Below are 72089 nucleotides of genomic sequence, written 5' to 3'. Positions count from 1 at the left end.
ACACTTCTAGGCACTTATCATTGAGCAAAATGCCTAGAAATATATACACGCTAGTATATACACTACACTATGCGTTCGTTTTTTTCGCTCTTTCCAAAACAAATGCCCATGCTGTCTAGACTGAGGTTTTCACAACAGGTAACAGTGGAAACTCTACCTCTTTTGTCCACAGATGCCAAAATCAACGGAAATTTAAAGTTTCTTGTAGGAGCTTTAATAAAAACATTATTACATTCCACGCATCTTGATCAGCTCAAAGGTCAAGATGACGACAGGAAAGCGAACATAAAAAGAGTCTTTGTGAATCAAATAACAAACCCTGACACCACCACCTTAACTAAACCTATACACAATAACTGAACAAAATCTCCAGGACACAAGCATTTATCCAGCCTCCATGCTGACTTGTAACCAGTGTGAAACTTAACATGACTCAGCAGCTGATATTTCCATGTGTGGGCTCTCACTGTGAATAATCATGACTAACGTGAATGACCTTTCTAGTCCGGCCAACACCACGTACCTTATGGCATTATTCCCTCTGACATCATCTTCAGCAGCCACCCACCAACACCTGATGCAAGCGAGCGGCCTTTCACAACTGTCCTTTGGGCATCGTCATCAAGATATTGTCTCTCATCAGAAGCTCCCATGCCTCATGCACTGTGTCAGCTGTGTGTGTGTGTGTGTGTGGCCTTCAGAGTGGGAACATGAATGACTCATCCACCTTTCTGTCCCCATCATCTGCTCCTTAGTGTTGCTCTTCCACATTCCACTGACAGGGTTGAAGGGGAGCAGGTTTTTTCTCAGGGTGATTCACTGCTGAATCTCCAGGTTCAGATTCCCACTGGGTCTCTCGAGTTAGCAGGGACACAGCCGTCAGCGGAGGCTTTTATTCGCTGTAATAATCACTGTTACAAATCTGGATGCAGGCATCAATCATCTATGGAAAACACCTTAAATCTAAAATTGAATCCATCAATTCTGATTGCACATAATAATGGATTTTTGTAGTAAGAAAACTTTTGGAATCAGTCGGGTAGGTCATCTCCACCAGTAACATAATCTTTTGGGGCAACTACGACAGTCAACAAAATGTCTACTTAAAGTGTTCATAAGGGACGACCATCAAAGTCAACTGCCTTATTGACATCATTCATATCAGAAGAAGCTTCAGCCATAATAGTTTCTCTCCGTAAAATCCAAAATCCTCTCTTCAGTTCTCTGTCACTCTCACTAATGTTTCCACATTTGTCTTCCTGCAACAACCCAAGTCCCCCAAGTGGGACTTGTGTAAAGTTGCCAGACTTTTAGAAAAGACACAGAATTACAATTTGAGCCTTTTATTGGGGAAATCCTTTCTGGGAATATTTCAGACTGTCACAGTTGCCACATAAGAATAGATTGTAGCTACTGCTACAATTGTATTTTTATCGCCCATATTCACAAATGACAATTTGTCTCATGGGGCTTAATACGGTACAACCCTCAACAAGAGTAAGGAAAAACTTCCATTTATAAACATAGGGCCCAGGTTGAAAAATACCCTCAAGTACTACTCAAGTTCCTTTCCTCTGCCTCTGTGTGTTTTCCACTCTGTTATATGCCCACAGCCATGTTGGGCCATACAGTACATCAGCTTAAGTCAACATGCACTGTTGGCTCATAGTAAAATTGCAGTGACAACAGGTGGTGCTGTAAGAGAGTAGTGCAACAAACCGTGTAAGCTGATGAGTCAGGAATACAAATTTATTGCGATCAAAAAGTGTTCATATTCTACAAAACCTGCAGCTCTTACGTGCAGCTCTAATGTTCAGTGATGTGATGTTGCATCGTCATGCTTTAAAGAGTCGAATATTATTAAATGGATTCCTGTGACCTAAGAAAGATAGTCAATATGACAGAGAACAGCTGAGGCACAGCACACACACACACACACACACACACACACACACACACACACACACACACACACACACACACACACACACAAAACTGCAAATTATTGAGATAATCACCCTGGGTTTAGTTTTTAACTTTGACCTCTATTCATTATCAATTCTAAATGAATAAATTTACAATTCATTGTCTCAAACTATTTCCTGCTTCATAATTAGCTGGTGGAGCATCATCTAGTGGTGTATAACTGTTTAGAACCAAGCCAGCTGAGCTTGGATCGACCTGCATGTTAATTCATTAGTAGTTGTTGACGGCTCTGACTGCAGGCTCCTGCGTGCCTCACAGGCAAAGACAGCTCCAACACTCCACATCATCAGGAACATTAGGAGACTGCACTGTATTCTGGTTCAGTGTCAGTACAGCTGCCAGGTGGCATCGGTCAGTGTGTTGACACCGAGGCAAAAGGGTGCTCCAGTGTGAGTTCACAGCATCACTACCTACGCACTCTTAGATCATTTTAGGTGAGAAATGATGTGGCGAACACTCTCTCAGTCACACTGTGAGAATAACAGTTCTCAGAGGTGACTGGTCTGACGTCATTCCAGAGTGTGAGACCTTTACATTACTGGAGTCACCGCGGAGACAAAACTGCTCTGCTGTCAGCTGCAATACAGTGACCGCAGTTTGTGAGGTGTGTTTTCATTAATGAATGACCTATTTCTCTCCCTACTTTACAATCCACCATCCTTTTCAGGGAACTCCTTTAAAGAAAAAAGGTAAAATCCTGTGAGAGTTCTCGTGTCGAGGTGTTTAAGTTCTCCTATCTCTGATTCAGGGCTTTATACAAGGATATGGAGCGTGAGCCAGTGGAGAGAGTAACCAACAAGAAAGAATTAGGAATTAGAAAACGAAGAATGAACAATTAACCAAAAATATGAACTGAAAAATTTAGTTTTTCATTATAATGCATCTTAAAGATATGTTTTAAACTCTGTGTTAGTTTTTTCCAAACAGATGCACTATTGGAATCTGATGCCTTTATTTTGAAATGGTATTGATGGTAGGAAAAATAGAATACTTTTATTCTTAAAAGGTAGTGTTGGTAAACAAAAGAGGCTTGAATAAATGTCAGGTGTATAACTATACTTTTAGTTTGTTTAGGACCTGGCTGATTAGGGCATAAGGTTGGGGATATTTCGTTTCTGATTGTTGTTGATATAGAGTGAATTCAAAACGTACTTTTGCAGTTTTGCTGAGTTTAAGGACAACTGTATGCGTGTTAGTCAGCAGGGACATTTTAGTAGTAGTCATATTTAAACATTTGCTACATAAATCAAGGATAAAAAGTGTGATGTGGAGAAACGTATTGATAATATGAAAACTAAAGACAAACTCAGTAGCTTTCTTTAAATCTATTGACTCTTAAATATTATTGACAATTTTAAATGTTTAAACTATTTATAGTATCCTGTTTGGGATTTTAGTGCAATCTGTTTTATTGTGAAACACTGTAACTTTGTTTTGAAATGTACAATATATATACATTTATTATTACTATTATAATCTTTCAATACTGTTTGTATGCGGTAACAGTAATGATAACAACAGCAAAGTCACTGATAAGGGGGAAGTTTAGAGGGAAAGAAGAAAGAAGACATGAGTTAGTATCAGTCCTTCCTTCGGTCCTCTGTCCTCCTTCCTATCCTCTGTGCCTCCTGAGAGGGGAGGTAGTTAACTTTACATGATGACATTTTAGCTTCTCCTTAACAAGTCTCTCCTAGTTTATTTAATGTGCTGTGGTTGTGTAAAACATGACAGGAGACAAAAGAGTGGAGAACACAGGCGGCACTAATTAGAGTCTAAAGCATCGGTTCCCAAACTGGGGTACATGTACCCCCAGGGGTACATGAATGGTTCAGGGTTACGCGGGGAGAAAATTTTATTTGCGTTTTCAAAGTAAAAAAGCCCATTACATTTTCAAACTGAGCTATAAATAATCATGCAATATTAAATAGTCTGAATAGCCAAGTCGCATTGCCAAAAATATTCATGTATAACCATATTCAGCGAAATAATTTCGTCGATGACATTATTTTGTCATCGATGTAATTATGTTGCGTTCACTGCCAACACTGCGAAGCTATATGTCTCCATGAGTGCCTGAGGAGTCCACTGCTCTTCTTCAAGTAGGAGGTCGGAATATCCAAGTTGCCTGGAACATAGCAGAGTGAGGATGTTAGCAGCTCGAGGAAGCAGCCGGAACTGTACTCTCTGAGAGAGCAGCAGCTAGCCGCTGAGAACTAGCTGGATTTGACGGTTCTCGACCTCTCAGTCCGTTTTTTGTCACGTCCTCACTCCCAGAACCCCTCACCCAGACCCGGCTCTGAACAGGAGAGCCTCATTGAAGTCGCAACAAGTGGATCCATTAAAATTGAATTCAATCAGAAGCCTTTGCCAGATTTCTGGATAGGAAATCTGGCTGTCAAGACTTTGATGCCATTTGCCACCACATATTTATGTGAGGTTCTCAGCTCTGATGAGCATGAAAACTAAATACAGGCATAAACTGTGTGTAGAAGACGATTTAAGATTCAAGGCCGGCGCATGCTTCTGCGTTTTCACGGGCCCGGAAGGGCAAGAGCCCTTCCGGGCCCCTTAATTACTTACGCATCCCTTCTTACGTGCTTAAGTGCGTCGCCCAATTTTTCTAACCAGACGGCAAAGCTCTGTAAGCCTCACGTAGCTGGCAAGGCTGTGATTGGTCTGCTAACTACATCCTTTCCAGAGTCGCATTTCCGGTTTCATGCCCGGAACTGGCGGAAACCAAGGAAGATTTAGAAGAACGAATATGGACCAAATAGAAGAGCACTTGGCAGAAGAGATCTGAAACTATGACCACTAGTATAACCCGTCACTGACTGGCGGATTTGTCCGCTAGAAAAAGGCTATGAGGAGCCGCCATGGCAATGTAAATAAACGGCTCTTCTTCGTGCCACACACGAAGAAGAGCCGACTTCGACAAAAAACATTACTCTGCCTAGTGTTCTGGCGGGGAATTGCTTTGCAACACGCGCAACGCTTGGAAAACCATGAATGACAACGAGTCCTGCGTCACAACTGCGTGAAAAGACGCAGACGCCGTTGCAGAAGCATGTGCCGGCCTTAAGACTTTATCCAAATCAGCCACACATTGCAGAATTATGTGCATCCTCTCAAGCACACCCGTCCCATTAACCTGTGCTTGTGGTGATTATTTCTGGCTGAACTCCGCTCCGGCCACACTCCTTTTTTCAAATTCAACGCACACACTTCTGCACACTGTTTAGTTTATTTATGTCCTTAGTTAAACATTGTTAGTTTGTATTCTTCCGGCATTTGACGCTGAGTATCTTGGTTTTCATCTGTTTTGCCTTGTTTGAGTTAAATAGTTATTCCCGTTAAACCCCTGAGTGAGTTAGTTCAACCTCCTTGTTTGTTTGTCATTTCCCTTTAGGTGGGGGGGGGGGTATGTAGCTGTAGATTGAATGTCTGAAGGGGTACGGGACTGTAAAAAGTTTGGGAACCACTGGTCCAAAGGAAGCAAAGCTTCTACAGAATGTCTGTGGACACATGCTGTAGCTTTTTGTGAATGACTTGGCTTGATGGTTGTGTACACATTCATTAAAGGGAAAGTTGACTGAAAATTGAAACTCCACTCATTATCTTCTCACCACTATGGCAATGGGAGGGGTGGGTGAAGTGTTTGAGCCCACAAAACACTTTAGGAGTCTTAGGGGCTAACAGTGTTGCAGCCAAAGTGACTTCTTCAGACGTGATAAAACAACATCAAAAACATAACATGCCTACATACTGCTCGTGTGGTGTTATCTAAGTGTCCCCAAGTGCCAACATTCATACATTACTCAAAACGGCGTCATCACACATTGTTTTAAGTCTAAAAGTCCACTACCAGAAGTAGCGATACTAGCGGACGTAGCCATGCTTCCGTACACCCTGCGCGTGCCCTTGGGCAAGAGCTTGTGTGCAGTGTGTGTGCGGTGTTCCAGTGTGAGCGTGTGCACATGAACGCAGCTCAGAGGAGGATATCAGGGGACCTTTAAGATAAAAAGACAGTGTAAAGGAGGCCTTTTCAAGTCCAATAGGAATGTTGAATACAAATGTTTTTACATTGTTTTTTACATCTGAAGAAGTGGTCCTATTTACTTCAATCGTATTGGATTTGGCCCCAACACAGCTTACCCCAGAAACTCCAAAAGTGTTTGTGGTGTGAACTCTAACACTTCAACCACCCCTCCATTGGCATAGTGGTTAGTAGAAGACGAGTGAATTTAAATTTTTCAGTAAACCATCCCTTTAGGACCTTTTACACTGTAAAACTCTGTTGCCTGAAAACAATGTGGACAAGAGCACTGAACCGAAATAAGTTGTGGACATAAACATCCTAACAATGAGCTGAGAGTTCTTTATAGCTGTGAGGTGCTGCAGTCTGGTGAAAATTAGTACAGATTTTCTTGAAACCTTCAAGGGCAGATCCAGGCTTTTTTTCCCCCTTTCTTTAACATTGCGAGATGGAGCCTGTGGAGGAGGCTCAGATAGAACCTCCAGTTGAACCAGGGGGAGGGGGGTGGCTTGGCTGAGACTAGTTAGCCAATCAACTCTCCCTGGATTCAGAAGTGGAGCTGCCAGAGGGAGAGAAAAAAAAGCATGTTATGGGGTCCATTTTATTCAGTTACTGTGAAATATTAATTTGAACTACAATAGAGAATGAATATTGTACCTGTGTTTAATGTAAACAGTTTGCAGATGCATAGGCTATCTGATACCAATACATGAAAATACAATAAAGTGTCCAATCCGCATTGGTATGTGCTCTTTGAGCGCCCCGCTTGTTCTCTACAAGCAACCTCTTTTACATTCAAGCAGTCATTTAAAAATGTTAAATCTTAATAACAACTGCTGTAATAATATAATAAAACCATTAACATTTGGAATTATTTTTGAGTACTACAGGAACCAATCAGTCTTGATTCAGGTATTTGAGGGAAATGGAGAACTATTAAGACTGCTAAAATTGAGATGATAAGCCAAATCCTGGAGGAGTGCATTAATGGGTTCATCATTTTTGTTCACGTGCCTCTAAAGAAACTGAAGTGTTTTAGCGACCTGTTCTAATTCCACCGAGGCAATGATGGAAACTGAAACCAGCGTCACCAGCTTTGTGTTTACACTGGGGGTAATGAGAGGGCTGCACCCTCCATCAGTTTTTATCAGACATTCAAACAGTAATTCCAGCAATGAGTCCATAAAGTGTCATATTGCTTTACAGTGGAGCAGGGATCAGTGTGAGTAATTAGCTGTGGCACACAGTTGTTAAATTAACAACTGGGCTCCTGGAGCTTCCAGGCAGAGCGGGTGAATCTGTCGTAGGTTTGCAGTTTTGACATGAAACATCTGCTCCTCAGAAAGTATTTCAGTTTCATCACAGTTCTTCCTCTTTGCTGAGGGATTTTTGCGGTGACCTACAACATGAATAAACTAAACTGTCTGGCTCGTTTTGATTAATGTTTTAAATAGTCTGCTTTGGAAATGCTTTTTTTGTTTAGTTTCTATTGGCAGCCTCATGGTTATCACAGTGCTGCAGATAATTTATTCAAACAATCAATATCAGACGAGAAGTGAGTCAAAGAGGTTTTTCATTTCAGACAAACACACCTGCTGTGTGTGCGTAACTTTTATTCTTCGGTTTACTCTTTTGTTACCCTAATGAATTCTTCAGACAACAACTGCAGATTTACTGGTTTTAGAATTTTATACCTTTTTAAAATGTTCTCATATATCCCAACAAATAGTCATTATCATAAACCTGCACATGGCGAAGAGAAATGAAGGTAAAATCAGCAGCAAAGCACCTCACTACATCATTTCTTTGCATCTCTACAAACCTACCACAGTACATGCAAGTAATGTCGGTCATGCACTGACCTTATTAAGGTCCGTCCCATCTGTGCTGTCAGAAAACCACCATTATCATTCAGTCTCATTGTCACTGGGGGGCGTTGTTGCTTCACGTTTGTTCAAAAATGAAGAATTTCCTATGTAAGACCAGCCTGCAGTCTTTCTTTTAAAGTCAAATGCAATAAATTGATATAATATAGTCTAAATAATGAAAGAATGTCAGTGGTCATTGACCTTCAGCATTGGCTGAAGACCATTTTCATGTCTTTGGGTTTTCCAAAGTAGGTCAATTACTCCAAGTTGTATTTGGTCACAATGTCCTCTCTCCATGTTTCATCCTTAAGTGCTGAGCGTCTGTGTCCCCTAACACGGAGAGACATCTCACTCACGGTACATTGTTGTTTCATCCTTGTAGCAGGTATACGCTGCATTTTTCTCTTAGTTTCGGTCAGAGAATTATTATCTATATGACACAATATATCATCACACTCATATAATAGTTCCTCAGCTTGCTCAAGTGCATATAGGTTTACAGTGGAGATTAGTGAAAGTTGTATTAAGTCAAAGCACAACACACAAAAATAAGGAGAAAAGAATGTCATTCATAATTATTATTGTATATTTTTACTGTAGTTTATCATTATCCCTTTGACAAAACAATCTGATATACTTAATATATGTTATTGTGTACATAAGTCTGTATATGTCTTTGTATCCATGTTTACATGATATGCATTACACAGTAATTGGAATAATGTTCCTATTTTGGTTTAGATGTGGAATCTTAGAGACATGAGCTAAATAAACAAAGCAATTCAGGGGGAATAATTGTATATTAATCTTATTTTGAATGTTTTTAATTAAAAAACAGATGCACAATGCAGCAGCGATAATAAAATGAATGAGAATGAGATTATTGCATTTCATGTGGGAAAATTGATGCAGCCTCCTCATCTATTTGGGATGTTGCACCGGATCAGTGGCTGACTTTGACTGGACACCAGAGAGCAGCATTTCTCTACAACCTGGAAAAACATTACTGTTTCCTGTTGACAGTTGTAAACATGCTGTATACAGAAACATACAATATACACTTCAGAAGAGTAAATCTTTGCTGTAAATAAACACAATGAAATACTGTAGGAAAAACTATGTATTGGTATATAATTTATTGTGTAATGATAACAACCTGTTGAGATATTAAATCCAGCAGTGAGTTGTTTTCATGGAAGCATGTGTCTGAGGTAAATGATGCAAATGATTGGACTCTTCTCCCACACGGTAACACATAGCCTCACAAGTGTGTGTGTGTGTGTGTGTGTGTGTGTGTGTGTGTGTGTGTGTGTGTGTGTGTGTGTGTGTGTGTGTGTGTGTGTGTGTGTGTGTGTGTGTGTGTGTGTGTGTGTGTGTGTGTGTGTGTGTCATAAAGGTTCTTGTGAATGCAGAAAACAAGCTATTATTGTGCCCTGCTTAGCGATTCACACTTTGGATGCTGTAAGATGAAACCGTGCTTTATAGAAGCAGGAGCACTAACATAAGAAGAGAGAATGAAGCTGTAAATCCAGGGTATTACACAGTGTCAGAATATGGCTGCCAGTAAACTGCAGCCTGGCTCTTTTCTTCAATGATTCTTCCTGCTGTCAGGGCCAATTTACAATGACCCCAGTCTCCCCCCAAGCATACAAGCTTTTTTTCCCCCATTCCACCCAGGACAGACGGGCAGTGACTTGGCTGTGGGCAGGTGTATCACACCAACAGGTAGCCTGTGAGCTTCCTCTGACCTGACAGAGCAATTAAATCACCATCACAGTGCTCGCTGTGTGCAGCCGTGGGCTGAGACTGTCATCTGAGCATTTAGCAAAAGGAGAGTGCATATTGTGCTGAGAGGGGAGAGGACAGAGGGGGAGAGGTATGGTTTGCTCTCTGGCACTGAGGCCGCGAGTGGCTGAAAACTGTGGATTAAGGGAGGGGTCATGGCCTTGCTGACGGGATATTTATGAAAATATACCCATGTCCCACAGCAGTGTTTTTCTTTAAAATATATAAATAATGTTTGACATCACGGGTGTATTATTAACCGTGGTGGAGGGCACTGTTAAAAGGTGATGTTTCTTCTGGTCAGACCTTACAATGTGTCTGGATCCTTGTCAGGTTAAAATGAAAGCTCTGGTTGAGAAATAGAGACTCAAGATTACAGTTACTAAATTTAAATGACCACACCAATATAAGGGCACTCAACATAAAATATAATGTCTCCACATCATAAACAATGAGTATCAGTGTGCATGTTAAGATAAACCAGACATCCAATTCAAAACAAGAACATTTTGAGTTTCATAAATCCATTTTAGGAGTTTTATGTCAGGCAGAGAGAGGTAAGTAAAGTCGACTCTACAAACAAAAGGGAGAATAAACTGAGCTCAGGGCTTCGGTCCGCCGGATCCAAAGGAGCTTTACCCTCCTTGCTCCTCTTGAGCTATAGTCTATATTTAATACTGTGAGATGTAAAGCTGGAGCATTGTACCACGTGACAGCAGATAATCCATGGATTCTATGGATATATTGTGCTCATGTGAAAGCTGTCCGAATTTCCTTTGTGCTTTATCCCATACGCCATTCTGTATGTTGATTTGATGACTGACTCATGCAGACATCAGGAAGACAACCTTATATGCGCAACAAAAGAGAAAAGTCTTTTTGGATGTGCCCTACATATAACCATCGTGGAATGCGTTCAATAGTTACATTACAATACTATAGGGTGAAGATTGGCAGGTGTGGAACCTGACCATTTCAACACTTAAGTGAATATTTTACTTGATCGTTCTATTTCATGCCACTTTATACCTTTCAAAGGGAAACATTTTAAATTAATTTCATTTTTTTTTTTTAATGCAAACAGTATCATTGTCTCCTAAAAAACATCACATTTCTCAGGACAGATTATCCATCACTATGTAAAATAGATAGAACTACTTCCACCATGACCAGATACAAAATAAAATGTTTAAGTAATATTAATATATGAGTCCATCAATCATTATAATAAATGATAAAGATATACAGGAACATTTTAATCACGTGATTTTCAAGGACAGAAAATCAGTACTTGATCTTTTATTTTATTTATTGTGAGTGTTAGTCATTTGTGACCATTTGTCAAGTGGTTATAAAGGTGTTTGTCATCTTTTGAAATTTAATTTCTCATTTATTTGGTCAGAGAGTTACTCAGTAACTAATATATATCTACAACATTCTTATCATGACTTATATAACTCTGATAATTAGACATTTTGCAGTAGCCTCATTTTTACAGAAATAATATAAAAGTATTTCTTTATATGGTGTGAATATGTTTTGAATATTGTTTAATTACTGCATCGCTGTCACTTTGGCCGTGTACATAAAAACAATGTTATCAAAATTCCACACACTCTTAAAATCAGAGAGGATCAAAATCCATGACAGACGCTATTAATTCAATTCAAATTAATTTCTAGTCATTTAAAACATACACAGTTAATGGTATCTGTAGGACACAGCTCTAAACATAATAAAAGACAGGGTAGAATAGTTGCATGTTTATCATGGAGCCTCTGTTCAAATTGTCTGGAGCTAAAAATTCTGCAGAAAATCCTCTCAAGATCCACAATGGAGACTGGCCCGGACTGCCGGCATTCCTCCATAATCTCAACCCTGCACACACCCTCAACATTTGTTCACATTTGCTCTCCCTTTCTTATCCCATCACACATCTAACCTCAGCATCCTCCTCTCCACTGACACCCAGTCAAATAAAACACAGGCTGGTTACTGGTTTCCGCTACAGGTTACTGCTCTTTCAAAGACTTCATATGTCGGAACAGTTTGATTGTGGAAAGGGCAGATATGTGTGGACAGAAATAGAAAAGAGCGGGGAGGTTGGTGTTTAAAGGAAAAAGCCCTCGGGGATGTCTAAACTTTTACAAAGAGGAGATCAATAAAAGCAACTGTAGCAATTCAGAGAACTGAAATAGTCTTTTAAACAGACTTCACATTGTTGTTTTCACTTGGTCCAACTCACAGTCAAGCATCATGGGATGTTCTGTGGAGCTTCTTACTGGAAATCAGTGTTACACTCAATTTGTGGATTCCTCTTTATCTGCATAAATCTTTGCCCACAAGTGCCTTTATAGTGACTGTTCAGTCTGCGGAACAATTTTTTATCTGATGGTGGAAAGTGAGGAGTGTGTGTTTCAGCATCAGGTTTCTACAGTGGATGATTCAGTATACAATGTTTACATATCACAGTTTTAGTGCATCAGTAATCATCTATTACCAACACATCAAACTCTGATTCTGAAAGCATGAGCAGATAAAAGACACGATAGCAAACTAGCAAACACTGCTTAATGAGCGAGTGATAAAACATACGTGTCATCTATGCAATGTTCTTTAAACCTGTGGTACAAAAGAAAAACTCAACACACACTTCTGTTTAAGATTTCAAAGATTTCTAAAAGACTGATATTAAAGTTTGTGACTCTGAGACCTTTTAAACCTGGAACAGTTTCTAACAATAGATTTCTGCAACAACAGCAGACATTTGATGCTGTAGTCAACTGAGTTCAGTTAAGGTTTCTCAGTAAGACATGACTATGAGACCAGCATGAACAATACCAACCGTTGTTCATTTCATTTTTCCTCGTTGTGTTTCTCTGCGGTGACATGTCAAAATATCTGCTGTGAAACCACTATTCACCACAAAACTCTCAGACTGAATTAGAACAAATCAGCTTTCTGGCAGATTGGAAGTTTTCTACCAAGATCCAACTTCAACACAACTAATGAGAAGCCCCAGCACTGACAACAAATACACATAATGTTGATAGAACTGAGGAAAAACAGGAGCAGTAAAGGCTGCAAGGAAAAATGAGACACAACAGACATGTTTTTTTAGTCTTCATTCACACACACATTCCTACAGTGCATCCATGTCTATGTCTATATCTATGTGCAGCACAATTTTGGGTGTTCAGTATCTTGACCAAGGCCACTTCACCATGACTGAGATCAAACTGCTGGTTAGAGGACAACCACTATCACCCCTAAGCCATTGTTCACCCCCGATCAATATAACCTTTCGATCTTCTCTCTAGGCCAAATATTTATGGAGAAAGCTTGAAGATAAAAGACCATATATTTTGTTTTCTTAAACTTTGACTCACAGCTCCAAAAATGTATCATCTGGATAAACAATAATACTCAGTGATATTAAAGCAGCAATACACAGGTTTGGTGAAAATCCCACACACATGCACCCACTCAGAAAATACCCTGCTTCCAGCTATGACAGTGCACAGGGAAAAATCTGAAGTTACACTGTGCCAAGAGCCATTAAAGACTAGCCAGTAAAGACTGGTCCATTGTTACAGCAACAATAACCAAGTTGTGTCCTTAGTTATTCTTACAGAAAGAAGCCAGGAAGTGTCCACCTCTGTATTCATAAACATATGTGACTGAGGCAGCTGTGTTATCTAGAAACCTTAGTAATCTGTCACAAACAACATCTGACCTGGAACAGTAAAACAAGTCAGTCCGCCTTCAAAACCGTTTAGAGATCCTCGGTTTGATAAAAACGTCTCAAATGAACTCATCAGTGCTCAAAAATAATTTTGTAGGTTTGTCACACCAAGTAATACAATACAATACATTTAAAACAATCTGTATTATGTTATACCGTGACAAAATGTGCACGTTATACGATAATATGGATAGTAATTGTATGTTGTGACATTAATACACCTCCATAGCATTGTCAATGTTATATGTATAAATAGATTGTTGATTTACCTGCAGCATCAGTCCTACTTTCTGGTTTAATTCCTTGTTTGGCCAAAACAGGTAGCTCAGGTGATGCCTGATTAAATACAGAGATCCAGCTACAATGAAGATCCTATAGCATTTCCCCCCAATGATGTCACTTGGTTTTAATTATTGCCTGTTTTTTTTTCCCCTTTCTGTTTTCAATTGGTTTGATCAGCCAGTCCACATGTCTCGTTTGTTGACTCTTTTTTATATGAGCCAAGTTTTTAACTTTATTTATTTCTATTTTGTTAATGGTGTGAGTATAAACATGTTTTTAATAAATAACCCTGTGCTCACTTGTTCTTTTCCTGCTTGGTCCCTGTCAGAGCTCTAATGCGGTCTGGCTGGCCTGCTGTGTTAGTTATTTCATCTTATATCACAGGGATTTACGTATGCTTGGACAGAAATCACATCATTTCCAGGGCAGACTGAGCAATGACTAATGAGCACCTGTGAGAATCTGGGGAGCAGAATAAATAAATTCACCAGCATCTTTAATTAGAAATCAGTGAGAGTGGTTTTCCATCCATCAGCTCCATGCACACGAATCCTGAGCCGAGGGGGTTCCTGTTTCAGTTGTGAGAGTGTATTGATAGTCTTGGAACTTATTTTGGGATCTATAGCAAATCGAATACAAATTCAGACCTGTGAGCAAAACAATCTGTTTCTGCAGAGAGACCCATGTTATTCAGGACACAAAATGAACACATAAAGATGCTATTTTACACTAACAGTAAGAATTTGTTTCATAAAACAGACTTACATTTCATTTTAAAAAATGAAATTAATGTAATGCAAATGTGTCATTTCACACTTATGTCTGGTTCATAAGATACCAGTTCAGAGTTGTTAAATATTTAATAGGAGAATATATAAAAATAGGGTCTAAAGGGAAATTATTTCAAAGTTATTCACACACCCTTGATGTTGTCTCATGAAATCACTGCAGTAACTTAATGTAACACAACATTAGCTTCTCATTGATATTAAAGCACTTTTAGTGAAAATGGACTGTATCTATATGGAGCTTCTCTAGTCTTGATGACCACTCAAATTGCTTTATACGGTTTTGCCTTTCATCCATTCACACCCATTCATACAGTGCTTCTATGCGCAACTAGCACACATCACTCATACAAGGCTGGCACCATCAGGGGTAAGTTTTGGTTTACTATCCAAGGATACTTTGCCATATGTAATGGAGGAGCTGTAAACTACCGACCTTCTGGTCAGTGGACGACCCACTCTACCACCTGAGCCACAGCTGCCCAGAGCTATAGTTTATATTCAGCATGTAAAATGTAAAGAAAGATCCCACTGAAAAGGTTTAGTCATCCTGTCTTCATCTCAATGAGAGACATAAGAGTTCACATCTTGAAATCTGAACACATGCATGAAGAATAACAGGGAGAGAGGGAATCATTTTAAATATCTATGGCATTTAATTAGGCAGTAGATTTCTTATGGTAAATGGTAAATGGTTTTGTATTTATATAGCGCTTTTCTAGTCTTGATGACCACTCAAAGCGCTTTACAGTACAGTTTTACATTCACCCATTCACAAACACATTCATACAGTGCATATATTCGCAGCACTTTGTTATTCTATGGGGGGGGCATTCAGGGTTCAGCATCTTGCCCAAGGACACTGTAGCATGCAGATGGGTCAGACTGGGGATCGAACCGCCGACCTTCAGGTTGTTTGATTTTGTTTTATTCATTTATTTTACAAAAAGGGCATTTAACATTTACATTTTTAGTGAAACTGTAACAAATGATAAGTACAAGTTTGCATCTGAGATTGTTTTGCATTAATGGTATGTCTTCTCTAATTATTATAAAGACTCAATCTTGTTGTTTTATCTAATCGGTTGTTCCGAATCATCTCACTGGCATTGGCAGGAAGATTGTTCCCTCACTAGGAGACAGAAGAGGTAGGAGGCCATTTCACTTCAACACTGTTATTTCCAGTCCTGAAAGACATGTCAAAATCTTTTAAGCTAAATTTGCAATACATGACTGAGAGACCCTGCCTTTTTCATTTCAGCCAGTATATTATACATCCACTAACTGCTTATCCTCTTGAGGGACTCAGGGAGCTGGAGTCAATCCCAGCTGACATTGGGCCAGAGGCGGGGTACATCCTGGACAGGTCGTCAGCATATTATAGCGCCGACACGCAGAGACAACCTCTCACACCCACATTCACACCTACAGTCAATTTAGAGTCTCCAATCAACCTTACCCAATCTACATGTCTTTGGACTATGAGAGGCAACCAGAGTACCAGGAGAATACCCATGTAGACACAGGGAGAATATGCAAACTCCACACGGACAATAGTGCTCACCATTGCACTGCTGTCCGTACCGCTCGTTGTACCAGAAATATAAATATTCAGTGGTAAGATGTAACAAAGTGCATTTACTAACTTTTCACTTTTAAACCGCTACATATATCTATACTCTCTATTCCACTACAGTTTTAATATGCATTGTGTTGCATGTTCACATTATCTTGCTCCGTACAATCAGAGCAAATCAGCAGCATAAAAAAAGTGCCTCAAAATGTTGTACAGTACTTGAGTACATGCACTTAGTTATTTTGCAGCACTGGTTATATAGTATCTGATTATTTTAAACTGAAAGGATTGCTGTCTGAAGGTACCCTGCATTTCAAAGGATTCATAAATAGAATTAACTAAAAAGCATCATAACACTTCACACTGCACAATCTTTTCTGCATCTTTGAGTTTGGGAAACTCAAAACTGTCATGACAGCATCCTACTGTCACACACTCATCATGTAGAAGACTGACATCAAGTACATTGGCCTCAGAAACATTTTGCAGATGCATGTATCACCACATCATATCTGATTTATTGTTTACACCACATGATGGAATCGCTGGAGAAATTAAGGATTTCCTTGATCTGCTCTGTCAAGAGTGGAGAAGGTGAGCGTGTTTGAAGAAATCAAGAACGGCAGCACAAGCCAGATGCAATTGAGTCCCAGTCCATGATAATTAGCCTTAGCTCAGTGAGCGTCTCGCCTCATCAGGAGGAAACCGAGGTGGCAGAGCTGGATCCGTGGAGCACAGTCAGGTGACACTGAGCCTCGCCTGCTGTGGCAAAGCATCTGGAATAGTGGCACGTAGCCAGCCGTTCTTTTTCTCCAGGCATGTTTGAAGCTTGTGTTTCTGTACAGATGTTGGCACATTAGGGACACATAAGTGAGGTCAAGTGGCAGAAGAAAGGGCACAAATCAGCCTTGATTCGAGCTTCGTGCCACATTGGAGGTGCCAAGGGAGCACTAAGTCGCTGCGATGTGCTCCCTCCGACCCAACCAACCAGGCGATTTTTTTGGCGTGAGCATCCCATGTACCATGCATGCCAAGCGTGCTGAGATTTGTGACAGCTGTGGGCAGAGAGTAGAGACATTGGGTTGGTCTTGGCAACTGGAAAGGCAGGACAGGTGGAGCAGAGCTCATCCGATTGAGTCTTGCATATGTGAGGGGCTGAGTGAGCCAAAGCCTCATATTATCATCATAATGCAGAAATCCAGTACATGACCCCTATCAGGGCTGCACGTTGATGCCTGAAAAGAGTAACACGCTGACAAATTAGGACACATGACATTACACAGTTCCCTGTCAACCCTGGGGGCTTTTTAATGTTTTAATAGAATATTGTGATAACCAAGAGCTGCAAAATATAGTTATAACGGCAACATTGATAACTAAGAAGTAACTCAATGTTTGAAAGATGATACAATGAGTTGTACTTCCAACAATTCAGACAGAAAAAAATAACTTAAATTATTGTAAAAATAACAGCATGTCTGCTTCTCATGTGGAGTCATCCAAGTGTCCCGAAGCTCCAACATTCAAAATCATTTTAAGCCTAAAAGTCCCCAATCGGTCGTTGCGATGCTAGCCGAAGTGGCGATGCTAGCCCCAGGCATGCCCTTGGGCGAGAGCTTGGGTGCAGTGAATGTGTGTGCACGTGAACATGAACACGGATCTGAGAAGATTTTAGCTTAAAAACTTGGTGTAAATGAAACTGTTTCATGTCGGATATGACTGTCAGGGCTTACAGATACACCACAGGAGCAGTATGGAACATTATATATTTTTTTTAACCTTGTTTTTTTTACGTCTGAAGAAGTGGTCCCATTTTCTTCAATGGTATTGGATTTTTCTGTAACAGTGGTTAGCCCTGAGACTCCAGAAGTGATTTGTGGACCCACACTCCTCCATCGGCAAAGTGGTGAGTGGATAATGATCGGATTTGGTCAACAATCAGTTTTAGTCTACGGTATTAAAATGTATGAAAAATAACAAATTTTTATGTAAAGATGTTTTCAATAAACTTTGAAGATCAAGACAAGCAAAGTTTATTTCAATTTTATTTATTTTGCTTCTTCACCCTCTCCATTCATTTTAGTCAGCTGTTGTTTTCAGTTTGCGCGGCAAAAACCTAAAAATGGAAATTACACCACTGACTACTTACCCGTATCATTACAGGTGTACAGTCATCTGCTGAATTGAAAGCTGAATCTTTTTGTCTCCCAGCCAGTGCATTTATAGCACATGTCAAAACAGTGGTCTGTTATAGCTTTTCTTTATTTAGTTTTTTGGAGCGAGATAAAAATAAAGGTTAGGCCGTGTAAAATGACTATAACAGCATTTACAGTATTTATAAAGACTTCCTTAAAAACTAATCACCTAAATTTAGCACCGGAGGGTGTTTTAGAATGGCCGGGCTCCGGCCTTGGTGAGATGACATTGCTGACACTGACAGGATTGACGGGATACTGTGGAGGCAGGATGATGTACAGTACATGGAGGGTTTCACATGTTGGGTCAATAAAATCTACGACTAGATTAGAAGAACGGTAGGAGAGCGAGAGAGAGAAGATGGTTAGAATGCTATGTTACCAGCATCAAGCTAACAGACTGAACAAGATGCAGAGATGACAGATGTGCAAATTTTGACTGAGACTGAATGACTTAAATTATGAGCAGATTAACAGGGTACATTCAATCTGGCAGTTCAGGGATGTGTGTGTGTGTGTGTGTGTGTGTGTGTGTGTGTGTGTGTGTGTGTGTGTGTGTGTGTGTGTGTGTGTGTGTGTGTGTGTGTGTGTGTGTGTGTGTGAGTGAGTGTGGCTGTGTGTGAGAGGGGGGTGGGGCTGTTCAGGCTGACTGACAATCCACCCATGACACAAAGTGTTGTTGACCATATAAGAGTGTGTGTGCAGATGCTGTTGTTCTGACACCTTTATAAATTGAAGCCTCTGGACTTTATCCACATCCACCTTCAACTCGACCTGGGAGGAGCTCAGTTGGCATGTAGCCTGCTTTGGTTAAACTTTGCAGTATGAAAATGGCTAATAAATAACCTTCCCTGCCACAGCATCCTTTGACAATCAATTTCCTTGCACCTTCACTGAAGCATCTTCTCTGTTTCATACCAGCATCGTTTTCTTCTCACTCTAGATGCCTCTTCCTGCTTTACACCCTTTCCCTCTTCTCCTACTCACATATTTCTCATTCCTCCTGACTCCATTCATCGCTCTCAATTTTTGATTGTAGTGTAACCACCTCCTTCCATCTCCCAGAGACTATGGGTCAAGGACCCTATGAAATGCAGCTATAAAGATCCACCCAGCCTTCCCCTATGGCACGAGTCCACATGTGGCTCGTTCATGCCGGCTGTCAGCTCCCATTACTTAATTGGAATTGAGATGCATCTGGCCTGCATTTTTGTCGGCACTGCACTCCTAGTGGAGATACCCTCCGAACCTCCTCCCCCAACACCCTCTAAAGGGCACGTTAGGACTCTTTTTCATGCTCGTGCTCATCCCACTAGGAGAGGGTCTTTCCCCACATGTGTGGTCAAACAGTCGTGTACATGACAGAGAAAAAAGGAGCGATGGCAACGAGCAGATCAGAGCCGACTGCAGGAAGCCAACTCCTGTGGTTCACTGAAGTTAATAAGAGCAATGTTTAATTCATGAGATCTGTCATGCTACAGTGGCTTCAACTTTGATGTTGGTAAAAAAACTGATTACAGCAGCTTCTGTGCTTCTAACTCTTCATCTGTCAGGATCGGTGACCTTGCATGTCCAGCTCAGAGATCCATGACGACATTCTTGCGGCCACGCTCGCATCCAGGCGGAGCTGAGCGTCATGAAACTGGAAGTGCTATATCACCAGGCATGAGAAAAAGCTTGAATCACATTATTGACAGTAATTTTCACCTCGCTATAGCCCAGGCTGAGTTATTCCCTCTTCCATGGGAGGAAAGAGAAGAAGCCTGTCACATCAAATGGATTACGGTTCATTAATATCCATTAACTGAGCAGAGAAACTACTGGCAAATGACCCAAATTCTAAAGTGTCTGAGGACAGCTTTTGTAAAATGAGAGCTTCAATACAAAAGGAAGTGTTAATTATAAGAGATGACTTTGCTCCCCTTGTCAACTTGTCCCTCATATTCAGATTACTGCTGCTATCATCCTGCTTGTTTTCACTCAAATTCAAATGATGTTAAATGTGAAAGACATTCATAATAGCTGGAAGGACATGGCTGGTTTATAGTCCCTGTTTCTTCAGAGATGTTGCAGGTGATGTGATAAGAGGTTAGAGACATTGTCCCTGCTCTTCCTCCTCGTTACACTTGTTTGCATTGCCAAACAGGCACATCTTTTCTGTCTATCTGCCACAAGACGAAGTAACGGCCATGTTAAGGCAGATGGTTAGGTTTTCCACATCCCAGAGTTTGTGGTTTTAGACATTTGTCCGATCACAAAAGGAGCCTAAAATACTTTAACAAAGAGAAAGCTTTATACGGCCAGCTTCAGCACGATTTACAGCCTCGCCTTGAATACTGAAGGGTCTTCAGCTGTGAGAGTGATATGCTGAAGGAGCAGAGAGGGACAGCAGTTATCTGACATCCATTTTCCCTGAGAACAAATGTGTAGCTCTTCCTCAGGGGATATTCCCCATCTTGTCCTATGTTCTAAAACGAAAACAAAAGACCGACGTAATTTATCCGACACAAGAGGCTGAATGGAGTGAATCTGGCCCTCAGAGGAGCTCAGAGTTTCTGCGTTCAAAGCAGCAGTAGTATGATTTTTGAAATAATCTCAGATAATGCAGATTAAAGCTGTCCTGACATCTATTAGCAGCACCTCAGCAGGACAGATTAAACTTCAGTTTTAATAAATTGGAATCAGTCTTTTGCACAAATGAAATGTTTGATTGCTGTTGTTCCTCTTGCTTGATGAGAGGGAGCTGATTTAGTAATGATGAAATCATTACATGTAGTAATTTAGTAATGATGATGTAGAGAGGAAAGAAGTCTGGTGGAGAATTATTACATCGCATATCACCAATCCATATAATGAACAGGAAACTTTATCGTGTTGAAGCTGAATAATATTATAATTATGTTTTTGTTCATTCTCAGTGGTATCCAGTGGTAGCACTATAGTAACTGAGTGAACATCAAACCTAAATCAGCTAAAACTCATTCAAGCCTGGTTGATCCGTGCATTAAATATGATGTATACATATATTCACAACCTGAGACCTTTACTGTGAAGAAAAACATTGTGTTTCCCTTTCTCGATTTCCATGTTCAATTTTCATTTAACAAGTTGTATAGAGAAGAACAAGTCACTTCAGCCTTGCTAACTATGTGGACACAAACACAGCAGACACACAACTAAAATGTTTTAAAAACAGTTGTTTTAAAATAGAATTCATGTTTCCTTTGGTTGAGAGCAGCAACCGCCACAAATCTTTGTGTCACCCCATACTGGACAAGAATTGAACAACCTGTTGGCAGAGAAAAGCATTTGTGTTCACAAAAAATCTACAAAGTTAATTTTAAAAAATCACCACAAACAGCAGTTTTTACCTTTAGCGGAGGTCTGGACAATTGATCTAGACTTTCTCCCAGAAGTTGCCTTTCACACATGAACAACGCAGCAGGAGATTCTCCCCTCAGATGTAATTACAACAAAACAGAAATCTCTGGAGTGTTCAGGTGGCAGGAGGCAGGAAGCAGGATTAATTCAGCTAAGGGGATCAGAGGTTTTGTTTACAGCACTAAACCTCTCTTGACATATTTGTTGCTGTCTCCTACATTTGTGTTAATAAATTATAAAAAATATATATGTGGGCTTACGCACATGAATGTCAACTTGTTTTAAAATAGTTTTCGTGTGTCCCTCTTGGGCCTGCTGCGACCACAAATGAGTGAGTGCCCATTACTGCGAGTGATCCCATTTATCTATTTTATAACCCTCCTCTTCAGATCTCCTTTCAGTGTGTGAGAATGTTTAGTTTTTACTTTTAGTGTGTCTTTTAGTCATTTATTCTCTTCTAATCCTTCGTGTGTTTTGAGTTTCCTTTAAAAGCACTACAAAAATGAAATGAATTATTATTATATAGTCGCTTTTAACATTTGCTATAAAACTTTATCTAAGATGGTTTGTATCAGAATCTAAAATTATATAATAAAGTAAACCTGTAAACAGGATCCACATATTTACTTTCCTTAAATATTAAAATTGATTGTAGGTAGGTTAATGTCACAAAAGAACTTTTGAGGAAAGACTTCAGCAGAGCACTTCAACTTGTGCAGGTTATTTTCAGACTCTCTCCACCTCTGGTTTGTGTCAGAGGAATCCATTTCTCCAGACTGCAGGCCCTAAATTTCCATCTCCTCATTGGTTGGAATCTGTGGAGGCAGCACATCATTACCTAACGCCTGATTCAGTTACGATTAACTGAGCCCTGACTTTCCCTGTTTGGTAAAAACACACATCCTATAGACTGTTGGTGAGTGCGGTGAACACTCATGATGCTTTTCTCTCCAATGAGAAGTAAAGAATTCATCACTTTCAGTTGCTCCATAAGCCACTCTGTTACATGTCAAATTCAATTTCCTGCACAGGTTACCATGGCAATGGATTGCTGTGGTGTTGAGTTGGGTAGATACATGCAGTGTGACGACTAGTTTGAACTATCTAGTTTGTCATTCAGTTTTTAACATTTGTACTTATTTGCAGTTTCAGATGAACATGATGCCATCTTGTATGAGGGTCTTAGAAAAACCTAACCCGATTAAAGACCGGCGTTTCCTGAAAAGGCAGCTGGGCTTCACTTTAGCACGCTCCTTGTTCCTCCTCTGTGGTAATGACTTGCCTTGTGCGAGAGGGTAAATGTGTGTGCGCATGGATGATCTCACGTAAGCTCACCGAGGGGGCTTCACCCGCCTCATCCTCACTGACCACCTCCCACTGAGCCATCTGGCACCCTTTTTTCACATGACAGAGGCCTACTCTCTGTCTGCTTGCTTTTATTTGTTTGAGCGAGTGTGTGTGAACGCGTGACTGTGCCTGTGTGTGCAATGAACCGAGCCGCGGTTCTCCAGTGTTATACATGTAAACACGGCTATTCCCTGAGTTATTGATCTCGCCTTTTATCTCGCAGTGCAACCTGGATGCTCAGGCAGTCCAGGCAGCAGTAAATAAGTACATAAATGTTGGAAAGCCTCCAACTCAATGGAAGCAGTGTTTCTATTTGTTTGCTACGTAAAAAAATCACACACACACATACACGTGTGTGTGCTGTTGAATATTTTAGAGGGATATAAATATTCACGAATGATTATCCAGGATTACTCTTTGATGCTAAATTACAAAAAATACCCAACTATGTCTTTGTTGCAATAAATATTTTTCTAGATTAACAAGCCCTGGTGTGCCTTCATTATGTGGGTGTTGTTAAGATCCAGCATGAAAATAACCTTTAATAAGTTTAACAGTATAGGCATGAAGGTTGCTGTGTTAAGGGCTACCGCTTCACACTCGCTTTTCAGGTCTAATTTTAGCAAGACTTGCTTTTTACCCCTTGAGGATCAAGGTTTTTCCTCGGGGGTGACAATAGTACAAATAGTGCTAAATACAGTGGTTGAGCTTCTCTATGATAGCAGTATGCCAGCGTCATTCTCAATGTTTCCGTGTCAGATTTGCTGAGCATTAGAAATGATTACTTTAGACATACTGTGTCCCCCTGAGAAAAACTGTCCCATTTCTTTGATCTGAATTTATTCCATACTTTATATTTACTCTCTCGGCCTGAGCTTTGGATTCCCCCCGAGCCTGCAGTGCATTTGGGGTCCAAGTGGGAATTACTAAGACTGGAGTAAAAAATATTATTAACCCAAAGAAATCCGAAAGTCCCCTCTCCATGCCTCAGATTATTTTTCTGTTCCTGACCTTGGGGGGGAGCGGGGCACGGGGCAAAATGCTGCCATGGAGAATTTTCTGTGACAGAAGCTTTCAGTTTGTCTGTCTATCACTCCGTAAGATGTGAGACATGAGGGATATAAATACACTGCCTAGATACCCTTGTCTCCAGCCTTCGCCAATCCTCCTTCACGTGGTCCCTCTGATTGCACAATACCCGCCTCCCATGGCCCCTTCATAGAGGCTGGAGGTCCGTCTGAGTGCCGGGAGTGCTTCGCCCGCATGACTCTGATAACCACCTCAAAATAGTAAAATCCTGTGTCAATTTGGCCCGACCATTTCCATGCAATGAGCAAAGCTGCCAATAGATCCACTGCTTTTATTTCATTAATCTTGTCTTCTTTTCTGCCTTCATGTCTGTGTATGGACGTGCATTGAGCTCAGCAGAGATGTGACCTTGTTGTTGTTCAGTTGCTGGTCAAACAAATGTCTTGGTTGTGTAGACAGACAAGCTGAGCTTTACACATTGATGCAGTGACCCAGATCAAACACCTGTGACCAGAGGGGAGAAGACAGCACACATAAATACCTCTTTTATCAACAGAGCGAGGGTATATCATGAAAAGTTTGGATTCAATTTCACTGCTTGATTTCCAAAGTAAACCAAGGATTAAAAAGAAAACTGCATTGTAGTTGTAATTACTCCATTTTTTATATTGTATATCTGTGTTTAAGTGAAACAGTGCTAAATAAAATTTGGAAAATATCTAAAGAGTATATTTTAAACTGTTATTTTGATTCCCCTTATTTACACTATCACATGACTGACTGCAGCTACAACATGAACTCATGGTGACCACAATATGCAAATACATTTCACTCACTGCAAAAACCACCAGCTTCTAATTTAATGGAGTTGCTTTCTTTCTTTGTACTGGTTGTTTACTGTGTTCTATTATAAGGCTTAAGGAGCTGAATTTAAAATCATCTCTGTGATGTAATTTAAATATGCAAAGCTTATTGTAGGCGTTTGCATGTCATAGCCAAGGTGGGATGTATTTCTGCAGTTAAACCATACATCCACCAACAGTGTGTTTGGATAAGTATGGAAAAGTCAGCACACAGTGGTAGATACATGTTATCTAGAGAAGTGTGTTTACTCCATGTGACAGTGACAACATCGCCTTCTTTTGCCTCCACCAGACAGTCAAGATGCAGGACACATGGTCCTAATCTTGCCTTCTGTTCTTGAGTTATGGTGCTGAATAACGGAACATTATTATGTCATGGGGAAGCTGACGTTTGAGCTTCATATCATCACGTCATCATTTTATTCTGATTGACATTTGTCTTTTTGTTTTTTAGATCAAAGTGGCCTCAACCTTTGACCTTCAAAATCGATGTCTTCATCTTTATGTCCAAGTGAACTTTTTGTCAGAATTTGAAGACATTCCCTGGGAACCTTCCTGAGGGATCACTTTCACGAGCATGTGTCGGATTAACAACCAGTAGACACACAGCTGTCACTGGTGCAAAGGCATAAAAATAGAGGATGCAGAGACAGTTGACAGTGTTCAGGAGAGATCCAGAACAACAAATGAGAGAAATATAACAAATACAGATGCAGCGGGGCACACAATTTGTGTATATGGGCTATAGAAATACAATTTGATTCATTGATTGATTGATTTTGTCTGAAGTCTCTCTGAAAATGTTTTATAATACTTTAAATATTTTGACTTTAAAGTCAAAATATAAAACCACATTGCAACACAATCTCCAGCAAACCCCAAGAGGAGCAATAAATTAAATGAAATGGAGATCTGGCAGGCGCCCGTCTGGACAACTGACAACTTCCCTCCCTCAGGCGCAAAGCGAGAGGAAAGGTTTCACTTTTCACAAAAATATGCTCGCTGAGTGCAAAACGTCCTGAAGTATTAATGTGTGTTACAGAAACGACTGTGTGTTAAGAGAGTCAGAGCAGTAAGCCAAACATTTAGTAAATGAATCAGGCCATCTTGACTGGCACATATAGGACCGTGGAGTGCGGGCGACATACGCTCTACCTCTGAGGGAAGGAACCACTGACTGGGACTGCATGATGTGAAAAAGCATGTCAGCCTGAGTTAACATAGGACCGAGTCCCTCAGCTGCTGGATGCTTAATCAATCAGGGCTCTCTCTGGTCGTGTGAGGAGCTGCATCAGCAAAGTCCACAGGGCTTGGACGGCCGCGCTGCTGTCTGCTCCCTTAGTAGCACTGCGATGGGCTTCTAGGCCCGACCGATCGATAACTTGTACTTAAGAGGCATCTATTACTCTGTCTGCCTGATTCTCAGCTATGCTCGTATATGTTGCCTATATCTGTTAAATTAAATGTTGTGTATTAATTGAATCTATATTTCCTCTAAAGAGCTAAGCAGTCAGTTATTTTGCATTTATTTTTAAAAGGGTGCACACTTCAGAGAAATGAGTAGCAATGGAGTTAATTGAAGTTAATTGAACTTGATTGGCATCATGACAGAGGTCTGAGATACACAGACATATAATTACGCCTTAAGGAACCCGGTTGACATCCTGAACCCTTTGTTCCAGTTTTTTCCTACTGAAGATGTGTCAGCTTTTTCAATATGTAGACTTTTTTTGTGTGTAGATAATGTTCATGTAAAAATCCTCACTGCTAAGGTGAAAGCAGCTCCTTAGTCGTACTGTATTTCTTTGTGGTGGAAGCATAAATTATTGGGAGCGTGTAGACAAAGATGTATTTTGAATGCCAGATGTATTTCAGATGAAAGTGGTGAAAGATTTACCGTCTTCTACTGAACACCTTCTTTGCACATGCCTACCCAGATGCTGCACAACAGTCCTGCCATGTTGGCAAACAGAAAAAGAGGTATGAGCATACTGTATCTGCCTCCACTGGGACCAGCTCAGTGTCATGGTGAGGTGCAGAGGTTTAAGTGAAGTCAAATGGTTCCAGGGTCGGCTCTGCTGCTCTGCTGATCTCCTGCTGAGCACATTCTGGCAGCCTAGATGACAAGTCTTTATGTTGCTTGGAGGAGCAGTGGTTGTGCTTCATCAGGCCGACTAACATGACTCCACATCCATTTGATGAAGTGAAATATCTTCACAGCTACCAGAGGGACCAGCACAACACTTTTTACTGATAGTCATGGTTTCCAGCTGATGTATCCTTATGACTACGTTGATTCTCTGACTTTCCCCTAAATCATCACCATGACATTGAACTTTGGCCTACTGAGAATTATCATTTGGTTCATGACTCTGCAGGATCAACCGTAGTGACTTAATTCAACCCTTGGGTCTAAGAAAAGTACTTGAGCCAGATTTACATTTGAATGAACATATAGCCTAAATGCCTAATATCAGAGTTCTCATTGAAATATTTCACAGAAACAGTAAATCAGACAGCCTTGTATGAGCAGGACTGATGTGTGGATTCTTCTTTTTGCCATGATGACATGTGTTTAGTCCAACACATGTGGAAGAGGGTTTTTTTATGTATGCACTGTATTTTTCCATATTTACCATTGGATAAGAAGATGTTTCAAGTAGTATGCTACTCTTGTGAAGGTTGGCATGAGCTACTTGACACTCTGATGTTACCTTGAGTATTGATCAGTGGCTGCTCTTGGTCAACTAATGTTCATTCTGGAGTCCAAACCAATAATACAAATTTTGCAGTCATTGTTAAATTAATATGAATTTAAAGGCTTCATTTTGACAATTTTAGTCTGTAAAATGACGTTTCTAAATTGATATATTAAATTGTTCACTTCCTGCTCTTGTGGAAACATACTGTGGATGTTTGCTGCAGATACTAACAAGGCTGGTGAATGTTGACTCTTATTAAAGCCAAGCAAGCAGAGAGGATTTCTCCTCTTCTTAGTGCGCACCCACTCGTCCATCTGGTCTTTGAAAAGCTGCACAACTAAACTGCGGGCCCAATAATGCAATGTGTTCAGTTACTGGGGGGATTTCGGAGTGGAGAGGCGAGATGTAGGCTAGTGTGAGTGGGGAAAAACAAATGGTTTGCCTGAGGTGGGAGAGCAGCAGAAGGCTTTGCTTGTGAGCAGTCTGGTGGTGCACGTGTCTGTGTTTGCCTGTAATGAGGACACAGAGTCACAGTTTGAAGTGTTTACAGAGGCTGGTGCACCTCAAGGTCACTAAGAGCTAAAGCAGACAACTGGAAGTTCCTCCCGAAATAAATATGTTTGCCTTTATAAACTCACATTTACATTAGTGAAGTTTGACTTTCCATATAAAGTCATCAGTTATATAAGCAGCATGTGCAGCATAATCAAATTTTCCGATACCAATTAATTTGGCTTCCTGATGTCCCGTATGCAAGCCTCCCAGTAATTGGGGTACTCATTTGTTTGTTTTACAGGTTGACAAATGGGTTTGTGATGATGGATGACTGGCAAATCAGTCAATAATTGAGTTGATTGTTAATGTGACCATGGTCTTTATATAACCATTTTTTTATCCAATGGGCCACAGTGAAAGTTGAAAAAACTGTGTTCCTCCACTCGTTTGCCCTGCTATATACCCAAATGGATGAGGAAGCACAACACATTCTTTAATACTCGCAGATCTGAAACGAAAAAAACAAGGTGCCGAACATAAGTCGATGTAGTCGACACTGACATCTTTCACAAAACATCTGTCATTTAGTCGATATATCAACTTCTTATGATTCTTTTTCTTTGTGCCTGTAGGTGTAAGTACTTCTCATTCATCTCACAGTCAATTTCCACAATAGCTAGTTTGTTTTTCTCTACATCGGACATTTTCAGCATTTAAAGACGCTTGGCTACTAACGCTCCTCTCTTTTCCATCATTGACTTAATTACCTCATTCACTAGGCAGTTAATAAAACCTCTTTACATAGCGTCGTTGTTGTTGTACATTCTTCTGGTAATATTGCCACCTTCTGCGCGAAGGGGAACTTTTGAGTATTAAAAACTTCTGTCACTTTTTCACAAATATACGCAAAAGAGATAAAGTTGGTGAGAGTTGAAGTTGGTGGCTCTCTGGCTGGGGCATCTGAGTTAGATATGAAAGTCCCTCAACGTAGACACAACAATGAACATTTATCTTTAACCTAACCTTGGCACTGCTTTTGAGAGAGAAGGGATTATCTGTGGAATTTAGATGGCACTATTCTTTTTTAGAGGTATATGTGTAATATACAATATATATAATATAGTGGCATCAACAGTAATGTGTTAGGAAGTTCCAATTCCTCAAAAGTAATAACAGATGTACTACATCACCATGTCAGTATGTTAGCATCTAAGAAGTTAGCACTAAACACAAAGAACCATCAGGGCTGATACAAAAGTGGCTTGCCACAGTCTAGGTCATAAAACCTGCCTTCCCCATGTTGGTGAATGAAACATGAACCCAACTGAAAAGTCCAAAAACACATTTTTAGTTTAGGTAGTTCTTTTTCACACTGCTGTTGAATCTTCCTTTTTTCTGTTGTTGCTGTTAAAGAGGGTTGGGACTTCATGATTGGCAGCTGACACTGGTCAAGTCCCCTGATTGCTAATGTGCAGACTGTGGTTCCAAATGACACCTTTAGCATAGGATGGCAATGCTCGTATCCGGGATATTTTGGTTTCATTTCAGGAAAGTGGGAGAAATTATCCATCCTATTGAGAACTCACATGTATGTTACAAATTTCAGGCCAAACATGGCGCCACTAGAAAGTCTGGAAACGACAGTATTATCAGGATTTAGTCTTGTGGTTCCACTGAAGGAGTTGGGTAACATTTTAAAAGAATGGTTCTTGGTGTTTAGTGACTAATGGGTTACAACAATTATTCTAAAATTACATTTCTCAGAACTGAGAGGTAATATTATTATCTATGGTGCTAGACAAATTTTCTCCAAGAATAAAGCTGAAGATATAAATATAGAAGAGCAGGGTACAGTTTTGTGAATGTGACTGGGACACTAACACATAGTAACGCCTTGAGCAAATCAGCTCTTGTGAATACTAAATATTTCAAGAAAAGAATAAAGTAAATACCCCCTCTGTTGTTTTATGAACTCCCAGGTTAATGCGTTGCTCAACATCTCTTACTCATGTTGTCCATCCCATTCTCTGCGAGTGCCATGTCAGAGAAAGCTCAGATAAGTATGAAGAAGGAGAGGGAGGTTTGTGAATTCTATATAGGCTTAGTGCCAGCAGCATGAGTTTTGACTGAATGTAGAAAGGGCGAGTGTTGTTCTAAGTGCTGAAAGTAAATCTGAGAATTCAATAAGTCTCTAGCCACTTCTATTATTCAAAAGACACCAGGAACACAAAGAAAACACAAGAGGAAATGCAGTGTGTATGTACAGTACGTGCGGGTGGAGAGTGTGTGTGTGTGTGTGTGTGTGTGTGAGTGGGGTGTGTTGCAGAGTTCTACTTCCCTCCATCCACATCATGATGGGAAACCTGATGCGTTTGGTACATAATTTAGTTGTGTTGTATCTCTCTACACTCCGTGGGACACAACATCATTGTCACAAAATCACTAATCACAGTGCTATCAATCATAACTGAACTGTAAGGAGAACATGTTCTGTTATATTTTACTTCCTTCCTTTCCCATAACACAGTGGATTTTTTTTTTTGCAGATTTTTTATCAAGATTATTTGAGTATTGTATTGAATGAGTATTGTTTTGACCCGAGGCAAGACCAAGAAAGTTTTAATTTAATTTTTTTTAGCCACATTAGTAACTGACTGCTCACTCCTGACTTTCCTTTTCTGTCCCAGGCAAGTTTTCCCCCATTAATCAAATTATACAAATCTAATTGATAGATTGACACAGTATTTTATATAAAACCTTGATTGTTTATAGATGGCGCATCACAATTACTTTTAGTTCCTGACCTTTACTGTACAGTATTAAAAAAGTTAACATGTGGGATTTTTGGTGATCAACAGTTGTTAATTGATATTGTATACATTCAGCAACCTAGGGTTCCTCCCAGGATGAATTTTAAGACCTTTGGTAACTTGAGTGTCCGTAGAGTTTCTATGTTACTGTGTTGAGTTTCTTCCGGTTTCTCTTCCACTTATTCACAAGTTCTTGAGCATCTCTGTTTACTTCAGAACAATGGCGAGTCTTATCATGTTGGGGATGGAGCTGATAGATGTTGAAGAGTGTAATGTTGGCCCAAGCGATTATGTCACAAATACTGAGATAACCCCAGTTATGCAGTCGAAGTATATTGCCCTGTGACAAAGAGCAATTAGTTTTTCTGAAAGAACTGCAATGAATAAAAGAAAGACAGCCAATCACAACTCTTGCGGTCTGCGTCACCTTGATGCATAGTTAAACATTTTGGGAGGTTCAGGTCAGGATACAGTGTAGGTTTCTGCATAGGGTTAAGTCTATGCAAAGGCTGGCATAGGCTTGAAGGCAGAATTGGGCTTTAGACGTCAAAGAAATGTATCAACCGATTTAATTACTACGTAATAAGTCGCTAAATCATAGTATTGGTCAGGAAGGTTTTCTCCATTCCTTCTTATTTAGGATGTACATACTCAATGTTCTCTCTCGGTTTCTGAAACAGGTGAAGCCAGTGTAGGAATGCAGAGAATCTACCTCTGTAAAGAAGCATGTTCCTTTGCAGGTTGGATTGTATGGCAGGCACATGTGACATGAAATTTGCCACACTGCTGCAGAATGTAACACGCTACAGTGCAAGCATGATGTCTCGAAAAGGGCGTGAGAAACCGAGCAGTCTTGAGAACAAAACATATTAAATAGTAATGTACACTAGTGTGTAAAATTACTGATTCATTTCACTGCAATGTAAAAATGTTGGGCACAAGGCAATGTAGCCCGTTGAGGACACGCTATTGTCCCCTTGTTGTCAGCTCTGTCTCAGGAGCCTATTTTTGCTGCATTTATTATCATTATCATGCATGTTTAAAAAACTAAGTCACTACTCAGAGAGTTTTCATCATTACTCATTGAGAGGAAAACATTCTTCGAGCGCAGACTCTGTGAGCTGATGGCAGTGATGTCTGCATTTGCCAGTGGTGACAGCAGCCTCTCTGAGTAGGTGCACAAATCTCCCATGATTCATCCGAACAATAATAAACTGGTTATTTTTGCGCTTCAAGCTGTGAGAAGATTAATTTTTTTTAACAATAAATTCAGGGGGGAAATTTACAGTGAATCTGAACTGTATTTTGGCCTTATACCGAGTGTTCTGCCGTGCCATGTTCGTGGTGCGGGATTGACTTGGCATGACAGCAATAAAAGACTAGGGCGGAATTTCAGGTCCTTTGGGATGCCATCAGATATTACCATCTGGCATCCATGGAGGCCTGTCTGTGTGTGGAGATACACCCGCCATGCCGGGACTCTGACCAGCAAAGGACCTTATCAAAGCTGAACGGAAAGAATAGAAAAAAACAAATGGCCTGACCAAAAAAACAAAAACAAATAAAGACCACAGAAAGCAGATAGTTTGATATATTTAGATTTTTGATGTCAGTTTTTGTTACAACGTGTCAGTGGAATACAAATGTGCTCCCCGTGTTTTATGTAACAGAATTGTTTTTATCAGGATTAAAAACTCCGCTCTGACGAGATATCCTTGGCCAAGAAATAGGAATCATGACAAGCACCGCAGCTGTGCACACAGTGACATAAATATTAATCAGCGAAAACACAATTAAAGTCACATACACTCAAAAGTCGTAATAGGAGCAGTCAAAGGGCAGAAGTGCAACAACACATCAGCAGGAACAGGAAACGAGCTGAAATAGATTTAAGCTAAACAAAGAATAATCAGTCTCTCATTGAATCTGCCTCTGCATCCTTCATCATCATTTTAAACTCACACACACAGACCAGCTCACTCGGTTTGACATCATCTCCCCACAGGCTGCAGGAGCTCAGTACATGAAAGCCCCGCGGTCCAGTTCTGTTTGAACCATAACACAATAACTGGGGGAAAAACATACACTTTAATGATCACTCTAATTTATTTTGCACTGTAAAACCAGGTTTTCCAGACACACATAAGCAGTAGAGAGTTGCACCGAAATGCTCCAGTGACCACGTCTGTGAGTTTACTAGGAACAATGATGGTGGACGTGTTCACAGAGTGAGTAATAAAACTTCAGCGCACAATGAGACTTTGGATGTGTGTGTGTGTGTGTGTGTTACTCTACTTCTTTGTGAGGACCATTTGATGCATAGACACCACAGAGTGAGGTCCTCACTGTTTGAGGGTTTGAAAAATTAGGTCAGGGTTAGGGTTAGAGTTGTTATGGTTAAGGTTAGCCTATTCTCACTAAGATAGAATTATAAATGTGTGTGTGTTTGTGTGCATGTATAACAATGTTTTAATGAAGAACAGACATGAAGGTTATCTCTAATCCAAAACAAGGAATCAAATATACTGTATATATATATATATATTAATTTATATTGCTGAAAATCTTATCCCCCTCTGTGTTTGTAATGTTTGAAGCAGAAAAAGTGTTGACATTTATCAAATGGTATTATGTCTACCTACGTGAGTGTTGTTTTTCACACCTCTGCCATCACAATTCAAAATATGTGTTATATTACGTAAAAGGATTATCATGCTTTAGGATCTTAATGACACCTCATAAGATGATGTATTTATATGACTATATTTATCATAACCTCCCCTAAAATTAGATTTCCATACAGTGGGTGGATTGCAAATATGCTACTATTAACATTTCAAATTTAATTTAATAAAAACAGTGATGGAAAGGACCATGTTTTATTAATGTGTTCATGGTACCTTTTTTGTTCATTTTAAATGCTGTAACAAGTGAGAGGATTTAGCTTTTGAATAAATGAAATAAATAAATGAACAGTTCAAAATCAGCTGCACACATTGGAAGTGGAACAGCCCAGGCAAGACCCTGCTTTTTCCCACACAGACTGCTAAGATGACAGAATCATTTCTGATTGAGGGTGCTGTTCTGTGAGTCAAACTTCTTTTTCTTGAACATTTATTTCAAAAATTCCAATTTCACACTGTGAGATGGTTCTAATCACAGTTTCTGAAACCGTGTGCACATTCTGCTTATACACATCTTGTGTGAATCACTAATGCACGAAGACGATCGCTCTACAGTTTAATGTAACTCTGCAACTGTGAGATGCGTTCAAGAAAGAAGCGTCACCTGGAAGAATACCTCCAGTCACTGGATCCATAAATTAACTCTAAATTTAGACATCATCATTCTCACTATTTATCTGTTATTGTGGTATTGAAAGTGTTATTGGAAGAACAAATCCATATATAAAAAGGGGTATTAATAACTGTTATCTTTACATTTTCCCCTTTAGGCAACAGTGTGGTTAAACCCACACCTGATTCACATTGCAGTCTGTAAATGAATAACAGATTTACATGTGTTATGTAACACAATTCATACGCGTCCCGGCATAATTAGACATACTTCTATATTTAGACATCCTGTAGGTAATGAAGTACGTAGTTAGGACTGCAATCATGTCACATTATAATTGTATGAGTCTATGATGATGCTGTATTGATACACACTGTGTGATCATGTCAAATGGTCGTGGGTATCTGGAGTTTCTGCACCACACAGATGCAGGTAGCCTTGTTTTGCCTGTTGTGGAGCTGCTTGATGTGGCTGACTAGTGTGTCACAGGCATGGTCTGAAGAGCATTTATATTCCTGGCTGCATCAGCTGTCAATGTAGAGTTATAACAGGGCTCAGAGGGAGTAAACTGCTTGATGCAAGCAATGAATGTGACTGGAACTGGAGGCCTGTGGACAGAGATGGGGACGGTGCGAGGCTGCGGTTGTTCCATCATGTGCATAAAGGTAAGAAATCTCTGGGCTGACATGGCTGCAGTGCCTGTCACCAGGATCTGACATATGCACAGGCCTGCAGTCCCGGACAGGGCTATGATTTACAGCCGATGAAGAATCGCCAGTGAATATTTTATTGAAAGCCTGTCGTAGCCTATGATGTCGGTCTCAGTGCTGACAAGGTACCGAGCTCAACAACTATTACACATTTCTATGGACATTGAAATGGCCTCTCATGCACAAGAAGAGAAATAATTACAGACCAAATTTTTTATTTGCTGTCCAAGAAACCTCTACAGCTTGAAATTGGATTTATAGTGAAATGGAAATTGCCTAATAGTTTTTTTCGCCTAAGGTTTTAGTCGTGGTGGTCAATAAATGTGATATTGCCTCTTGACCCTTTCCCATTCTTCCTCTTTATTGAGGTAAACTGTGGATGTGGCCTGTTTAAGAGACTCTACACTACTTTGTTATTCATCTGGCTAGTGCTTGGAGGGAACTCCCACCACGCGCTAAAGCCAGCACGCACTAAGCACTTCTCTCTCTCCCTCTGCATGCCACTTATTTTGTGTTGTTTTTTCTCTGCTATAGTTCTCTCTCCCTCTCTCCCTCTCTCTCTCTCTCTCTCTCTCTCTCTCTCTCTCTCTCTCTCTCTCTCTCTCTCTCTCTCTCTCTCTCTCTCTCTATGTGCCACTTTAGAACTGCAGGATCCAGATCTGACACTAGATAATAACAACAATCAGCATCATCATCATCATCATTATCGATGCTGCTATCATTAACAACATTATCATATGTCACTCTTATTGATTTTCATCACCTATATGGTTACACAACAGCCCCCCCCCCCTCTCTCTCTTCTCTCCACTCTATTCCACCCACCTTTTCCTCTCTCCACAGTTTTTCTCCTCTCACCCAACAGGTCGAAGCAGATGGCAGCCCACATTGAGTCTGAGGTCTCTTCTTGTAAAAGGGATAGTTCACCCAAAAATGTCAATTCACTCATTATCAACTCACCACTATGCCTACTTCCCCCACCCCTCCATAGGTCTCAAACACTGGGGGAAGTGTTTGAGACCACAAAACGCTTTTGGAGTTCCAGTTACTCCAATATAATTGAAGTAACTGGTGCCCAATTCTTCAAATGAAATAAACAACAGAAAAGAAAACATAAAATGCCTCCAGTGGTGTCATCCAAGTGTGCGCGCGCGAACGTATAGGCGGCTACAGAGGAGGATATCAGAGGACATTTAGGATATAAACTTGATGTTAATGACACCATTTTGAGTAAAATTCGAATGTCGGGGCTCACGGACATTTGGATGACACCACAGGAGCAGTAAGGAACATTTAGTGTTTTTTTCTGGGGGTTTTTCAAATTAAAAAAAAATGGTCACCATTTACTTCAATTGTATTGGATTTGGCTGCAACAATGCCTACCCCTGAAACTTAAAAGGTATTTAGTGGACTCAAACAGTTCAACCGCCCCCCAATCGGCATAGTGGTGAGTATAGATAATGAGTGAATTTAGAATTTTGGGTGAACTATCCCTTTATCTATCCCTGCAGTCGATAACGTGTTTTCTGGTTGTGGGACCTGTTGTAAAGTGCCTCACAGAAATGTATGTGGTGATGTGGCACAATACTAATTAAACAGAAGTGAATGGAATGATCCCACAGACACAGGAGGAGAGGGGCCGGAGGCCGGAGTGTTTCCTATCTGAGCCCCCAGCTGCTGCCTGAATCTGTACTGTATAAATCCACCGCAGTAAGAAGCCTCCCACCTCGTGTCAACTATAAAGTCCAGGCTGAGTGAGTGATGCTCTCGGTCGCTATGGAGACCGCAATATAATAGATACCCACTCCCTCCTTCTGTCCCTCCCTCCCTCCCTCTCTCTCGCTCTCCCACTCCCTGCCTACCTCTCTCTCCCTCGCTCCCTCGGTCGCGTCGCCACTTTGCGCATGTACGCTCCAGTCAAACCGAGCATTGCATCGATTCCAAGATGGCGCAAGCACGTCTGGCTTGTCTCCTGACTCTCCTCTCAACTCACTGTAAGTACTTTTACATGCTTTCTCACCGGCTGCCGTTGCTGTTCTAACTCCCGCAGAGAGAAGCCGTCCATTACTCGTCACTTCTGCGTGTGTTTGGTCGAGATTTTTTTTCTCATCTGAAATAGCGGAGTTCGCCTCAGAAAGTGACCCCGTCTTCAGTTAAACTCCGGGCAGCCTGACAGAGAGCACGGTCCTCCCGGCACGGAGCTAATATAGTTTTTAATTCTCTTAAAAAGGGCAAATATAGTCGCCATTTTAGAAACAACTTGCTGTTAACGCCACTTGCAGATGTACGCGTAGAAGCCCTGGTTTTTAAGCTGCTATTGTTTCGCCCTCATACCGCATCGCTATCTCTGCCTCCGCTGTTGAATGTCTCTTATTATTTTTAATGGTGGAAAAGCGTCTGTTGCTTTGGGGTGGAACAAACTCTTGGTGTGTAGCCACATGTTAGCATGGCGGGTCTCACAGCAGGTCAGGTAGCGGCGCATTTCACAGCCCGCTCCAGCCGCCACGTTTTGTCTCTTCTTTCCTTTCCTCCTCACTTTGGGATGAGCAGAAAGTTTCAGTCTGGCGAGTGGACTCCGTGTGTGTGAGGTGAATGTGCTTTCAGAGCGGTTCCGCTGCCCCGTTAACTATTTACCGCGGGTTTGGAGCTGCGGCGGAGGCAGAGATGTTGGAACAAGTGATGCGAGATAACGGTTTATTTTCCTCCTCCTCTCTGCGGCGGAATAACAGCGGGGCAGTCCGCGGGAGGAGCCAGAGCAGGAGCCCGGGCCACCGAGCGTCCCCGGCCCCCTCCTCCTCCACCTCCTCCTCCCGCGGCCGCTGGACCCTTTCAAAGCGCTCCTGAGCTGGAGCTGCTGAAAACACAAGCAGCCACTAAATCAATTCGTTCCACTGCCCCCCCACCTCGGCCTACAGAAAGACTGATCACCCTCAGCTTATCATTCCAGCAGTTGGACAAGATGAACGTAGCTCAACCTGTAAGAGCCGAGAACCTCTCGTACACAAATGTCGAAAATGCCATTAATTTAACAAGATTGTATTTGTGATAAAATAGCGAATGCCACTTGTTGCTGTGCAATGTAGCGATAAATTCAAAGTTTTGATTTATGCTTGCTATTTATATCTCTCTCAGTATGTAAAAACTTTAACTAGGGCTAACTTAATCTATAATTTAAATCATAAAAATTGAGGCTGAAAAAGAAATGGAAATAATTCATGGGTTGAAGTAATGTACCCTTCAATGCATCCCTGATACGGACAGTAATCTTCTCATGGCCTTCTTTGATCGTGATAAAAAAAAAACTTGTCTCAGAGGTTCATGAGCGTTCCTTTTGTTTTAAGAGTTCAATAAAGTAACTTTTCTCTGTCCACGCATTAATAAGTGTACTCTGGGGATAATGTTACCATCACGGTTTATTATAAAATGTGCTGCTGGTTTTTCTCTGGTTTCTTGTTGGATGAAGATGAAGCAAGGTGTGAGTGCATGGTGATACAGATCAAAGGAAAGTGCTGACATAAGACCCTCCTGTGATCTCTCACGTGTATGAATTGACTCATTCTCTTTGCTTTAATTAGGAATCGCTGTGGAGCTTGTTTGAAATCTGTTGCTGTGCTCGACACTGTTCTCTCCTGACATACCTCGTGGATGTGTGCACAATTTTTTTTCCTCGGCGATACATTTCAAAGTCACAACTCTTAATGACATTTCCCTGTGTGAATTTTGGCAGGGCATGATAGCAGCTAAATTGAAATTTTCAGGGGGGGTGGGGGGGCAGTGAACTGGCGAAGATTAAAGAATTTCTTTTGTCTTGCCTGGGCAGGGCTTAGCCATGTGGCCGACTTGCCCCCAGCCAGCTTTGCCTCTGTCTTTAGAAACAGGACAAATCTGGCTTGACAGAAGCTGGCCACAAGCCGTGTTATGAATTACTAATTGGTGCTGATAGGCACTTATTACTAATAGGGACTGACTGTAATTAGAATGTTTGTTGTATTGTGGAATAGCTCTGCTCCGAATTCAGTTTGTGATGTTCCATAAAGTGAGTTGGGCTTGTTCTCTGGGTCACACTCTGCTTGTTATTTTCGATTCATGACATTCTTCGGGAAACGACCAACTTAATGGCCTCGCAGCTCCAGGAGTACCAAGTGAAGGCCAAAGCCAGCACGACTGAACATAGCTGCATATATCAGCACAGACATCTGTCAGCAGAGCGAAAGACGAGAGCCATTGTTATTTTAAATAGACATGCTTACAGCAGACTTTCCAATCTGATCTAATGGAATGCGTTGATATTTTCCATTGTAAGCTTCATCTGAGCCATTTCCCTCAAAATATTCCAAAGAAAGTGGTTCAGACTTTTCCGGGGACGTTGGCCAGAACCCCTCCTGCCAAGAGAATGGCCAAGATATGTGGAGTGGAATAGTACTGAGCTAATATAAACTTTGAGATCACTGCTTTGATACTCGCATGAACCACGTGCAGACATCTGAACATGTCCGACCTCATTGCTGTATTTTTCTATTTAACTATAACAGCAAGAGAAAATGTCATCAGTAGCAAAAATACAATTGTAAAAACCTGATCAGAAACTACCGGAAAAAAGTACACTCTGATTGTGCACATAATGTATCAGGCTCAATTAATTGCCTTTCACACTTGCTCAAGTATTGAATTTGAATTCTCCTCATTAGATAATTGGCATTTTATGACTTCACATTATCTTTGTTTTCACTCATGGATGTCAGCCTAATCCAATTGGAGCCTCACTTTATCTGAATGGATAAGATAAGGGAGAAATTTGTCCTCTGGTTGTTGTCGAGCATTCCCTGTGTTCTTTGCTGATAAGTCATTGCATCACTCACAGAGCTTTGACTGGGGGTTCTCATTGGATGACGTTACCCAGCACACTTCAAACATTTGTCTGCAATTGAGCCTAATGTTGGCACTTTTCTCATTGTTTGGCATGTGGGGCACAGCCGTTTGGAGTGGCAGGAGTCAGTGTGCCCCGAGATAACTGCTGATAGCGGCTCCCCTCGGAGGTTTACGTTGTCAGATGTTTCCCTACTCACCCAAAGCTTGTGAGCAAATGTTTGAAGCACTCTCTGAATGGCATGTACGACCCCTGTGGGCAAGTCACATACAGTCTGACATTTTACTCCAGAGAAGTAAATGGCAGAGTAAAACAGGGACAGAAAAACAAAAAAGGTCCCTTGATGCAGTGCATTTATTTGTCAAAAGTCAGGAGTTCATCTCAGCAGACACCACTGAGTGAGATGTGTCAGGGGCATAACACATTTATCATAGCTGTCATTCTGCGCTCAGCAGGAGAGAATTTAGCTGTTACCATGGGCTGGTTTGTCCTTATTGCCTAACAGCGAGTTGTGTAAAAAAAGGTTTACAAAATAACACAGTTTGGCAATCATTTTCATATCACTGCAGTCAGCCGTGTGTATGTGTGCACGGAATAAAGTCAAAGTAGCACATGGTCCTTCCTGTGGAATGAGCAGAAACAGCTGAGCAGGAGTGGGCCGTGGTGTTTGGAGCAGCGTCACAGGCGTGACCAGAAATATCTTCTGCGTCCCTCCCAAACCTGAGTGTGCACGTTAGCAAATGCAGCATTCCAAATAGGAAACACATGGAGGGAGAGTCTTTCTCATCACATGCGCACTGCCTAACAATCATAACCACCTGTTTTCCTCTGAGATAAAAGGGAGGCCTGTTGATGAGCTGGCTGAGGTCAGAGCCGAAGGGGGGGGGGGTGAAGAAAGCTCAGCACTGTTGCTAGTTGAAGGCATTCAGAAAACAAGCAGGGTGTGACGCTTCATCTCCTGAGACAGAAATCCACTTTAACTTGACACAGAGAAGGAATACAGCGCCCCGCTTTTATCAGCGCTCGCTTGCAGAAACCAACGGCAGATGCCGAGGTTGAAAGGCAAATGTTAATATGCTCACGTTCCAGAAATGGCAGTGGCATGTGCGTGCTTCAAATGTCAATAAGACTACCATTTGAAAGAACCATAAACTGGAACCAGCCTCCAGGCACTGCATACAGTTCAAAAACTCCATATGAAAATGTTATAATGGTCTCAGTTTGGAGAAAGAATGTTCTCTTCTAAGGTTTTGTAGTAGTTTAGTTTGGTACGACCAAGAGGTATTCAGGAGAAAGGGAGTTAATTGTCATCCTGTTTAGAGTAATGAGCTTTTGGAAATTATGTCTTTTCACCCATGGTCTGCTAACGTGATTGTTTGTTTAGACAAAACATTATTATTCAATGTTTAGACACAGCAGATCAACAGGATAATCTCTAAGATGCCTCCATACTGGCTGTCTGAGCTTAGGGCAGCACAAGCGTGGCTTCCTGTTTGATGATATCTGTGGTCACATGGTCCCTGGGGGGACGAGGTTCCACAGAGGATTTTCTGCTCTTGTGTTCACTGGATACTGACGGAGTACATCAATAGGTCAAAAGAGACCAGCATCGATCAAACATTGGGATGCTGTCAGCTTAGTGAAATAATTAGGGGTTTCATTAATGACATGGCAGAGGCAATGAACTGCATGTGGCTGAGCTGCTGTCGGTCAGAGAGGAAAGAGCTGGAGGCTGCGCTCCCGCTGAGAGTCATAACCAGATAATCGCTGTGGATTCATCTTTTGTTTACCGGGCTGTAACAAAAGGGCAATTACCATCTAAAAATAGCCACAAGGCCAAGTCATCTGACAACCTCAGGTGTTTGATCACAGTTCTTTCCAAACCATCGGCTCTGCCATTAAAAACATCCCTTGTGATAATGACCGTAGACAAAACTACAGCTCAACATATCAGCTTCTTCTCTCTGGTTCCGGGATCGTTTTTTATTCGAACGTTAATTATGATGAAAAAAAAGCAATAGAACTAAAATAACATTACAGCTCAGATGATGTTTGATCATGTTAGGTCACATAGGGATTCCAGGGACTATTAATGGCAGGAACCAGAGCCAGGTAAGCCCTACTATCAGACTAAAATATTAAAAAGGTAGCCTGTGTAATGGTTAAAAGCTTTTCTGCCTCATTTTTTGAACCGGATTTTTTAAGTTTCCCCGGAGGAGTTCACAGTTTCAGTTTTCATTAAAAAGACCATGAGTTATCAGTCGGTAATAAACAATGTTGAAGACAAATCTTGGCAGAATGAAATATGACTGTACAGTCTTACTGACTTGAAATGAAATCAGGAATCTGTCTTTTGTGAATCTCATTCTCTGGATTATATTATAGAACTTAAACTCATCTGATGACATGTAGGCACAATACCAACAAGATATCAGGGGTAGCTCATAAACAAAACGGTGTATGTGTGTTTCCTTGGAGACGAGATCCCAGAGAAGTAAAATATAGTGCCTAGAATATCACAACAGCTTGCGCAAGCTGGAGAAAAATAACTTTTGTCTGATGTGACTACAGATTTGTTTTTCCTGGTCTTGATTGTCACCTTGGAACATCACCCTTAGGAAAGATGATAAGAGTTTATAAAAAGTAATTTTCCTTTCATGGTTTTTGGGGGAAATAAGTGACAAGCAGGAGTGTATGAAAATCTCATCTGAGCTGTATCTGTGATTGAAAGTGCTTGTTATACTATTACCATGAGATCTTCCTCTGTTGAGCAGTTGCATGTGGTACTGTGTTAAAATGTAGGCTGTATAGGTCTCCACACCTACATCTACCCCCTCCAGGCTTATTTCATGTGAGCATCAAGCTACAGTGGAGGTATTAGGGGGTGTGGAGGCACCTGTTTGACAGGAGGTCATGCCAATAGTTACGGGTAAATGCATACTTTTACTGAGGAGACACTTAATGTCAGATGGGGGACTTAATGCAGGTTAGTGGCATCCTCTGGGATGCAGTGAAGAAATTATGGATGGAGCTTGGTCAGTGAGCAAGACCTACTTGATGTTCTCAACTTAAAAATGAATAAAATGAGGAAATTATTTATTACGTGCTGGCAAGCCTGACATTTTTAGACTCAGGAAGCACTGAATGTAGTTTAGGAATGACAACCAAGTTCTGAAATATATTTATATCCCCCTCCTAATTGAAAAGAAAAAATAATTTCTTAGAGGTTAAGAATCTACTGTATGTCAGGACATGATCCTAGTCATCATGTCTTAAAAGAGGGATTCAGTAGCTCCAAACTTGGCAGGACAGCCTGCACAGAGGGGATTTCAGAGTGCTCGGGGTAAGACATGACACAGAAATTTTGGTGCTCATCCAAATTAGTTATTAGTGATGATTAACTTGTGTGTGTGTGTGTGTGTGTGTGTGTATGTTTGTGTAAGTGTGAGTAATAGAATAATAGTAGTGATGCAGTAGATTTATCAGTAAATAAGTAAGTGTTTCTTGCGGGTCACATTTAGTCTTTTTTTGATTTATCAGTTCAGTGTTACAATTAGTATTGAGGTGCATTGAGGTGAAATCCAGCGTCAGATTATCGGCAGTCATTCTTCACGCCATCTCAAGTTCATCTTAAAATAATATCGGAGACTGCTGACTCTGAGAATAAATCACAATTAGATCTTGGTTCAAATTTGCTTTGGGACATTTGCTGCAACTGCTTAAGCCTGTGCTTTGGAATCCGAGCCTAATGGAATTCAGATGTCACTTTGACTTTTTATCAGCAGACATGACACTTAACAGCACAGGAGGCTTTTCTGGTTCATACCCAAAAAATATATCATCTTCGTATAGGGCTGTGACCATTCTGAAACCAAGACTGAAACCGTTATACACATGTCCACAATCTTGTATCATGATACAGGATGACGAATTGCCTCACCCCAAACCCACTGCCACGGCTGCCTGTTGAGCTCTCGTTACTTCACAAAGTAACAAAAGTAATTTTTCCTTTCACAATTAACACATTATTCAAATCAAATTTTGTAAATATTATATATTAAACCTTTTTATTAAATTAAATATACCTTATTTGCCCATTGGGAAATTTGTCTTGGACTAAAGTGCTACAGCAGATGCAGTTGTACATTGTGTAACAAACAACAAACAAATTTGATTTCCTTTCTTTATGCTAAACTAAGACGCTTGCCATAGTTTCATATTAATTTACTGACATAGGTTTGTCAAACTTCTCATCTGATTCCCCCACACACATATAATTAGCCCCTTCTGCCCCAAAATGAACTATAATTTTAAACTAGTAAACGACAGATAAGTAATGTTTTTTTTCTCAGTTATAATTGTAAATGCTGTATTGTATCTATTTAATTGTTTCTGATCAGTCGCTCTGCTGCTATAGAAAGCCCACCAGTAACAGCACAGTGCGCGTTGAGCAGACTGGACAGATAGAGTTGGCAGATTGTTACCAGACTGTCTGGCCATATGGTGTGAGGGCTATCCCTTATGGGCTAGTCAGTGGTAAATATGTTGAGATTGAACTGGAATTGATAGCACTTTTGGCAGAAAGTAATCTGAATGGCATTGATCTGAATGGTATCGATCTCGTACACAAGTGGCTTTTAGGCCAAATGAAAGATAAGAATGAAGTCCAGACAACAAGATCTTCAGCTGAATGCTCTTCTCTGCTCAAAGTGGACTACCCTCCTTCCAAGTTTTGTTGGATGGAACAGGAATAAATACTTAAAGAGAAAGGAAATGGTTGATATTGAGGAGCATTAATGGAATTTCCTCATCCTGTCAGAAAAGATCAGGAGTACCCGGATTGTCCATGCGTTTGAGACTTTGCGTGAATCAGGCTAGAGTGGAAGCTCAACATACAGTGCACAGCTCTGTGGCCAAATGTGTGTGAGGGCATACTTAGTTGAGCGAGTGCCTCAGATATTTGTCAGGATGCCACACATAGATGACGAGTTTGTAACATTGTGGCTGGCCCCTGTCTGAGCTCCAATCGAGGGGGCTTTACATGATGGTCTGCATGGTTTCTGTGTCATAGAAAGCAACAGAGGCACAAGAAAGCAACTTGACTGGATTTCACATGAGGGGTTTGTCAGGCTACCATCGATGGAAGAAGTCACTCAAAATGTTCAGGCTGCTGCCTTGAAGCTGATCACAGCCTAACAGTAAAGTTTTGAATTGAGACTGAACATAATTTGAGCTTAACCAAATGAACTGACATTATCAAGACTGTCCACTAAAGGAAGAGGAGCATAGGATTTAAAATATGTTCAAACACTGTTCTGTGTATTGACCTGGACTAAATGAATGAAAAGAGGTAGAAATTAGGGTCAAAACAGGATGAGCCAGTGAATTTTCCACAGCCCATCTGCGTTAAGGGATTTCCTGATTTCTTTAGCCATTAAGAATGTAATTAAACTAAATTGTCTGTTTCTCAACATTTAGCCTCATATCCTCCAAGAGAGCAGAGTCACTCCCAAAATGGCCATGTTATCTACTCTCCCATTTCCTTGCACGAGACTGCTCTACTTCTGAAGATTAACATATTTGTACAATGATCACTATCAGAGCTTAAAGGTAACCTTAAAAAAAACCTGCAAGTTCACAGCTTTATTGTACGGTCAACTCTCTTTTTGTCCCTTTTGAATTTTCACAGTGAAACTAACATACATTTATTTGAAAATTATATAAAAAATCAAAAGAAGATTAATGAGACCTTTATTAACTTGCTCTCACATGCCACAATGCAAAGCCTAAAGTAAAGTACAATAACATTTTTGTCCATTGAAAAATACGATCAAAATTAAGTTTTTGTTGTGTGGGTGCTTTCTTCATTTTCATTACCTGGTGGCTTAATGACCAACAATGTAGCTTGACCACTCAGTGACATCACAGTGGAGTTCCACTTGAGAAAAGCTTGACTTTAAGGAAAGAGCATTGAACCTTGTGAAATTAGAGGACATCTCTAAGACAAAACTGTGCCTTGTATTTCAGCTGTTTGACTAATTTGTCATTAATTTCAATGGGCTTTCTGGTCTCACTCAGTTCTAAAAACAAAGCCATGTCTCAAAGTTATTCTCTTCAACGAAGGGAGAGAGAGAGCACAGATGTGCACTTCCTAAAATATTCAACATACAAAAGCAAAGAGTCAACAAATAATTTATTGAGAAAATAAGACACAACAGCAGAAAACAAGAGAACAAAAGCCTTTTAGTCGGCAGGGGTAAAGTTTATGGTGCACACACACGGTTTCAGAGAGTGCGTATATTTTTTGTGAGAGGAGGAAAAACACAAAACAGACAACCAACCCCTACACCCACCGCACTCCACCCCAAAGTTGAACCTGCGGCTCCCTCACAACCATATCATTCTGGCCCAATCTGGTTTGAGCTAGAAGAATGATCTTATGGTTTCATGAGCTTTCCGCCACACTTTCAGAGGGATTCTGTATATCTGTGCTGATGAGTGTCTCTGAACAGGCTCTGTCCAGCCAGCGCTCAATGTAATGAATCCCCCTGCCCCCCCACCCCCCCAACCCACTCCGCCGCCCTTCCCTTTGCTTGCCAAGAATCACTCGCGCAGAACTGAGCGACTGTACAGTTTTATCTCAGATCATCAACACTCAAGATCATCAGCGCTCACATCTGTGGGCGGCTTCCTTTGGGGCAATTGTTAGCGTGGTAATGTTGTTCAGCGAGAAGTGCATTTCTACAGTCAGGCAAGCTCACAAGCTCTGAAGGACTACTAGTACGTGCTGCTATCCAGTGTAAAGGTCCCAGTCAGATCTGAGTATAGCAATCATTATGAAGGACATCTCAACCACTTCTGCCTACTCTATACAACCATTTTTAATTGTTCAGGACTTTATCCGGACTTTGTTTTTTACACATGAACATCGCAGTAGTATATTCTCTGGTTAGATGTGTTCACAACAACATAGAAGAGAATGTCAGGAAACTCTCCGAAGTCAAGTGCAGGGAGTTGAGTTTTACTCCACTGTTCAGTTTAGTTTGCTTAGTTCTGGGTTTTCCTTGTAATGGGCAACAAGCTGACTGGTGATGCTATTGTCTATTTGATGGGATATTGTCGTCACTCTGTTTGCTTTTACCAAGTTCTTGGTGAACATTTATGGTGCCTATAAAGTGGTGATATCGGTATCATTTTGGCAGAAAAGTTAAGGCAGAGATAAACTCCATGGGATTTGAATTCCCCTGCTGGTTCAAGCCCCAGATGTGTTCAGGTTTTTGTTTTCTATTTGCATGTAAACACCAGAAAGTGAATTATAATCTTCTTAAAAAAGAGATTCAGAGCTATGCGGGAAAACGTTTAATTCAAAACGATTTTTTCATAATATTTAAGTATGTGGCATCCAACTTTGTTTTGATTGTCACAAAGGCCAATGTTTTCTGTGTAATGAACATATTATTGAACGGGGGAGAACATGGGTGCCATAGCACACAGAGCAGTTATGTCTGACGCAAGCAGACACAGCAGGTGATTGAGGTCGCCAGCTGTCTGCTATTCTTACCAGGAACGCACTTTGGAACTCAGCCATTGTTTCCCGGACCAGTAGGTTGCACCGACTGTCCACAGCACACCTTTACTTCCTGTGCGAAAGTACACATGGTGGCATGGGTCACGTAGCAGCTTGGAACAGAATGGGTGGCATGAGATGGTCGGTCATTTGACTGTCTGTGTCTGATGCTTCTGTCTGGTATTTCCCACGGAAACCCATCAAGGATTCCTCCCTGAGCAGGTGATGGAAGTGTGGCTTCAGCAGCGGGGGGGGGGGGGGGGGGGGGGGGTGGTGGTGGTGGTCAGCAGCAGAAGCCTCAGATGGTTTCGCTCCCCAGCTGTTGTTCAAGTAACATTCCCTGTCCCACAGCTCAGCCAGCCTGTGCAAACTATTTGAGTGTAGAGTATGCCTTTATGCACATTTGTTGTCTAAGGGGGCTGCGTGTAGGAAAATTCTTCTTTGGAAATTGTACACTAAGATGTCTCAATACTTATCTTTGTTTTTTTATGTCAGGCAAATGATTTACGGTCATAAAATATTCCCAGTTATGTGTCTAACAAAATGGAATTTGGATGTCTGTTTTCAGTTTGTGGATAACGAGAGCAGGCATCCCCACCCTTTTAATTAGGAGTTACTCAATATCAGAGATTGGAATAAACACATATCAAAACAAGAACTTTATGACATCTTTTGGGTGGGTTGGGTGTATTTTGTGTAAAGCTATGTTGGTTTTTCTGTAAATGTAAGATATTGCATTACAGCCTTCTCAAATTCAAACCTCAATGTGTTCTCAATAAAATAAATAGTTGCTTGCTATCTTTTCACATTCTACATTTTAAATCAGCCACAAAGAGACTTCCATCTGGGCTCCTAGAGGAGAAAGTTGTGTCTCTTATTGAAAATGACTTTCTCTGTTAAAAGTCTGGGGTTAAAAACAGAGAGGCATTGGCATGGTGATCCCAATCCACTCGACCCCAGCTGCCTGTCGAAGCTCATTTCACCTGTGACCATTCATCCCCACACAGTCACACACTTTTGGCGACCTCACATTCTGCACTCCTCTTCATGTACTTCACATAAGTGCTTACTAAGGAACAATGAAACAGTCAGAATTGCTTCCCACAGCATTATACAACATGCAGGCCAGTTGCCATAGCTCGTGATGGGCTCGGTTAAAGGAAGTCTTTGTCAAAAAGTAAATCTTTGCAGCAGTATTGTGTTTGACCCTTGACACTTTGCTCGACCGTGCTGATTGGCTTCAGCTTTTCTTTGCTCACAAAGTCAGCAGGCACATCCGTCTTTCTGGTATTAAAGATATTTCATGTAATCAACAATCAGATACACTTCTCTTACTCACCCTCTCCTTAAATTGTATTTCCTGTAATAGCGCCTGGAGATTGGCATTGATAGCCTGTTCAGAGGGCTTTAATTACATAGTGTGTCAGCTTCTAGGGTTGGACACAGTAACTGTGGAAAACAGTTAACTCGAATGGCATGTGGATGACTCTTAAGAGCATAAACAAGTTCGTTGTGAATCATCAGTTTAAAAAAAACAGAAAATTGTTTTAAAAGAAATTGTGAAATTCAGAGCCCTCACATTTTAATATTGTAAAATAAATCACTGTTTTCATCAGTCATCAGGCACATATCGTGTTAATCTAACCAACTTTCCAGTATTTAGGGCCTCCCTCTACACAAGATGCTTTTTGTCCCAGGGTGAAAAGAGACCAATTAGTCAGTTCGACTGTGGGAAGCCACTGTTGTAAGACTAGACTTAAGAGATACTGGGATTTGTACTGGACCTGCTGTTTGAGAGCTGATAGCATCTTGATGACTGAGCTGAACACTGCTGGGAGGCCCTGTTTTGGAGACTTTATAAGCTTCCTGCTGCCATCTCGCACATTATGCTCCTGAGCACCACAATTGTGCAGTCACACAGTTCAAGACATGAGTACATTTGGCAACACTCTTGTTGGATGTTTTTCATGCACTATTACATGTGTCTTTTGGCGTTCGTGCTTAGGTGGTTAGTGTCCTTTCATCAAAATGAGCCTAGACGAGAAGCAGGGACATTAAAACAGCATGGATGTGTGCTGGCTGAGGCACACACCTCATGCAACCAGTTAAAAATAAAAGTCAGCAGAGTTGTACTGTATATAAAGATGACGTGTCTGTAAAGGCTGCATTGCAAAAAACACCCTTTCAGTTCTGCCCTTTTCAGCCCACAGCGTCCATCCTTGGAGCACGCAGGAAGTGAGGCAGATTAAACCTTTTGGACCTGCTAAGTCAACATGTCTCTGCTGTGCGGTGTTGTGTTATTGTTCGGTTGTCAGTTGAGCCTTAGCTCATCGTGGTCAGCTACGCTCACCGTCCACGTACTTAACAATGAGCGCTTATCTCTGCTGGCTGTGGCAGAGTGGCTCAGCTGCCCCCATGTCTCTCTGTCAGTGTGCCGGCCGAATGGGGCATTAATAGGGAAAGGAACTGCTGGCTGGTCAAAATTCACAGGACACAACGTGTTTATATCAAAACAGCAAGATAAGCCTGATATATTCAAATGTGACTACTAACATATTTTTACATGTTGTGGATGAATTATTGGTTAATCCTATGTGGTGTTCTATCGGAATGTTTTGGAAAAGGGAGAATATTACTATTATGGTGTGTGTGTGTGTGTGTGTGTGTGTGTGTGTGTGTGTGTGTGTATGTAGGACATCAGGTGGGGGAGGTTTGGGTGTGTCTGGTGGAGGGGACAAGCAGCAGAATGTTATCCAGGGATTTACCACCATGTATTATTATCTGACCAGTTCATTGTTGACTCATAGGGAGGGTATAGATTAGTACACAGTAGCAATAGTCCTTTATAAAACCATGCTCTAGTGATCGGTTTAAAATGGCGTCACAATCATGAACTAATACTGCCCATAATCCAGGGCTGGAGCTGTACAAACGTTTATTTTCATCACGTTTCAAAAAGGCCTGCTTAGAAATTGCATTCCTAATTAGGATTAAGGAAGGGGTCAGGCAGGCTGGACTAGAATGTGAAGCATTTGCAACGAATGCCTCTGATGCCATCTGTGCAGAGTGTGGTGAGGAGCTAATTCTGGCACTGAGTGTGGTGCGATTTAACACAGATTTCTGCAGTGGAGGCTCCGATTCAAGCTCGGGATTTGACTCTCACTTCGGCCCACAAAACTGTTGCAGTGATCTGAATTAGCCCCCACCTCTAAATGTTAGATCTCCTTTAAGCTGACGCCATAACGCTCCCCAATTCATTTGGACATCCAACATGTGTGGCATGTCAGATTGTTCACATAACAGGGATGCTGCGCCAAGGGAGGCCAGCTCACCCTCTTGGCCTTATGCTTCGATCTGTTTTGACAAGGCGTTCTCAGTGTCTCCTTCAAGAGGCTGACCTGGGTTAGAAAAAATGAGCGGCCAATTATTTCATCATGAAGTAATGCTGAAGGTTTCCCAGGGTGGCTTGGCGAGAGGCAGGGAGAGCTGCCGCTGCTTACACTTCTTACCTGGGAGGGATCCCAATTAGAAGACTGCGGGGGCTCTGGCTGGTGCTGACAGCCATTATAAATAGTGCTTGGACATTTGAATGCTTACCTCTTCCCACTCTAGTGAAGGAACAGCTCATGACCGCAGCATATTAACTGTGATTGGCCACATCATTTCTAAGCTGCACATTAGCTTTAAGACTAAAACAGAAATCTGTCTTCTACCATTACCAGGTTTATTATCTCACTTCCAGCACTTGTTATAGATTTTGTATTGACATTGCATTGACAATACAGAATATGTTATTTTTACTTTTTAATATTAAAAGCACAATCAAATGCAGTGGTTGTATCTTCAAAAGAGTTCTGAGTGCATCACTAGCTGTTTTCTAATGATGTTGATTTATTACATTTCCAATATACACTGCACAGTTGACAGACTTAGTTCAGACAGCAGGAGGCGGGGAGCACAGTGTTTCAGCAGAGAGTGCAATACTGGAATTACACTGCATCTCAAATATAACTTGATGGTGTATCATGTTTTCCATGAGGATCTCATACTCGGACTTTCGGTCAATAGATTCAGAGTCTACATTTCCACATTGTATGTGTTTGATGGTTATTGTTCCCTCGGTCACAATAGCCTCAGACTATTGTTCTGCTTAATTAAGCATTCATTCACTCCTACAGCCCGGAACTGTGTCACCAAACAAAGGTCTCCATTGGCATGCATGGCTGCTGGGACCATGTAAAGAGGCAGTGTGATACCAAACAACAGCACTGTTTTTATACGGCAGCCAGGATCTGAGGGCCGAGATGCTTCACATGACTTAATGAATGAATAATATTGTCATTGATCATTCAGTGGACATCCATTCTTTCTAAATGCCTCATTGTGGAGAATAAGTTTGGCAGCATAAAGAAGACGAGCCTTGTGTTTAGACGAGGTTGACACTTTTGGTAAAATATAAACTTTATTTATTTTTATCAGCAGTAAATGTGCTGTGTTTGTCAATCATCATATGATATACTAATAAATGGTTTAAAAGAGTTATGATACTGTTACAGTGTGTTACGGCATACAAAAAAGATGATTAAATGTACAGTTACCCATCATGTTTAGGAAGATACTGTGTAATAATTTTGAGTCTGTTATACAGCTTTACATCTCAGGTCCATCTGATTTATCTGTAAATGAGCACGCTTGCAGAGTAAGTATGTGAACATAAAATAATGACAGGACATGATTTTTGGTGAAGGTATTTGTCAGGCTTTGCAGGAGATGACATAAAAATAAGATGTCAACCATTTTTGACAGAGTAAGATATTGTCTGTCCCCACTGCAATTTCCTGTTGTAGTTTAATCAAATCTACAAATCAACAAAAGATAGATCAACATAATTCACTTATTCGGGAGAAGGAGTTATAGCTGAGTCTGAGCATTTTAGACGTTCATCTTTCCTCAACAGCCATTTAGTGAGTGTGGAGTCACCCTGATGTGAAGCAATGTCTCAACACAGTGACATGGGGGCAAGTGGCCCTTCGTGTGTAAGGTGGTAAAGTAAAAGTTGCTTTTGCTACTCTGTGATCCAGCCCTGTGAGCTAGACTTACTTAGCTCGAGGTCAGAGTGAGAGCAGGTCAGACGTAGACGCTAACGCTGACGCAAAGTGACAGGTTCCCAGGCATTCAGTGACACCATAGGCTCCTCCGCTCCCCTCCATCCTCCCATTGGCTCAGGCCTGAGTCTTTGACCCTGCCTAGATCAGAGGGCTCACCAGCAGAAAGGCACATGGGCTGCCCAGGCCGTACCGGGCTCGCAGATGAGGGCCTGCAGCAGCCGCATATGTAAATGCAGAATAAATGAATACTTAAAGAGCCCTTGTGGGCAAAGCTGTACCGTGGTTGAGTACACCTGCAAAAGATCGGATGCATTTGAATCAACTCAAATGGATTTTATCCTACTCAGATGTTTTTCCACCAGGAGCAGAGTGGTGGTCGGGAAAGAAAGCCAGTCTGGGACATCACCCTGACTTCAACTTTACATTTGTTCAAACGACTGTTCCTCGTAACTTCATTCGGTTCATATCAAGCCTTTGAGATCAATACAATTAGCTGTTTATACTCTTATGTACATACATTATGCAGAAGCACCATAGACTTTTCCTATACCTCCTCTTCCTACTGTTTATCTTCATCTCTTTAAGTTTCCCCTGTGTCTGCAGGTTGTATGCAGCCTGGCCACAGGAAGAGGAACTATCACTGGGTTCATAAATCGGCACACTGGAGGCTAAACTTCAAGTTTAAGGAAAAGATCAACATTTTCGGGAAATTGGTATATTTTCTTTCTTGCTAGACAAGAAATATGAAAGCAGATTAAATAAGTAAGATATAACAAGGTTTAAAGATGCTGGTTAGGCAGATGTTATCATTGGACAGGGCCAGGGAAACACTTTCCCTTCTGTTTCAAGTCTATGCTAAGATAACAGCTGCTGACCTTATATTTAGCATACAGATATGAGGGGTATAAATCTGAAATCTAACCCTCCACCAAAAAGTGAATGACTCTATTTTCCAAAACGTTGGAATATTCCTTAAAGATAAATGTTTTAATAACCTTTTCGAAAAGGATTCATGTTTACCAATCACAGAAATAGGAAGGACGAGAAGCTGAGCCAAAAATACCAAAGTGCTGTACGTAGCAAACCATGAACTTAGCAGATCACTCCAGCCCTTATCAGCATGTGATACATTTATATGTAGGTTTAATATAGCTGCATGTTTTACATACAAGTGAAGTTTGCTGCTTCTTCAGTGACATGCTGCTCGGGGTCCTGCCAGTTAGGAGCTCAAACATGGTGACATTTGCTTTGCAGGCGAGGAGCTTCTGTGTTTTGTTTTTCATCTGTGCATTCTTCTAAATGTTATCCTTTCAACGCACTGCTTTCACCATGTTTGCCACACAGACTGACTCTTCTCCCGCGAGGCTCCTTAAGTCACGTAACAGATAAAGTGAATGTAGGCGATTAACATGACAACAGCAGCAGAAGTAAGAAAATGCCTTATGCTTGTGTCTTATTATTTTGTAGTTTAGCACAAGCTTAGAGCTAAATACTAAATCGTTTTTTCCCAATTTTACTCTCCAAAAGAAAGGGATTTCCCCAGTTGATCAAACAAAAAGATTATTCATCAACAAATCTAAAAATATTTTTGCATTATCTCATGAACAGTTCCGATGTGTTACTGAGAAATATCATCATAACAGACTAACAGCAGAGAGGTAAAAGTAGGTGCGAGTGGAGAGAAGACAGTTGAACACGCACATGGGGTTGGGGAGAGTCCGACCCTGTTGGATGACCACAGCTGTGACAATACAACCTGAGGGTCGATCTCCCTGCTAGCTCAGCCCTAAAACCTCTCCCTCGCAGTCATTGTGTCAAGACGTTACTATTTCCATGTAGGCGGACTTCTGAGGTCTGTTTAGTCACTTTCTCCCACAGCTACCAAAACAGGTGGGATCCTGTGTAGCTCGGTGACCAGCGGGGGTTGGGGGTCGGGGAGTGGCCGCAAACAAGACAGAAAGAGAATCCAGTTACTATGGAAATATCACCAATATTGCTATGGGAACTGGAGAAGCAGTGCATGCTTTGTCTCAGATCTAGCTGTAATCATCTCTCAGACAGAAGCTTATGATAATATGTGATGCTCTTATGAATTAATTTGTCAGGCATTGTGTCCCAGCTGACATCATAGACTTTTATCAAATGGAAATTAGCATCTCCTCAGGGTAAAGCTTGCAAGACATGAGAGTGCTCCAGCACTTCACTATTCAACTTTTCACTTGCCTCAAGTCAGCACCCTGTGTTGCAGTGCCTGGTCTTGAGATCCATAGTGAAAGGTACGTTTGGCATGACATGATATTTCACTCACAAGATTTTACAAAGACATGTGATTGCAATATGTTTGTTTTACCCTCAATAGCCATTTTATTGCCTCTATGAGTGGGCGGCTGTGGCTGAGGGGTAGAGCGGTCGTCCTCCAACCTGAAGGTCAGCAGTTCGATCCCCGGTCTTCCCCATCTGTATGCCAAAGTGTCCTTGGGCAAGATGCTCAACCCCGAATTGCCCCTCATATAACAACAAAAGTGCTGCTAATAAATGTACTGTAAAGAGCTTTGAGTGGTCATCAAGACTAGAAAAGCGCTATCTAAATACAAATCCATAAGTATAAGTTGTCCTCACAATGATGACATCATCGTGCGTTTTGTTCATTTCAGTACTTTTCCCTTCAAACACTTTGGAAATGGCCATGTATCCTAGTTGGACCACATTGTGTCTGCTAAGGGCTAACATTGAACTTTTGTACACTTTTAAAAATGTAGAAGTCGTGTGCACAGCCAAAGACAGTAACCTAGTTTGTATGACAACATAAACATTTACACCCTTTTAAAAGCAGCTCTGTTTGCTTTCAGTAGAACACATTCCAACAGAGACTCCTTAAAGGGATGCACAAGTGAAATCCTGCAGGAGACCTGGCAACCTCTTAACTCAGCATGAATTGTGAAAGACAGGTCTTTATCCAGCTATCTGAGCAGAGTCATACAGTCACTCTCAGGGCTTAAATCACAGGAGTAAGTGAGTCAGTCTCTGCCTCATTCAAAACGTCCTCTGAATTTTATAGCTGAGAAACTTGCTCTTGTTAATTTCCTCCTTCAATAAAACAAAATGTATTAAGAGTATTACAAAAGAGCAAAAACAAGTGGTTGATTAAAAGCAGAGACGGAATTATGGATATTATTTTGTTGGATGTGTCTGTTCTAGTCTGCAGATAAAATCACATAATATGTGATATAAATATTGTAATCTCAAGTCTTCTCAGATCCAGTCACTTTTTTCACATCATGTTACATGCTACAGCTCTACAATCCTACACACCTCTACAGTCAGGATCTAAATCTATGAGCCTTTTTTACCACTTTTTTTTGCCCTTTTCAGCACAAATCGTATACTTACTGTGCAAGCTGCTGGTGGCCGTCCATGATTGTTCTGTTTGTTCAAGAAAACGCAACAGTTGCCGTTCTCGCAGGATTCGCAGGGTCATCTACCTCCAGAGCAGTAGTTACAGAGCAGTTTTTTAGTGTGTTGTCGGGTGTATTTATTCAGTTGCAAGGTTTATGCTCCTTCCTGACTGTTAAAAGAACACAAATAAGTTAATTTTGGTTCTTTATGTATGGTTTGTTTAGGTTGGTATTTCAAGCTTAATCAATCTATCCTATCTAACTATCCTTATTTAATGTAAGGACTCATAGTTGTGATATCTGGTCAGACAAAATAAATAACTCAACTAAATTGCTTAATTGATGAAACCTGGTTAGGTGTGAAAAAGTAAGAATAGTTGTTAGTTGCAGCCCTACATTTAACTGAGGATCATCCATTCTAGATGTGTGTAAAGAAACAGCTCATTCAGTCCTGTTGTAGCTCAACAGGTTTTTGGAAATGAAACAGCTTTTTCACTCATCGATCTGATACTATGTTTAGTGTAACTATTGTAACCAGTGTTCTGTCTTACAGTTGTGTACGCACTACTGGTGAAATCGTCAGTTAGGGTTCTAAAAACACATTTACAGAATAGTGTCACATAAAAATCAAAAGCTGCTATATTCACAGGTCGTCTCTTTGACACTGATCTGGACCTTGTTATGAACTTGCGGTTTAATGAATCCTCTTTATTAGATAATTATCAGTATCATAATTTACCTGAACACAGATTTACATTGCTAATAACCTGTTAGTTGATTTGCTTGCTCTGTTGACTTTCCTTAGCTTTTGATGTGATGATGAACGTGTCATTTTAGTTTTTTTTACAGTTTTACCTTTATTCAGTGGTGGTGGAGAGAACAGGCTGCCCAGGACGATGTATTTCTGTACCTATGGGATAATTACAGAATGTTGAACCCGAGTACCCAGTTGAGACTCCCTCTGCATTTATATTCTTCATTTCTCCACCACAGTGATGGAACATGTTTTCACTCCTCACCAGCCCAGCCATTGCTTGCTGCCTTGGTTTACATGTTTAATTTGGAAACATGTAGCTGAATACGTATCCGGGGGTATAGGACATGTTATCATGTAACATTAGCTGCATGCAGTGAATATGTACCATGTACTGTATGTTCTCATATTCCTGGCCTTGCACTACACGTGTGTTTCGATGCACATGCACATTCTGCTTTGCTTGTGGAAAGGCGTTAAAGCTACAGCTTGTAGCGCATGCAACACATGCTATATATATGATCTTTATGGGCCATTGAAAAATAAATTTTTCGGAAGAGGTGAAGAAGTGGCCTTGGAGGTGTCAGTTTTTTAGTGTTTTATTGAGACGACCAGGACTAGGGAAGAACACAAATTGGCTCCTCTGCACTTCATGTATCAAACAGTTCAGAAGCAGCATAATAATGAATCGTCTACGTCAACAACAGCTTGTTTACTTGCAGAAATCCAGACTCGGCTTACAGGCTTCGTGCAACTTAAGCAGCACTCAGATATGAGAAGAGTTTCCAAACAGCAACTGGTTGATAGTGAGTGTGTACTTTGATGTCGGAGCCTCTTAAGGGGCGTGGGAATATTCTCCACAGGCACGAGGCGAAGATGTTCCATAGGGAATATCACTGGTTGCTTAATTGAACCTTTCTATTTATGATACCAGCCTCACCTCTCTGGATTTGCTGAGCAGCAGTACAGGAAACAAGTGCGGCCTCCCATGGGGAACAACAGACGAAAGGAGGGATTCATTACACAGTGCAGGCATCAAGAAATACCAAGCTCCTCTCTGCCTATTGTATTATTCAGTGATGTAAAACCTGGGGGGGTTTATGAGGGCATTACACTTAGATTACAGAGAAAACCCTGCACCCATATGGGCAGAAAGGAAGATTAAAAAACTTCGATGCAGATTGCCAGATCTCACACAGCTGTTTCCGAGCAAGAAAGAAAAACTGAAAAGAAAATATGGAGGTCAGTGAGCACCTGCATTGTTTAAAACAGGGAAGCATTGTCCTAACAAGTGCAATTTCAATTTTTAGAATATCTCTGAAGGGTCATTCTTAATGATTGAAGATATAATTCACGCTACCCTCTAATACGATGGCTGGAACTGCTTCCATGTCAGATGGTAGTGATAATTATGATGCTGATACAAGCAGCAGTGACTCAAAAATGACAAGCCGACTGTGATTGACTGTGATTTAATCACATGCCAGAGACAAACTTGAAGTTTCTCGGGGTTCGCTTCAGTGTTCCTTCAGTCTTTAGAGCCATATTATTAACCTGCCCTGTGACAGTCCTTCAACACAAACTCATATTAGAACGATTTGACTTTGGTTCTTGAAGCTCTGGAGCAATAACAGGACTAGTTCACAAAGTCCCTTTCTGAATGAGGTTTTAGCTTCTTAGATAGCAACTCACTTGCCACAACATGTGCCTCTCTCAGAGCGTGGTTTTGTGCAAGCTGCTTGTTGGACACAAGACTCCGTCAAACACCGTTTAATTTATCCAGAAGAATTTGTCCATTCTTAATGATGCTGAGCTTGAATGTTTGCGTCACGGTGACCGTTTCCCTGCAAACTAGCCACACTGCTTCGTCTTTGACTTCAACAAGAAAATAATTATTTGGTCATTTTTCTTGGTAAATACATTTACTTTCCTTTTCTAGACTGTTGACACAATGCTTGTCAGCGATCAAATCTAACAGCTACATGTGTTTCCTTCCCCCTAATCGTGACCTGACAAGCATTCAGCCAGAAGGGACCACCCTGAAGGACATGTTAGGACGTTTTCACAATGGCCACAATCTAATAAAAGAAATAGCATGTTGTTATCATCAGCTCCATTGGAACGGATAGTGAGGGCAAGACCTTTAAAGCTATTTGACGAGACAAGAACCCAGACAGGATGAGTGGGACATGATCAGGGAAGGATGTGTCAGACTGGGAGAGAGATGGCAGACACTGCTCTCATAACGCACACTTAGCGCTTCCAGAGCTTTCATCAAGCTCACTTTACCGGACAGTCCAGCTGTTTCTTCTTGTTTCCTAGTTGGTAAAAGATGAATCCTTCACTGAAAGGATAGCCAGAAGGAAGCAGTGGTTAAATGGATTACTTGCATATTTAGGAACCCACTGGTTGGTATTGTCATGGACACCAACCATTGTATCTATTTAGTTGATTTGGTCGTGACTATTTAAATGCAAATTCAACCTTGAAAACTCAAAGTAAACTTAGTGAAACACATTAACTTATTGCAAAACCACTTGATTTAGTCATGAACTATTGTTTCTGCTGTAATATTGGAGAGAAATCAATGCAGTTCAAATTTTAAACTGTATAAAACAACAATGAATGGTTTCATAATATTCTGTTCATACATGGCACTTTAACCCTGAACAATGTCTCCCTCTGTAAGTGGAGTGCAGGTTAGGGTTAGAGGGAAAACTTTGTCTGCTACTTTAACAAAGTGCAGAATCATATTGCCATCCGAATTCAGGAATCATTCATGTTTTGCTTATGTAGAATTTACATTAACTTCACTGGCCAGATTTGTTGAGTGGGGGTTTCATGTCTTTCCCTGGACAGCCGTTTCCAATAAAGAACTCTCAAGCTTTTTATCTCCACGTCAAGCTCACTTAGGTACCTAATCTGCACTAATACTCTCAGAATTAAGTAGGAGTACAGGGATGGGGGGCTAAATTCCATTAGTTATGTCGGTAACAGATGAAATTGAGTACTGCATCTAATGAAAAGTCATAGTACTTAAATTATCACCTGGAATAATTTATTGTCAACTTTGGATTCTATTTTAGCACAACATATTCTGATATTTTGGACTCATGGCATACTTGGCCTAGTTAGATTTGGTTTTAAGTTACACAGTACATGCAGTACATTCGAAACCTAAACCCACAAATAAGCACTTAGAAGCCTCACATACACAAGCTTTTATCAATAAAGTCAGAAACAGTAAAAATAGCACACGTGCACATGTATGAATTCAGTTAGCTGACAGGATTTCTATGTACCTTTCAGTATCATCAGGAGGTGGCTTACATTTGCCCAAAAGAGTAGCAGCGGTACACAAGGCGCTCAAACACTGGAAGTTGAAAAGCGCTTCTCCTCCGCACACAGCTTTAATTCTGCCAGAACTGTGTGTGCTTTTGTGCTTGTTGCACTGTGGAGGTGAATGTAACTAGGTGACAGGCTGTGAAGAGATGTGGAGTTTTGACTGTTATATTTCATATTTCTGAAAAGGAGTGCTCATTCTGCTCCTCACTTCTTTTGCAATTCTTTGTTAAACTTCTGTCAGAAAACTTTTTTCCCCCAAACTTTTTCATTGAGTGCTGTTAAACTAAACTCAATCCTCTTGGGTCTAACTTTGTCATCTCTGCTGCTGTTGCTCAGTGCAGAATAAATCACATCGGGAGAGGCAAAGCTAAATCAAATATTTATTCAAATCAACACTTAATTGTTGTCATTAGCTGTTGTACTGGTGAGCTTCACTGCTTTGTGTGTAGCTTTGAATATGACACTTTGATATGATTTTTATTTATTTAATTAATTATGTATTCATGTATTCGTTTGTTTATTTTGCCCCTGGAGAGGTCAGGGTCGACCACAGAGCAGCAGCCTGGAGCTTTTTTGCTGGGACGATGCTTGCATGTTAGACGGCTGCTTGGAACATTGTTTTCTAATTGAAGGACGGCCATCATCAGTGTTATTTGTCAGCAACAGTGTTTGTGTCATCTAAAAATATGTACTTACTATTTTCATTCATATGTAAATACAAGAATAACTGTGTACAGGACAAATCAAGCGGACAAAGTCACTGTGAACACTAAACTTTCCAACGAGCTTCCTGAGGGCAGGTCTCTTATTGTCAAATGTAATTGTGACCTAGTCCGTGCCGTGTTATTACTGTCAACAGCAGCGAAAAACAAGCTGTCGTCTTGTCATGATCTCGGGAAAGACTGCAGGCTAATCAGCTTACCCTGTCTGCCTTAGTAGGTGACGCTAGACACTGCTGTGGATCCAGATGACACATGGTGGAGGTCAAGTTATCCCTGTTTCTTTCAATGAGGGGCCCAGCACCAAGTCTAATACTAATTAGAAGCAGAGCACCGTTACTGCACATACTTTATGCACCAATCAGGGGCAGGTTGAAACATGCGAAAGGTGGGCCTGGACTGGGGCACAATATTTATTGATTTATCTGATTTTTTTATGGGATATTTTGTCTCTGGAAATGTTTCTGAGTTTTTTCCTTACTTAACATGTGCAGAAGTGACTTTGAGAGCATTTGTTTGTGGACCATAGGCTGTCACGATGATTCAGCAGTGACCCCTCCCAAGGCCCTATCCCTCCACCACATACCAACACAGATCTTTCCAGGGTGCTTTTGCACCATTAGCCCCACATGGGTAACAGCATCCGGCCCAGAGAGAGAGAGAGACAGAGAGAGGGAGCGAGAGAGAGAGAGAGAAAGAGAGAGCGAGACAGTGAGAGAAGGAGAGAGACAGAGAGAGAGCGAGAGAAGGGCTCGGGCAGGCAGTTGAACTACTGGCATGGTGAGCTTGCCCTGTAAAGGGCACATGCCTCCCTGCGCAATTATCCACTGTGCATAGAAACAGCACCCCCACCCTAATCACACACTCAGACACACACAATGGTTTGACCAACACGACTAAAAATGGACACTGAAAGAACGAGGCTGGGATGTTAGGATCCTCACACTGATGTGGGATTGACATTGATGTTTCCTTACATTGTGTTTGTGAAATTAAAGATGTGGGGGTTTTAACAAATATCCCTAAGGAGGGTATCAAAACAAGCCCAGCACATGTGAGTTCGTCAGCTGGTATAGTGCATGTAGCATGAGATCATCACTGTATCATGAAAATTCATGCTCCATGGAGTCTCATATGGTCTCGTCTCTCCTCTCTTGTTTTGCAGGCTACTTCAGTGTGCTGTCTGTGGTACTGAAGACGAATAACATATCACCATGGACCGACGAGTTTGACAGTAAGAGCCAATGACCAAACACCCCAACACAAAAAGACCATGCAAATGACATGTCTTTTTCACATCAGTCTTGAATTATATTATTGATATTATAACTCACTCTTTATCTATCCTGCAGAAATTGAGTTATCGTGTTTGATTGAGTCCATTTCTACAAGCAATCCCAGAATTGAATGGAAGAAGATCACAGACGGTGGACCGAGTTATGTGTACTTTGACAAGAAGATCTCAGGTAATGTTTATCAAATCACTCAGTGTCTTTTATATTGTATGTGAAAGACACAGTGTATTTATATATTTTTATTTTAATGTTTACATGTATCTCTGACATTGGTGGACATGTTTTTTTTTTCTCCTGACAGGTGACCTGGAGAACCGAGCAGTGATCAGAGAACCTGCCACATTAGTGATTACCAACGCCACAAGATCAGACACAGCAAAATATCGCTGTGAGGTCACTGCCGCTGATGATCAGAAGTCATTTGACGAGATTGTGATTGACCTTGTTGTAAGAGGTACTTGGACTTACCTTCAACATCAACCTGTGTGTGTGTGTGTGTGTGTGTGTGTGTGTGTGTGTGTGTGTGTGTGTGTGTGTGTGTGTGTGTGTGTGTGTGTGTGTGTGTGTGTGTGTGTGTGTGTGTGTGTGTGTGTGTGTGTGTGTGTGTCATAAAGGTTCTTGTGAATGCAGAAAACAAGCTATTATTGTGCCCTGCTTAGCGATTCACACTTTGGATGCTGTAAGATGAAACCGTGCTGTAGGTCGCACCAGCCCTTTGGCATACATATGAGGATGCGTTATGACTAGACCTGCCCAGCTGCAAAGGCGTGTTCTGGGCTATAAGAGGAAACCTCTGAAACTGCATCTGCTCTGAATTGCAGTTCTAAAGAAAGCAAGAGCTTGTTTTTGGTGGCGTTTTCTGGCACAGGCAAAAAACCATGCGCCCGTCCGGCCCTGTCAGTGCAGTCAGGCCAGTGAACCATGAGGGGTCAGGGTGACATGGGTTTTGAAGGATCAAAGTCAATCATAGGCTGAGCAGCATCATGGAGGGATGGTGTCAGTTGTTTCCTCTCTGTGATGCTCAGCAAATGTAAAAACTGTGAGTGCCCAGTACAGTGACAATGGTCATATGTTTTGTGTCACCGCAGTGAAGCCAGTGGTGCCCAAATGCAGTGTCCCCAAATCGGTGCCTTTCGGGAAGCCAGCTGAGCTGAGCTGTTTGGAGGAGGAGGGCTTCCCCAAGTCTCAGTACCAGTGGTTCAAGAACAGGGAGGAGATTCCTGATGACCCGAAGACAAGCCTCAAGTTCTTCAACTCCTCATACGTTCTTAATGCAGAAACAGGAACTATGGTTAGTATGCGTGCGCATGTCACAAGGGCACACATAAGCAGTAAGGGCGGGGCAGCAGGGATGGTGGCCTGACGCCCAGGGGTGGGGGCAGATATTTTGGGGAGACAGTTGATGGTGCAAGAGGGCTCGAGCCACGAGGGGAATCTGCTGCCCTCGTTTGCACATTCCTCAATTCTCTCTCGCTCGCTCTCCAGCGCTGCTCGATCTGCTCAGTGCTCTCTCCTGTCAACCTTCATGCTGGCCTCTGAGATGTGACACGGTACAGCAACCTACGCTGCTTATGCACGCGCTCCTTATGTGATACTGTAGCTCAAGTCATATCTGTAAACCGATGAGGTCTGTTTCACTGTGCTCATCTTGTCTTGCCTGTTATTTTTAAACTGATCACAGATAACTCAGTTATCACTCTCCTTAAAAAAATCCCTTTCACTGATGTAGAGGGTGGAATTAATTATTAATTATTATTATTATTATTATGTTTTAGATTGGGTTGCATGGCAAAGTTTCAGAGTGATCATTTTGATTTGAATTCAATATCATATGCAACTTTGCCTTTTGCATTATTCTATGTTTTATTATTCTTGCAGTTTAAAGTTTTTCCCCGACCAATCATATTTTCTGTGTAAATACAATAATATATAGTGTCGCCATAAGGAAAATAACAAAAAAAGTTGTAATATTACAAAAAGAAGTTATACATTTATGGTAAATAGTCTGTATTTAAATAGAGCTTTTCTAGGCTTGATGACTGAAAACGCTTTACAGTACAGTTTTTGCCATTCACCCATTCACACACCCATTTACACGCACACACATTCATACAGTGCATCTACGTGCAGCTCTCTTTATGATTTTTTTGGGTTCATTATCTTGCCCAAGGACACTTTGGCATGCAGAATTGGAAAGGCAGATTGAACCGCTGACCTTCTAGTTAGAGGACGACTGCTCTGCTCCCCCCCGCCACCCACCCTTTCGAGAATAAAGTCGTAATTTTAAGCTACGTGTCATGTTAGTAGATCAGTCTGTTGCCTGTGTGTGTCAAATTGACGTGCATCTTGTTAAGTTATTCCTCAGCATAAGTTTCACAATCATCAGCATCACATTATCATAAGTATCAGGAATTTGAAAGGATTGTGCAAGAAACGGTGTCTATTCCAAATAAAGAACCAGAGTCTGTCGTGTTTAAAATGCACCACAAGCCTGCATGTAATCAGCACCAAAGGCCTGTCCAGTATGTTCCCTTAAAGATTGACAGTGCCCTGTAACAGTGTTAATTTACCATGTACACCTAATCTATACACATGTGTGTAAGTCTCCTCCTGCACTGAATCCCATGTCTCGTTTGTGACCACTGCATGAGCTCATTTATTCACTGTTTTATCAGAAGCAGTCAGCCACAGTCTAATTCGGTTAAATTTTCATATTTAAAGTCATTTTCTCTCTTATCCAAATGAATATAAATGTGGTGTGAATGTCACTCCTTCTCTGCTCACACGCACTATTAGTATTCTTCTTTCCATCCATGCAGCATGCACCATTATTCAGTTATTAAATCAGTCTGATTAGGCTGATTTTATTTTATTTTTTAAATTAAAAATAAATACAAATTCAGTTCAAATGTCTTGTGACAGGCTCTGTCGTTATCCAATCTGGTCTAAAAAACTTAAATAAACAAGGTTTGGATTTTATATAAGGGGATTTTTATTAATCATCATATCTAATCAGTTGCATTGTGATTCCTCCCATGCAGAAATTCCTCGCAGTCAGAAAAGAAGATGCAGGGGAGTATTTCTGTCGAGCGAAGAACGACGCTGGATACTCTGAGTGTTTACCCCAGATGATGGAAGTTTGTAAGTGCTACACATGCAGTGTTAAGATGAATATCCTGTGTGATGAACTATACTCCAACATGTCTTTTTAACATTAGGTTAAGCAGATGTTAGTGTTTAATTTCTCGATTGTTACTGGGACTCCACAGATGATGTTGATTTGTTGGGGATTCTACTGGGAGTGATGGTGGTGGTCATAGTGCTGCTGTGTATAACAGTGGGGATCTGCTGTGCATACAAGCGAGGCTACTTCTCCAGCCCAAAACAGGCAGGAAACAAGTAAGACATCGTCCCATTCAAATAAACAACAAATGCATGTATTCCTAAACCTATCATCCTCAGAACCAGCGTGTTCTCTTTGTCCTTCAGTTACAAAGTTCCAGCCAAAGGAGATGGAGTGGACTACGTCAGGACGGAAGATGAGGTTTGTAGATAACAGTTCACAATGAGTGCCTGTAGAAGTTATAAATTATACTGTGATAATGATATTAAAGAAGTCTAATCAGAGCTTCAAGTCTCTGCTGGAAAGTTGGAAAATCCATCCGTCAGCAGTACAACAAAGAACATAAATTATGGTTAATGGGCTAAAACATGCCAAGCTGCCTGTGAGCTCCTTTAATGAGCCACACCCAGGCCCCATATACCGATGAGACAACTGCGTTACTGAATTGAAAATCTGTCTTTGATGTTAAAAGTCGATTGAGTACTTGGCAAGAGGAAAAAAAATCTGAACTAAATTTGGGCTTGACTGTTTTTTCCTTAAAAAAGTGAACTGGCTCTAACCAGATTTGTCCAGGTTTAACTGCAATGAGTCATGATAAAGGTCCAAAGAGTTTCTGGATCAAAACTGGATATGATGTGGTTTAAGAAATGAATGTGATTGACACAATGTATGCCTTTGCTGTCTTCATGGGGCTGATAGCAGACTGAACTAAGTAAGAGGATGCAGTATATTTATTATGCAAGTAAAGGAACACATTGTATTTTTAACAGGATTCAGTATTTAGCAGCAGGTCATGTGTTTACATTCCTACATGGTATCAGTTGTCAGACTATTTACAGGTGTGAGAGGACACTAGAGACCAGCAGGTTCAAGACATTATATTATATTATATTATATTATATTATATTATATTATATTATATTATATTATATTATATTATATTATATTATATTATATTATATTATATTATATTATATTATATTATATTATATTATATTATATTATATTATATTATATCATATTATATTATATTAAATTATATTATATTATATTATATTAAATTATATTATATTATATTATATTATATTATATTATATTAAATTATATTCTAACATATTATATTAAAATCTATTAAATCATATTATATTATATTATATCATATTATATTAAAATCTATTAAATTATATTATATTATATTATATAACTATTGGTATCAGGACCATGTAGACCACATTTAAACCAGTTAGAATGTTTTGTCTTTACTTGTTCATGTGGGATTGAATCATAGATGTTTTATTTCAGTTATTCTTGTTGTAGTCGTCAGAAAAGTGAATAAAGGGTATATTGTTTCTGACAAAATCAGACCAAGTTGAGCCTCGTAGATTTACAATGGGATTAAGCGCATCTTTGCCTTAAAATGCTTTTTTTGGAAACAGGGCTCTGTTCCGCAGCTACCAGACAACAAGTATAACTCATCCCCTACTTAAGTGCTTAAATTGTTCTGTTCCTAAATTCCCTTTTTGTAGCCTAGCAGGAGAGATCAAAATCATTGCCAAACCACAAAGTGAACATACAGCGTCTCATCTTTAGTTTAGGGGCAAAAATCTGCATCTGCATTAATGTTGAATTTATGATGAATTCCTAACTGTTGCTCCTGTCCTGCTTCGTGCTCTCTACAGGGGGATTTCCGACACAAGTCGTCATTTGTGATCTGAGGAGGGAGAGGACGGTGACGGGCATTGTGCTGAGGGAGAGACGTGACGTGTGGGACCGCGCTCCACGCTGTCTGACCACGGAGCTGCCACAGTTCATGCTCTCTGCTCTCAGCATGACTGAAATCCAACCACTCAAGTTTGCCAAAGGTTACAAGATTTCACAGAACAACATGTACAACAAGCGGGGTGAATTTGTCAACTTCTCTTCTGCTAAATTATGGAGCTCTTACTTTACAGTTACTGCATGGTTTTCAACACTAATCGAGGTGGAGATAAGGAGTCGGCTCTTTGTTCTGAGAGGTGGAAAAGGAGGCGTCTCTCTCTCTCCTCCACAGTCAGTCTATTGTGACGCGTTTCTACTGTAAACTTCTAGCTTCAAACCTTTTGTCATTTGTAAAACGTTTCTTTTCTACTGTTGAAATTTGTCAGACTATTTTTGATGGAATATATTTTAAAATGCCTATAGATAAAGGTTTACTTTTATAAATATTTGTAAAATACTAACATGTGTTTTTTTATTATTATTATTATTTGGTTGTGGATGTAAAGAAAATGTGTTATACTTTAACCACCTTGCATCAAGCATTTACACCTTTGCAATCAGAGCAAAAGAGAGACAAACTGACTTGTATTAGCATATCGAGATGTGCTTCTTGATCGGCAGTCTTACATATTTTAATTTCTGCGCTGGGAAGGTCCGGTTTCTGTAGTGAGAGACTTCCATGTTGATGTTTATAGATAGTCTTAGTAAGAGGCTTTGAAGAGTGCCAGTCAAATGCTGTGAAACACTGTCCACAATCAGTGCTGCGTTTTCTTCTGTTTAAGTGTCCTTCTATGCTTGCTGTTCATCTTGTATATATTGAAATTAATGACCAGGTTAAAGTTTTGCTGTCATACATATGTTCAGTATTACACTATAATAACAATAATTATAATATTCATAATAATAATAATGATAATACAGGGTTTGCAAGTTAACCCTCCAGATCCAACCAAAACAAATTGTTCTTTGAGAAACAACACATGGTACTTGTGAACTTCACAGTGTAACAGCCTCTATGTGAATTCTAAATGGAAACAGATTGTATGATCACAGAACTCCAAGCGTTCAGGACCAGGTTGATTTATTATTTGTAAGCTGGAATTAGAAAAGGTGCCACCAACATCAGTGAAAAGGTTCCACCTCTTCAGTAGACACATAGTCAGGCACACCATCTTCTCCCACCTGAATCCTGCTGCACATCCTACTGATGTCCAATTAGTTTTTACTAATGCTTCATTAGAGTAGAGCTTGTGTAACATTTCTGACCTTAAGTCAGTTAGATGTAGGACATTGATTGATTGAAGCTCGTATTAGTCATCTCTCTCAGTGAAGCTGAAGGCTCTCAGACGTGACCCTACGCTTGAGTGGTACAGTGATATACAGCCATGGTCTGGAGGGTTAACACTTGTACTGATTGTATATAGATTTCCTCTCTCTTTATCAAGATTATGTAAAGTGGTGAAAAATGTACAAAAAAAAACAAAAAAAAAACATTTCCTATTTGAGGCGATATGAAACTCTTTCCATTTGTAAGGCTGAGAAAAGGTAACATCTTATCATATATTCATACCACATGAAGATGAGCAGTGCGGCAGATTCACGATTCCACAACTGTATCAGTTTAATGAGGTATTCAGAACAAACTGCTCACGTCTTCAAAGTTATATTATTTTCTGGCTTCTATTATTATTATCTATAATTTTCAACATCATTTTCTGCTGTTATTAACGTTTCATACTAAAGTTTGATAAAATGTTACCTGAGTACCAGTCATGGTAAGGATGATCAGCCCAACATTGCACATAGGAAGTTGTCAACACTGCTCAGTCTTTTTTTTTTCAAGTAAATATGTTGCATTATGAACCAAGAGAAAGAAACAATGTATCATGATACATAAACTTCATCAATGACTCCTGTTACAGGTCCATTACAGTTTATGGTGAGGTACAAGTCATGCAGCACCAGGATGCATCAAGTCCTCCTCTTCATTTCTACAAATGTCATTCCTCTTAAGTGCCTTCAGCCTTTTACATCGTCACAGTTTCTCTGTGCTCTCTCCCTTTTGTACATTTCTACAACGCTGTCAGGCTCGATGTTTGGCTTCAGTTAACCACAACACGTACGGCGTTTGAGAGGAATGATGCCACCGCTAAATTAACACCTACCGTCTTTACATATCTGCAATTTTTGTAAATAGTTTTTGTTTTCATAGATTTGAAGGTGCAGACACATTGAAGTAGAAATATATTAGTGCCTAAATATAGTTGGAATCATTTTTTTGGTAAAGACACACGGTACTAAGGCTAAAGAAAAAAAGGATAACCAAGTGGCAGTGTTTATATGATCTCTGTGTTATAAAAATATAGCAGTATTTTTTTCCATTTATAGCACCAGTAGTGTGGGGAGTTTTATTTTGAAAGCCGCCGCTGTGCCACTACTTTCAGAGTTGCATTGTCTCACAGCTGTATTATTCAAGTTCTATAAACCAGAGTTCATGCGACGAGTCGACCACACGCAGCAAACAGGGACTCGTGTGCAGCAGCTACATGTCAGCCCCCATCTCACCCTCACCTAGCCCTGAACGTGTGCGTGTGTGTGCTAAGCAGTTGTCAGGCAGAGGTGATAGAGATTATATTTGCATCACACATGGTGAGAGGGTTCCAAAGTTGTTCTGTGTTCGGGCCCACGTTAAAGCAAGATAACTCACCATCATCTTTCTGCTCAATGAAACACTGTTGCTGGTACATGTAAGAAAACAGGATTTTCTGAACTTAACTCACACACAGTGGAATGTCCCTTGAGGGACTGCTTTTTGTTCTTTATTCTTTTAGAACCACTCAATTTGTGATTAATAAACTCACTTCCTATGTTACTGGTGATGTCTGTGTTTGCGTTTTTCTTCGGGTGTTTTTGTGTGACATGAGGATTGTTCGTCTTCACTGCCAGTCGCATCATTTCAATATTTCTCTGCTTCTTCCAATCCTCCACTTCACTGTTTCCCGCTGTTCTAAGAAATCCTATTCAGTGTGAAGGTCGGCCAGTGTCCCACTGAGAGCATCTTTGTTGATCTAAAGCCGAAATCTATTAGTGGGAGTTAAGCCATTTCCATTTCCTGCCCTGAAAACAACTTTCTTGTTCCTTTCTGGTTACGGCCAACTGGCAGCAGGTTCCTGGATAAAGAGCTTTATAATCAATGAGCTCAGCAGGGATGATATATTGTAGTTTTCATCAGAGCCAGTGGACACTGTTGTTCAAGTCAGGAAGTCAATTCAAGCGTGTGTCATCTATGTCTCAACATGGGAGGAAAAAGCAGTTAAAAAAAAAAGTGATTTAGGGTGTTGAGTCTGATGAATAATCTCAGATTATAATCACCTGAAGAGCAGCATCAAACATTTAGTCCTTTCAGAAAAAAAGAAAGGAGCCTGGCTCATTCAAATTGCACAGTCGTCCTCAGAAAGTGGATGGAAATACAGTGTGACACTGTCACAAGAGCTAATGAGACAGAGCAGGCAGATCTGGGGTTAGTTTCCAGTTATTTACTATGACCTCTGCATCACTTCCCTGTCAGTTTAACATGATCAGTGTGTTTCTGAATTGTGTCAGTCTGATGGAGTCAGTCCTGATGGATTCATACAGGTCATGTGTTCTGTATCAGGCTGAACACGTGGGAGGGGTTGTGTCAGCTAGAGAGACAGCTAGAGTGAATCAGGAGAGAATATATTTCACTGAGGTAGAATGAGACGAATACTCAGGACACACGATCCACATTGTACATGTGTTAAGCGTAGGTTATCAAATAACAGCGTCAAAAATGACTCCTATTGATCATTAGCACCACTAAATTTATAGCACTGTACATTTTTATGTTTTAATTTGACATTTATGTGAATCTGAACTTCTTAAAAAAAATGTCCAGGTTATTTCAAGTGGTGCTGTGTTGGCTTGTTTTTAAAGGTTTGTACATGTTGTGTCTAGTAGGCGGAAAAATCTACCTGTATAAATTAGCCTGTATAAATTCACTGGGTTCTAAAATGTCAGGTTGCAGGGAAATCTACTTACTCAAATTTGAGTTGGGAAATTCAGATACAAAATTAAAATATAAAACATTCTAACTTGTTCCCCTTGTGTCAGATTATTACAAGTTGTTATGACTGATTATTTATGGAATCCTGGATGTTCACGTTTTTTTTCTTTTTAAGTCATCTCACAGCCACCATATTGACAATTTACGTAAATGTTTTGCTATTATTGAAATTATAAATAATATTTGAGTAAATCATTACCTATGCACTTTTGATTCATAAATTTAAGTCAAAGTTTTCTTACATTTTGTGTCCAGTCTGTAAAAAACGCAAAATACTAAAGGTGTATTAATTTACTGGTTCTAAAATTTCAGTTTTGGGAAAATTCTCCAGTTCTTCAAAACTAGCAGTGAAATTCAGACATCAAATTACAAAATGAAAACTTAAGCTGTCCCTCCTGCATCAGATTATTACAGGTTAAGATCATGTGACTTGTTAGTCACATGATCTTATCCTGACATGACAGGACAGACGGTTGGTTGGCACCTTTTAGGCTTCACTGATTTTTTTCAGCTGCCTGGATCTATTGGCAGAAATTTAATATAAAATAATCTTAGTGATGTTTTCACTAGTGTATTTCATCTTAATTGTAGGAATTTTTTTATTATTTACCCTAGAGGGGCGTCTCAGTTAATTTAACATAAAACTGCTCTTTGCTTCAATGGAGGCAGTCGCAGATATCGGACGATCTAGCGACACATTAATCTTTACAAGATAATCACAAGTTATCACATCACACCTTTGTAATCTCATCACTGGACCACGGCGAGCAGTGATGTCATAAATCCTGCTTGGACACGTGTTGAGCTGAGATTCAAGGAGGGGCACAGAGAAGCTGCTCCCTCTTAAATTGAATGTGAAGCACTCAGATCACATATCAGGGTCTGGACAACCCGACTGATTAGGTTTGCTCTACTCTACATTGATTTTAAACGGCAGTTACCACAGTAACTTAACTCATTAA

At 40.6% G+C, this 72089-nt stretch overlaps 1 protein-coding gene across 1 annotated transcript; it reads left to right on the top strand.

The window, feature by feature from the left end:
* Positions 1 to 34994: 34994 nt before the first annotated feature.
* On the top strand, positions 34995 to 69915 carry jam3b (junctional adhesion molecule 3b). The gene is made up of 10 exons (XM_061085356.1): positions 34995 to 35017; positions 36810 to 36886; positions 61813 to 61881; positions 62000 to 62113; positions 62244 to 62396; positions 63031 to 63233; positions 64984 to 65083; positions 65212 to 65341; positions 65432 to 65486; positions 66965 to 69915. Exons 1-10 carry the CDS (start codon positions 34995 to 34997, stop codon positions 66998 to 67000), a joined length of 960 nt encoding a protein of 319 aa, XP_060941339.1. The 3' UTR covers positions 67001 to 69915.
* The last annotated feature ends 2174 nt before the right edge of the window (positions 69916 to 72089 follow it).

The sequence above is a fragment of the Limanda limanda genome, chromosome 14 (genome assembly GCF_963576545.1).
Source record: "Limanda limanda chromosome 14, fLimLim1.1, whole genome shotgun sequence".
In the NCBI taxonomy this organism is placed as follows: Eukaryota; Metazoa; Chordata; class Actinopteri; order Pleuronectiformes; family Pleuronectidae; genus Limanda; species Limanda limanda.
Note: the sequence above shows the minus strand (reverse complement) of the source record. Positions and strands in the feature narration are given on the sequence as shown.

What these genes read in the sequence shown, in the direction of transcription:
- jam3b (XM_061085356.1), top strand. Translation starts at nt 34,995, where the DNA reads ATGTCGGTCTCAGTGCTGACAAG. An exon ending in ATGGACCGACGAGTTTGACA is followed by an intron (nt 61,882 to 61,999) that starts GTAAGAGCCAAT and finishes TCTATCCTGCAG; the next exon opens with AAATTGAGTTATCGTGTTTG. An exon ending in ACGTCAGGACGGAAGATGAG is followed by an intron (nt 65,487 to 66,964) that starts GTTTGTAGATAA and finishes TGCTCTCTACAG; the next exon opens with GGGGATTTCCGACACAAGTC.